We start from the raw sequence: 72,089 nt of genomic DNA on the forward strand, positions 1-72,089 counted from the left end.
CTCTTCTTGTGCATGAAGTCCTTGGTTCAAATGTCGAATGAGCTCTTAGGAAATGCAGTTTGTATGTCTACAGGCGTGGCTCCTCCAATCTGCACGTGGAAGTGTTTTGGGGGCAAAATAAAGAACCAAACTGCCCCTAATGCATCCATTGTTGTGCGAGTGGGGCACGCGTGATAGATAAAGCACCGTGAAAAATTGGGAAATGTAACTGAGTGGTCAATACAACTAGAAAAGTGCTATAAAAATTCCAGCCCATTTTACCACAGTACAAGTTGCAAACCAGATATTTTCTAGTTAAGTATTTTCAAGTGTGTTGAAAATTGCAAGTAAAATTCACAGCAATTTGAGGATTTCATTACAACAAAGAGCTGCAATGGTGTGTGAATAAAATTGAAGAGGGCAGTTTAAGGAATTCACTATTTATGATGACTCCCGGGGTCATGCCAAACCGGTCTCCATAACGCACATGTATCTTTTGTTTAAAAATTCAGCCTCTTTTAAAAGTTCACATGACGCAGTATGAGTATGACACACTGGCTCAGAGAGCGGTCTGATCTGGCTGCTCCACTTTGACCTTTTTTGTGAGTGAGGGAAACACGCCACCTTTCATTCCCAGACACTTCGTTAAGTCAACTTCCTTTCCCTCCTCAGACCCGTGTTATTGTAAAGTGTCACTTGGTGCTGTCAGAGACAGGAGAGTTCAGTCCGTTACTGCGCACGAGGGTATGTGCATGCCTGCTTTGTGTGTGTGTGGGTCCCACATTGTGTCCATATATCTTTCAAACTGGTTTGTGATTAGTTGTGTGTGTCTCTATGTGCAGGAGTGCGTTTGTGTGGTCGCAGAGGGCATCTGTGTGAGAGCTAGCTATGACATACTACTGCCACTCAGTGGATTGTCACCAGAATGCAGCATGAATGGATGGAAGAGCGAGGCCTTCTTCACCGAGGCTCCGCTGCATAGTTTGGAGCAGCTGTTACCAAAAAAACACAAAATAACAAAACAAGAAGTGTATTAAGTCATTTCTGTGGATAAATCAGAAAATAAAACAGATTTAAACACAGATGAAGAGCCAAATCCACTATGGGAAAGATTCCTTTTAACATCGTTTTTTGCTCAGAAATGGATATTTAACCTTTCTGTGTTCAATTTTAAGCGGTCGATGGAGGCAGTATAAATATACAAATCACTAATCCTGTAAAGGCAAACACATTGATTCTGGATGAGAAGATGCTTTGGTTCTCTTTTACACTGGCACGGCTAATATAAAGCAAAAACCAGCACATGCAGCACAGTTTCCTAAAAGATTTCTGGAGGTCATTATTTAACCCTTCATGTCTTAGTTATTTCCTTCGTTATCCATTTGGGATTATTATTGATCTTCTCATCAAACTTTGGGCAAGGAAGAAACAAAGTGGATATAGTGAATCTATTCCTTTTCGAGCTCTAACACCTTTACACCACATTATCTGTCACTATTATACAACTTCTTGCTGCATGCATTAACAGGGCCCTTTTAACACGCTGGATATCTGGTTTCATTTCCACGGCGGAATTTTGATAACACTCCAATTATCTCAAAGAGCTTGAGCAATTATCAGAGTGTAACACCACTGAGGAAAACTTTAGATGATAATAAGTGTGCTAATTTAAACTACGACTGCTGAGGAAACTTTGCTTTGAACCTCGAACATGCTTTCCACCACAAGTCATCCGCACAGTGAGCCCGTGGGTTGCTGGTGGGGAAGGTTATGAGAGAAGAAGGATTCACGGGCACACCGAGGTGATGACAAAGGAGGACAGGCGAGAGAGAAAGAGACGGAGACATAAAGGGAACACTATAGTGAAAAGGATGACAATGTTGATAAAGTGAAATTGGAGATCAAGCCAGCAGATGGAGGCGCAAAGAATGTGACCTGCCAAGTCGCTCGTGGCACTCCAGACCCGGATCGACGGATACATACAGTCAGGAGATAAAAAGGGAGGGAGAGTGGGAATGACAGATGCATGGTGGGGGGAAAGCCAGGGAGGGGGAAGGACGAGACAGCAAGACGTGAGAGAGAGAGAAAAAGAGAGAGAGAGGAAGTCAGACTTACACAAAGGGAGAAATGAGCAGGAGATGAGCGCGCAAGCAAATGGGGGATATCTGCGAAATCGAAATAAAAGAGTACGTGGAAATAAAAAGAGGGCAGATAGTGAAAACGAGTAAGGATTTAGGAGAGGGAGCTCAGAAGTAGTGGAAGAGGGAAGCAAGGAAACAGGGGAGAGGCCACAGCTTGCCTTCCTCCGATTCAGATGTGGAACAATAGCTGCCCATCAGTCTGTCAGCACCTAGAGGCGCAGAGGGAGTGAGAAGTTAGGAGTGACACAGTGCTAGCATCAATGAGCTATTGTCTGTGCATGAGTCTCCGCTGAGCCAAATCTCACTTGGTTTCCTATTAAAAAGTTCTAACACTATGAGTAATGGCTTGAACCAAAGGGACACTGTTCTCCCGTAAAGCCTGTAAACAGAGTGAACGTGAAGATGCGAGTAAACTGCGGACACGTGTGAACGTCTCTCAACGTGACCGGGGCTCAAACATGCATTTACCACCATCTGACAGTTACACACACACACTGACGCGCTCATACGCACATACAGAGAAACAATATTTATGTGTGTGTGTATTAAGTGCATACACACACACACACACATAAATATTGAACAATGATGTCCTCTAATGATTTCCATTACCTCCCTCCAAGCGCAGGCTGTTTCGATTTAAACTTTTACTGTTTCTTGACAACACGCATTAAACAACAGAGTGGAAAAGCACCGAAATAAACATCCAGGCATTCAAAGTAATTGTCATGTGCGTGTTTATGCATGTGTCTGTGCTTTCCCCTGGGCTACCAATGTACTGCTAACATACACACTGGACTTTACACACAAAAAAATCGTCTCGTTAGTAGCCAAGTGTCAAGTGCAGACGCAGCTCCAGCATTCGAGCACTGACATCTGCCTAAATACTGATGTATGGGAAACATCTAACCTTCTTATCCACATAGAAATATTACACAAAACTATTAAAGCATCACGTTGATTGTTTTCAATCCTCTTTCTGACCTCCACGGAAAAGGAAGCGGCGCTTTACTTAGCTACACAATAAAATCAAAATCCCATAAGGATAACGTTTTGCACAAGTGCAACCTCTTTGTTAAAAGAGGTCACAAGTCTGACCTGCTAATCTAGCCATGGGCATCACTGGCAAGAGTCTTTTCATTTCTTGTAATTTGGCAACAATAGGAAAGAGAGTCAAATGCTCTGGCTTTAAATCTGCTGTAATTCAGCACAACACTACCACAAATGCAAATATCAACATATCTTCACAAAGACCCAAGTCAAGTTTATTTCTATAGCAGTCAACCAAAGTACTGAACATCTAAAATAATCAAGTAACATTAAAAAACATAAACAACCTCAGTAAAAGCAGCACAAACAAAAGTACTCTGAACTCATTTTGAAGAGACAGTTTGTTCCACAGTTTCAGAGCAGCGACTGCAAAGGTGCGGTCTCCTCTGTACTTTAATCTGGAGCTCAGGACAGCCAGGAGCGTTTACTCAGGAGACCTCTGTGATCTAATGGGAGAAAGATCCGAGAGGTGAAAAGGTGCCAACCCCTCCACCCATGCTTTAAAAACCAATAATCACATCTTAAATACTGTACCCAAAACTCTCTCCTTTAGGTTTGCCACATTCTTTTAAAGGACCTTTGCCGTCACGCTGGGTAAGCACCACTTTCAGCACACAGGTTTAATCTTGTAGTACAAAAGCAAAGTAAAAAGCGAATAAAAGGAGGGCATGAAAAAAACGTGAAGTCAAGCAAAACGTAAAATTTGCAAAAGGGGACACAAGCTGAAGTTGTGGCTTACCCACCACACACCAACTTCCTCCCAGCGTCCTGATACAGACTCTCTTTAAAACAGGATCATCATCTATGGGCATCCAATATTGTCACAGCCAGAGCATCAGTGTGCAAATGCCTTGTAAATATTATTGTCCCACAAAGGGCACCCTGACCAAATATGTTGTTCTAGCTTATGTTACTTTTACCTTAAGATCAATAAAGGTCAGTAAAAATCACCATTTTAGTCCTTATACTTGTATTACAAAGGTTACAAACAGTTAAAGAGGACAAGCTCAATTTCAAAGGTTTTGTTCTTTTTCATAAAGAGAACATAAAAGATTTAAAATAGGTTTTGACAGCTGTAAAGTCTCATCCTTTAGGGAGTTAATGGTTAAATCAGTGTTACAGTCAAACCCTCAGAAATCTTCTCGTTATTGGATCCTTGGGAGGAACGATAAATCTTTTTTATTAGTCCTTTAAGCTATATTTGTTGCACAATCCTAAATCAAACATCTCACTTTTGTTTCACCACTTTGTTCATTTATTTGCACAAAAAGCAGGTGAGCGGTTGGTGTGGGAAATGTTGTGATTATTTACTTCCATTAGAATTAAGCTGTTTTTTAGACACGCTGATATTTGTGTAATTAAAGTAAACTTATAATATGTAAAGTATACGAGCACAGAATTCGATTTACCCTCTAACAGCTCCATCAGCAGACTAATAAGTACAAAATCTCAGAGAATTTGACAAGGTAATCATAGAGAACACCAGGCAAACCCATGCAAGCCAGCAGTTTATTTGACTTCAGCCCACTACATGTAAAAACATGGCTTTCCTGTGACCTACTGCTAATATGGTGCAGTTATTAGTTTGGCTTCAGCCCAGCTTTGCACGAACCCACTCACCTCATTTCTACATGCTGATCTGCTTTCAGTGGGTTGTATTCAAAGGCAGGGTCAATGTGTTTCTGGTTAGGAAGGGAAACACGGAGAAAAGGAAGCGAGAGGACGGAGCGCCCGGTCGATGTAAATGTTCCTCTAAATCAACATGGCCGAGCACACTTTCCTCAATGATTTTGACATTCAGTACTTTAAACAGTGTAAAACAAATATCTGCAAACAATAAAGGAGCACTTTGGGGTTCATCAGTCCTGTAAGTGAGTATGATAAGCTGAGTGAAGAGAGTAGCCACTGACTGTTCATGTGATTTGTGTGTGGTTATGCTGTAAAACTGTGGAGCATAGGGTATACTACTATGTTTGTGTGGTATTCAGCCGTGCATCTAAGGAGAGGTGTGGTACTGGGAGCGAGGAGGAACGTGAAGCAACAGCAGTTCCTTACATGTCCTTTTTAGCATAAATGCATGTTAAAAGGCTGGTGTAAGCAGCCAATCAGTTCACCAGGCATCCAACCAGAAGCATGCAGTAACAAACAGCCACAAACCTCATCCCCCCCCATATTTCCGCCTTACAACTAACAGCAGCTCTCTTTGATTCCATATCAGCTTGTTATCTGCCCACTTTTACAAGCAAATGGGAAATATTACAAGCACTCTTTCCTGGCTCGACATTACTTATGCTCTTTGAAGTGCATGTTTTCTCCCCAAAAAATATCCTTCTCCTTAAAGCGTTTAAGAGTCAAAAAATCAGCTGTTTATTCAAAGCAAGATAGAAAAAAATGTAACCAGTTCCTTTCATTGCAGATATATGCATCTCAGAAACATTGATGACAAATCTATGAAACATTATGTGGCATTTTTGCCATCAATCCAGCAATAGACAAATGATAAATAAATCAAAATCTTTCAAATAACTGGTACATGGTAATACTTAGAAGAGAAAAATATCACCTAGACAATTTGTTTTACCTTTATGACACTAAAACATTGCATATTTCAGTGTTGGGAGAACTACTTTTAAACTCGAGTTGAAGCTAGAAGCTATTCATCCATTCATAAGCTCAGTTTAATATCTTAGCACAAACTATAGACGGCTATACCCCTTTTAACAGGAAGATGTCATGTGCTGTGTGAGGCACACAGAAATGCGCCTAAATATGCAGGACTCACACAAAATTAAACTTAAATGCTGCTTTATTGCTGAATTAACAAATACATTAACCAAGGAAATTACAACAAACCTAAACTGAGATATACTAAACGGACAGAACACATAGCCAGAGGATGAGGACAATCACACAAGGAAACAGAGAGAAATGCAGACAATTTATACACCCAGGGAATCAGGGCAGAGAGGTAACACCAGGGGTACCAGGCTGGATAATCTAACTGACAGGACGCACACAGGAAAAATGACTATCAGAATAAAACAGGAAACAGACAAAGACCAGCCACAGGAAAACATGGGAAACACACAGACTCAGACTGACTAAATACAGGGAACAGAGAGAAGAGACAGACACAAGACTTGGAGGACACAGAGCAAAGGGGAAAATAATACATAATAACTGGCACAGGAAACACTAACTTAACCACATAATTAGGGCTGCCACGATTAGTCGACTAGTCACGATTACGTCGACTATCAAAATCGTCGACGACTAATTTAATAGTCAAAGCTGAAGCTTTGTAAGATCCCAAAAGACGCAGGAATAAGTAGTAGGATTTAAGAATGTAATAACGGGCTGAAACAGAAGATGGCAGCACTGCATGTACAAGGATGCCAGCTGCCGTTAAACCCCGAAGAAGAAGAAGCTGTGTCCGGTATCGTAGCTGTGTCTAAATTCAGGAACCACATCCTCCTGTGCCCATATTTGTAGGCCGATTACGTTACAGCGACATGATGAAGACTGTCCAAATTCAAAGACTCCAACAAATGCGGCCATCGTTTCCCCATATTTGAAGGATGGGTCGGGTGTATACTTCGTGGCCCAACCTATCCCAGAATTCATAGCGCGGCCCAGCTCAGTTTCCAACAATGGCGGCAGCTAGTTAGTTTTAATATTACTCGTATTATTCTTTCTGGGTCACAAAATAAACGTTTAACAGATTTTCAGGCAAGAATGTAGCTGTGTAAACTTCAAACATCTGTTCAGTTTACCAAGACACCGCATATTTTCAAAAGCGCTCCGACGTTTTCGGAGACGTCTGTTACCCACCAGCTCCATAGCGAGCCGGGGGCAAGGCTCACTAGAGCCGTGAGAACACAGGACTCCCTGCAAATCGTTTTCAAACCCACCGCCGTGTTTCGCTACTCAGGTTAAACATGATATATAAGTCACTTAGATAACTTATAAGAGCAGATGGATGCTGGTGCAATAAGCTGGACGTTTTACCTCCAATGGATGCATGATCTGATTATCTCAAAAAATGCAAAACACGTAATTAAAATATAAAGATTACAAACAAGAAAAACTCAAAACTCTGGGTCACAGACCCAGGTACCATGACAGAAGAAATCTCCAGCAGAACCAGGCTCAGAGAGGGGCAGCCAGTGTGGGGGTGAGAACTATAAACTGTAAAATTATAACGTTTTCAAGTTCATGCATTTTTAAAAGAAGAAAACAAAAATCACACCATTGCTTAGAAAAACACCATTCTAACTGAAAAATGTTCATATATGTTTCCTTAGGTCATTGGTGTGAAATCACCTTGCAGCTGATTTCCATATTTTCAGTTAGAGCAGAGACCATACACACAAGTCAGTCAACCATTCTGCCCCTGCAGACTTTCCATCCCTACATTCTTAGCTGTCTGACAGACCTGCAGTGTAGCAGGAATGGTGGGATGAGCGTTCAAGAGCAACAATGGTTTTCATGGTCACAGACCACTGCATGGGACCCTATAAATGTCATTCCGCCTGGTGGGAGGAGGGGACGAGCATAGGGAGGCAAAAGTAGAATCACCCTGGCGATAACATTTTCCACAGGCAGTGCACTGTAACCACCTGCAGGTTCAAATCAAATCCCACCATCTCTCATTCCAACTGTCTAAAGCAGTGTTTGAACTGTGAAAGACTGGTTCAAACCCAACGTGCCTTCTGTCTGCAGAATTACAGGAGCATTCATAGAATTTGGGAATATATGAAAGTGGAAGGTAGGAGTGGATGGGTTGCTTCACAGGCAGGGCTTCTCAGTGGGAGTACGGTTCCAAACCACGCTGGTGTTGCACAGCCTGCATTGTGGACAGCCTGATCCTGGTTAGTGTTGTTCATAATTACAGCTAGCATGAATCAAACTGAGCAGGAGAGTTCAGTAAGATAACCTGGCATCTGGCATAATTCTGGCTTTGGAAAAATGGGAAATTTCATTTTGGAAACTTTGAGGGTAGCTCATGTTTCTGTTTGTGGAGATGTCTCGACGTTGAGTGACGCTGTGGGTAAGGGGAAATCGAAACCAATCTTTTTATTTGATATATGGCCACCTTAAGATTTTCTGGCATGATGAAAGGAGTTAGCAAAGATGCATGTGTCCAAACTGTGAACACACTGGAAAATATGGAGAGAATTTAGGATGCCTTATCAACAGAAGTGCTTTTTGAGATCAAAAGTGTTACTTTGGCAGGCTTTTTCCAAGTCTACAGTATGCTGCGTGACACTGCACAGCGAGTGTTTGAAATCGGCTGGTAGTGCAATGAAAAAAAAAGTCAGCCTGGCGAGATGCCAGGTTTAGGAAGAGGGCTTCATTTCTGCGTGTGCATAAATGCATCTGCTGCCAGCGTTCAGTGTGTTTTTATGTTTATTTATCTACCACTCAGCCTGCCGCTGAGCGTTGATCCACAGCAATCATTATCAGAGGTGTTAATGGTTACTGATAATACCCAGTTATAAACAGTACACGGTTAGCTGCACTGCCCCTACACAAAAACAAACACAAAGAGAGGCTTGAGCATGCCAAGGGAACACATACACACACAGGGACTGGCAGAGCTAATCTAAGCAGCAGGGCTTCTGACTAGGCTTCCACAGGCGATGTTGGTGTCTGTGGCCCAGTGCCCCGAGGGCATCAGCCTATCACTCTGCCTGCAGGGCCTGGCTGGACCTCCGCGCGTCAAGGGCACATGCTCCTCTCCACTATACCCAGCCATCACCTACTCTCTGCTGAATTATTGATGAGCTCCCTTGCCCCGCAGAGCTCTTTGACATCTTCTGCAGTACAGAGTGATTCTACTGTAACAGTGTGCAGCTAGACTGAATTAGAGTTTGGAGATTATAGCATTGGGCGCATGTATGTGCAGACTGAAGGAATGTATACTGTAGATGCATGGGCAGATAGAAATATATGTCTGAATGAATGCATGAATGGCTTTTGGCTTCTGCACTCTGCTCAGTGAGCCTGTTTAGTAAAACAGTGTGTGGTGTGAAATCACACTGTGGGTCAGGGATGTAAAATGTTGCACCCTGCTCCTGTTTCTGAAGCCACTCTTTTGAGGACCTGGAGAAAATCCCAGTTCCATATCAGCACAGAGGGAAGGTGGAAGGCTTCCTGCGGGATTTGCAAAGGAAACCGGACTTTGTACTTGGGACTGAATCCTGCGATGAATAAAAACAAAGAAAACCTGAATTTTGCTATGTAACGGTATTGTACATTTGTCTGAGAACGCAAACTTGTGAATGCATTGTACTGTGTGGAAAGATGACACGTAATGTTCTTGTCTGAGAATAAGTTAGCTTCCAGCCAAAAACACTGCAACCTTAGGAGCCTTTAACTGGCAGGAATACCATAAACCCTCCTTTTAAAAAGCTATAAATCAATTTGAGTAGACTGTACTTTTCAAATAAACACCGGACTCAGGAGAAGAGGGTGGGGGGAGTGCGGTGGTGGGGGGGTGGGGTGCAGGAGGGGTCAGATTTTGGGCAGTCAAGTCCTGGCAATGGATTATTGCTGTGACGTCATGAGTTTGAAAATCATCTGCATAGCTGTATATTTGGGGGGTGAGGTGCACAGTTCTGCAGCACTATATACATATGAACAGTATTCAGATGTACAAACATAAAAATATCAGGAAAAAATAAATAAAATAGATAAATAAATAGTGTTATATATTTAAGGTGTGGGTTATTGCACGTAAGTTAAGTATTGCACAATGGTGATGGTAGTTGTGTAGTCTGCATATAGAGGGAAGTCCTTGGATTCGGGGGTGAAACTGTGCTGTCAGTGCATGTGTGAGTTCAGGGTGGTTATGGCTTTTGGGAAGAAAAAAAGCATGAATACTCCATTACCTTTATGCTCAATTTAAACTTGTAGCCAAACTATTCAGCTGCTCTATTCCCTCCTGAGCCCACCATGCTCTCAGAATCTCTTAACAAGCCATATTACATAGAGATTTTCCTCTTCAAATGAGAGATAGCTTATCAGCAGGGGATCGGTTTAAGATTAGAAGTAAATGGGGAACAAGGAGTGGCTATAACTCCAGATAAGTAGAAAACATATTTAAAAAACAGCTGAAATCACTAGGATTACAGAATGACAAGGAATACAAGAGTTTACTCTCAGAGCGAGTAGCTGGTGTGAGCATAAACAGGATTAAAGGAATTTAACTAAGAGGACTTGAGGCTCAGTGGCATCATTGTTTTGCTTCTGACAGTCAGTGAGGTTACGGTCATATGAAGACAGCGGCTGAGATTATGTGCTGCGGTACACAAACATCTATACCCCGATTTGTAAAGAAGGTAGGGGATTGCTTCTGGGCAACAAGGACAGGTTTGCATACTGCTGCTCCAAGCTCAGCTAATTCTGCCTGTCTCTCTGATTCCCAGTGCTGTTTGTGGGCAGGGAGCCTGGAGACTGAAGCTGTCAGGGTCTCGCATGAGACGCCAGGCTCTCTCTCCCCTGCACTCGCCCACCCGCATTTTCCCTGGCTCCCTTCCTCTGTCCTCTCCACCTCCACCACCACTACCCCTGCCGCTGCCTCAGCCTCCTTAGCCAACAGGCCAGCACGCCTCCTCCAACCGCTGTTTTGACAAGTGCTTTAGACATAATGTCACAGGGAACCCCCAGCCTGCCAAAAATGCTAACTAACCATAACACTAATTAGTCAGCAGGAGAAATGGTAGCTTGAACAGTGAGCAGTGCTGGTGGCGGCCATTGTGGGGAGACTTGGACCCTATCCTGATTGACAGAGGGAAAAACCAAGACCAAGAAGAGAGGTGGGAGTGGAGTCAGGCGGAGGGCCAGAGTGGAATTTCAAGGAGTCCATTTCCCCTGTTCACGGACGGCGAGGTTGGAGCAGGACTTTCAGGAGGTGGGTTGGGTTTCTCATGATCTGTCCCTGGTGTGTTCTCCGCCCACCTATCTCTAAAGCCATCAGTGTCAGTGGGGTTGCTTCTCCCATAGCTGTTTAATGGTTTCATCACCCATGTCCCTAAGAAACTTCATAAGACAAACAAAGTCTTTTCTCTTGTTACTCACAGGTTTCTGTGAGCGTTGATGCAGTAGGATTTGATGGCCAAATTTTTAGGCCTGCCGGAGAAGATGGATACAGTATCAAAATTATTTAATCATTAGCAAACTTTTGATGAATGACCATGTAATCGTGCCAGTTGGAAGAGTTTAAGTCTTGCAGATGGTAAAGGTATTACTGTGAAACGCAGTTTTATGGAGTGACCAGTTGCATTTAAGAAAGTTATGTAACCTAATAACAAAATAAACATAATTCTGAAGTAAAATCAGTTACAGTTGAGGGAAAATATTATTTTAAATTGTAATTACATTTACTGTTCAAAATGGTTGCGATAACAAAGGAGTTACATAAGATATCATTTTTGCACGAAACCTAAAGAAAACTTTCATAACATATTTCCAGTGAATGTGGGTCAGCAGTGTACAGGTTAGTGTACTGCGATGGCCTACACAGAGGTATTTCTATATATGCAGAGCCTTCATTCATTTGGCATCCACTTGAATCGTGTAGTAGGCAAAGCACACTGTGCTAAGTGAGTCTGCCATACCTGCAAACAGCATATTTTCACCACAGAAGTAGAGTGAGAGGCAGAGCCTTCAGCTGTCAGTCCCCTCTCAGCTCTTGGTCTGACTTTGGGAGGGAGACCCTCTCTCAAATTTACCCATTAAGCATTAAACTTTCCTTCTGGTAAATTCATAGTTGGTGACCACAGATGGGCAGTAACGCATCACTCCGATTACTTTTTTCAAGTAACGAGTAAAGTAAGGGATTACTATTGCAAAAAAGGTAATTAGAGCACGCTGCGTTACTGAGTTACTAAACCGTGATTTTGTTTGCGAGAGTGTCTCATGACAATGAAGTACGCGAGTGCGACGTTCGTGGCAACAGCTGTGTGCAGATCAACAATGGATCATATATCAAGTGCGGGAGAGAGTGTGAGCGTGCAGCGTTTACAGCTTGGAAGTACTGACCTTCGAGTTTGATTCCGTAAAAAGTGACAAAAACATTAGCGTCCGCTGTTCACTGCGTGAGAAGAAAACTTCTTTGTGAAATTCACAGAGAAACTCGCAGATCCTTCCACTGACATGACTGCTGCGGCACACCTGCACCAGGGCAAATCGGCAATTAGTAATCAGTAATTAGTTACTGATTACTTTTTTCAAGTAACTTGACCAACACTGTTGGTGACAATGAACTATCAATTTTGCTGCTAGTTCAGATTGACATAAATGAGCAACTCTCCTCTCTTTTCACCCCTGATACATTTTCTAACACTACTGCATGTCAGTAACTTTCTTCAGTTTCTTCTAGTCTCTCTATTTTTTTCACCTCACCCCCAAGCTGCCACTTCCCGAGCCAGGTTCTGCAGGAGGTCTCTTCCTATTGAAAATTAGTTTTTCTTTCCTGTGGTCACCAAATACTTTCTTGTAGGAGATCATCAGATTGTTGGGTTTTCTCTTTAATACTATAGGGTCTTTACCTTACAGTATAAAGTGCCTGGAGACCACTGTTGTTGTGAGTTGGCACTACACAAATGAAACAAATATCGCATACCGTTCGATCTTGTAAACTTAACTATATTTTCCTTCTAATGTTTGCAAAAGGCTTTAACATGGCCCCGTTTACTAGTGTGAGCAGTAAAATGCCCGGTGTCAAACCAGCATTAAAAGATAAACGGTTATGGATTTTTCAGCTTTATTTTCCAGTTACCATTAAGTAAAAAAACAGTCACAATCATCCATCACACTTTGACTGGGTATCTAGTCATTTGTAACAAATAGCATTTCCAGCAAAATTTTGTACTTTTTTTATTGCTCTGAAGAAGATACCAGCGTGCTACAATCAATAAATCCACCCAATAATCTCTTAAATAATCTAAAGAAAGAGAGCATTGTATTTTACTTGTTTATCTAAAACACATGAAGAGTTGAGGATTCGGGGAGAATCCCCTGCAGCTGCTTTCAGAACAATAAACACATGTTGTCAGCAGAGTAATGATAGTCTGATTGGCCCCTGACGCCCACAAGAGGAGGACAGCAGAGGACGACACTGTCTCTTAATAATGTCTCCAAGCTTTAAAAAAAAAACCATGTGGTTTACCAACAGAATTTTCTCCCTCGGAGTCATCTTCATGGGCACACTAACTTATGTGCTTAGATTGGCTTAGTGCACTCTGTGAGGGAATGGAGACAAGAGTCAAAGCAGTCAATGAACTCTGTAACATGTGACTCATAATGTGCCAAAAAGTAAATCAGAATGCATTTGCTTTAAAAAACAAAATCTTGTTAAAATATACACAGGACAGTGAGTTCCACCAGTATAAAATACATTACATTCAACAAGCCACAAACTTTTGAAACAGTCATGCAAGCGAGAACAAGCAGGGATGGTGTGTGGTTTCTTGTAACACTCTATCCATCAGACTCTGACTAAGAGAATACGTGATGAAGCAGGGAACATGATGTTTAATGTTTAAAGCTATGGGAGGTTTGTGTTCGTGGTCTGGTTAAATATCATGCAACCACTACCGGACTTTATTGTTGATGGCACCAGATCGGTTGTCAGAATGAGCCACAGAGCCTTTCTGTTCCTCATCCGACTGTCTCATCAGTGTCTCTTCCCGACTCTGATTTTGAACATCAGAAGCTTAACATAAACCTCCCCAATCACAAATGGGAACAAGGCGCCGGACTCAATTATGAATGAAGGAGGAAAAGCTATGTAGTGTTAATTTTGCTTACAGTGAACAATGTGAGCAAAGTTACATTGTTCACTGTAAGGTAAAACTGGGTCATTAATACGATATGATTGCCCTTACAGGCACGTATTAGACTGCATCACAGCTTCTTGAAGCTTCTTTCACTTTACATGTTTGCAGACACACACCATATTCATTCGTTCTATCTCTATAGAGTTATGAATAGTAGGAACTGAAAACCCCTGGCACTGTCCCTACAAAGTTAGTGAATTGTATGGCTGTTGTGGTTATCGCTCATAGGCCAAAGTTTTGGAAAACTGGAATTGTATTACTTGCTATTATTCTTTGCACTATAGCTCCTAAACATACCTGACTTTATTGTTGGCATTTTTTTACAGGGACAGGGAAAGCACATCCTCCGCCAAGGCCAGTGCACTACAGCTGAGATTGTGCTATTGGGTAAAAGTGTTGTGCATTATATGATGTAACAATTCCTGCAGTATTGGCTCTTCTTGTTCTCATTTCAATTCAAGTTAAAGAGTGTAATGTTGAATTCAAACATTTTGTTACCCAATAGTTCTCAGAGCATCTTTCCAGCAACTCTTTTTCTAGATATCACCACTAAGTGCAAATGTTCAGTACAGATTGATCAGGTGTCAGGCAGTCTTTCAACCAATTATGTAGATCAGATGTTCTTACTGGATTGCTGTTGCTTTGAAACTTCTGAAAAAGTAAAACTTCAGCTTTGAATGACCTTTGACACACTTGGACATCCTCCATGTCTTGTTGCCCTTTGTTGCTGTTACTGTGAATCAGTCCCAGGTGAACACAGTTCACCAACCCTTTGGGCCACTGAAAGCTGATGTAGTCCCATCCTAGCTGCAGTCTAAATCCATGTTAGCATAACTGTTATTCAGGGATGCTACAACAAGCTAAGAGGACGTTAGCTAGTGCAGTTAGTAGTTGCAGTTTTATGCATTTTTATCATGAAAAAAGGAACCATATTATATTGATGTAAGTGCCCCACACTAAACAGGCCACTTCACACAGATTGCCCTTTCTTTTTTCACTTGCCCTGTATGTGCCCCTATTAAAGCATGTAGAGAATGAAAATAAAAACGCTGATCTTTGATATATAATATATTTTTACTGTTTTCATATTTTGTCCTCCCTCTTTTAAAAGCTCTGTTAATTATCCTTCACTTGATTAAAGTCAGATTACAGTAGCAGCAGGCTAAGGAGACTATTCCAGCTATCCAGCTCTCCAGCCGCACTTTCTGGTTCTTCTTAGGGAATCCTGAGGCATCCTCAGGCCAGATGACATGCAATCTCTCCAGTCGGTTGTGTGTCTGTCTCAGGGTCTCTTTCCAGTTGGGTATGCCTGGAAAACCTCCAAAGGGAGGTACCCAGGAAGCATCATAACCACATGCTCAAACCTTCCCATCACTCGTGAATAACATCCCAAGATACTTTAACTCCTTCGCTTGAGGCAGTCTCTCTGGCCAAGCCAAGAGGGAACTTCTTTGACACCTGCCAAAAGCTGTTTTCCATGGCTTCTCCAAACTCCTCCAACACTCAACTGTAGGAGAAATTTGAAAACACCATGAAGGCAGTAGCGGAAGCATACCACTGTGGAAGTATAACCCTGTGCTTCCACAACTGCTGAAGCCACAGCCCTATTGGTACTCTAATATCCATCTGGTGCTTCAGAAGACCCCTGGGCCCACCAAGCCCAGAAAGTCCTCAAGTTGCTATCTATGTTCGCAATCCCTGACATGTATCTTTTGCATGCTGGACATGGAAGTTAAAGATTCTGTGGATAGGTTCCTCCACCAAGTGTTCCCAGTTCATCCTCACTACTTATTTGATTTCTCCAGATCTGTCCACACAGCTCCCAGCATCACAGGGACACACAAACCCCTCCAACACAATAAGAGAGGGTTTGATCCATATAAATGGATTTTGACTGTGACTTTTTTTTTTCTGGAGATACCATTATGAATCCTTTTAATCAACCGGGCAGTCATAAGATTCATCCTGGTACTTCACCTTGGAATATCCAAGCATGTCCTGGAAAGTGATTCAGGCTTGTCAAATACTACAGTAGCTTGGAGTGACTGAGTCTTTAGATGTAGCAAGAAATGGGTCAATGCTCGCCTAGGAGCCAACTGGTCCACAGGTTCAGTCCTAGGATTGCAGATTAAAACCCTACATAGTATTTTTGTGCATTTCTACTCAGGTTATATGGAAAATGTAAAACAATCACTTAGCTTCAGTACCAATTCGCTAGTCTATGACTTGAAGTGAAACGATAACCAAGTTTCATTATACTGGTGCTCAACTCCTCGTGCTTCTAATGTCTTATCCTTGGGAGCTTTTCTGATAATGTTTACAGCAGATAGTTCTATTGTTTTCTCAGAATGATTGGCATTGGTAAGAGTAGCATTATCCTTTTGTATAAGTGGGATGCAAGCACTGTTTTCAAAGACTTTCAAACACTTCCTGTTACTGACAGAAGATGAAGAGATGGATAAAAGCAGCCTGGGCCAAAAATAATAAACATTGTTATGGAAGTAATCCACTATCAGCTATAAAGCAGGTGAAATGTTACTTTACTGATTCTGCCACTAATGATTTATTTAGTATTAGACTAAATAAGTTTGTTTATAACTTAAGTTCCTTGTGGCCACACACAAATTCAAATGCACTTTTCTATAGAAAATCTGCATGCTGAAATTACATACATGCTGGTAATGCAATAACCTACTGTGCTCCCAAAAAAGTGGTAGTGCTTCTTGCAAATTAATTAAAGGTTATGGCCATCAAATTTTATAATGGCGCACTGAAAAAGACTGCTTGGACTGGTCATACTGCTCATGCATGTAGTCTGCACAGTGTAGTCTTCCTTCTGCCTTTGTCAAAGTCTTATGTCTTTGTTGTTCACTATGTTCTTATTTTGCATATTGAAAGGAATAAGAAATGATCAAATGATACATCAGGTTGCCAGGGACAGGTTTCAGATGCTGCGTGTCAAGATTAAGTCAGTCTCCTGTCTCCTCCTAGGCTTTTGTCATAAATAAAAAAAACTGAGCTCTATCTCTCTTGTGGTGAGCTGCTCTGTAGCAGTCACTGGAGTCGTGCAAGCTGTCAGTTTGCATGACTACTGCAAAGGCTCTGATGTACCACTATTGCTAATTTAAAGCTCCCATAGGATAGAAGAGCACTTGTTGTGTGGTCACATCTTCAGCTATGCTCTTCCAGGACATGACAAAAAAACACACTGGCATCGTTGCTGCCTGAGACACTACTTAAAATGCTGCTTTGTCAGTAATTCATACAGCGTTAGGGTAGCATATTACAAAGAACTCCATTACTATAATCATGAGCTTGTCTTGAATCTATTAAACATGTAACTGAGCATTTTCACCACTTTATTTTCTCTGAAGTGGTCTTTGGGATGATTTTCACTAAATCCTGCTTTGTGGTTATGGGCTATTAAATAGTATAAAGGAAAGATCGTTTATATTGTCCTTATTAGTGTTAATGTGAAACATGTTAGGTTTCACATTACCCTGTTAATTGGCAATTATGTAACAGTGTGTCTCAGGTGATGTTGCTGGTGAAAAACTAAAGCATTAAACCAACAAAGCAACAAAGCTTGTCAGTAGGAAGGGTTGTCAACACAGCAAAGAACAACATTACTGTCAGCAAAGAAACAAAGAACCACTGAAAACTATGCTGAAGGCAGCTCACTGGACAAGAAACAAGCTTTATCTCTTTTTTTTGTTGTTGCAACGATTAAAAAAACATGTCTCACAATAGAACTCCAAAGCATCAGATCATTCACATGTACACAAAGAAATCGATTTCCTGTCACCTGCACCCTGATTGGACTCCAGCAGATGTGTTCCATATGGAGATGTTAGGCAACCTTTTTACAACGTAAACAACTGTAGGCAAGGGGTACAATGGTGCAGTGGTTACCACTATCACCTCGCAGCAAGAAGGACCCAGGCCAGCAGTTTGTGCGTTCTCCATGTGCCTGTGTGGGTTCTCTCCAGGTACTCCAGCTACCTCCCACAGTGCAAAATACATGCCTGTTATGTAATGCTACAGTCACACTAGGGAAAACAGTGGTTAGAGACCGTGCTCTGACCATGTGCAATAAACTTGTGATCTCATTGCCTTTGAAATGGTTGCTCTGAAGATGAGGACCAGGTCTGAGACCACTTACAGTCAGCTGCCATCTTCAAAGCAACTTTGGTATGTCAAGATGGTGATAAAACATCAGTCTGCTTTCAGTTTGAATTGGGTCAAGTTGGTAATTACACACAATCTGCTTTTGATAATTGGCAAAACATTGCAAATTCTTTCTGTCTACATATAGAGAAATTCACATTAACTATTTACAGTCAAGTCACAGCCAGAACATCATAGATCTAGAAAGAAATCCAAACATTCCTCCACAAATGATGATGTAGTTTCCGCAGGATGGCCATTTAAGTGACAAGGGTGCTCACTAATACAATATAATCAAAATACAAAAAAGTATAGGCAACTTAAGTCGAGTCCTCTACTGCAAAAAGAAGCATCACAGACGAGTTGTGCTCATCAGAACAAATAGATTCAACTCTAACAGGGATTAAAGTTATTCCAATTTGAACTCCACTTTGTTTGAAGACATGTTGCCTGCAACCACGCTTTCTGTGCAGTCGCTCACCACAGGTACTCACAATCAATTGCTGAATGCCAAAAAGTTCAAGGCAGTCTGTAGGCAGTCAGAGATTGAGCTCCTATTTTTGCTCCAGTGTGTCTGAGCCATTAATTGATGATTCTAAATGGGCTGTGCGTTTGTGAGCGTGAATATTTGTTTGCCTCTCTGGCGAGGTTGACTGGCAAAGTGCCTCTCACTGGGATTGACTTAAGCAGAAAGAAAACGGCCTGATGGATGGACAATTGTAAGTCAAAACGTCAACTTTTCGTTGTGACTAACTGAATTGCAAATTTTAATCTTGTTTATAAAACCACATGATTATGGTAAATACAGCTCTAACAACTTTCAAATTTCTTAAATCAAAGGAAGACAGTTAAAAGTAATGAGAATGACAAAATCCATGAATATTAGCTGTTTTCATGCTGCATTATCACACTTATGCACACAGGATAAGACATGCTGAGATTTAATGATCCCTTTGGGGAAATTAACCATACAAGTATGTTTAAACTTAAAAGCAAATACATAAACACCCACACACACACACACACACACACACACGCATAAACATAGTTCTTATTTCTGTTTGCCTGCTTCTGATCCAGCAGGCCAAGAGACGCCTCTGTGTCCTCTCTAAAAAGTCAGTTTATACAGCTTCTGATTTATGGCGCTGCTGCATGCAGCCAAAACAACGTCTCTGACCTCTTTTCCCACAGTTCTCTCCTCTGTCTGTCAACAGACGTTGAATAGCGATCTCTTTTTTTTTTTTTCTTTTTTTTTTACAGTTGGTGCAATAGCAACAGACCTACGTGTGTCACACTGTGTTTAAAAAACACATTTTGGAGGATATTTTGGCATGTTTTGGTGCTAGAGTGACAGGATTTTATACATACCACCACACAAACACAGCCTGAAAGCTTTGATGACTTTAACACCATTTATTATGTATACTGGTGAGTTACCAGAGCTGATCTAAATTGCACTGATGCAGTAATATCTGGGCAGCAGTTTCCTTGAAGCTAACTATGAGGCAAACTGAAGATGATTTTGTTTTAAGGAAAAGCTCACAAATGATCATAAAATCGGCTCAATTTTTGGACCCGAGTATGAATCAGGAAAAGTAAATGAGTATGGGAACAGAAAGAATATCCGCAGAAGGGAGCCTCACAAACAGTAATAGGCAATGATGAAAAAACAGAAACAGGTTTTGAATGAGAAGCAAACACAAGCTCCCGCAGGAATAGAGAAGCATTACTACTGTGAAAAGAATGCACGTAATTGGGAACAGGCATATCAGATCTAACAGGTTAAATGCTCCAAGACCCAACCGGCCTTGTAAAAGGATGTCAGATGTGTTCAGTAAGCCATATAAAAAGGGTTACAGTGGGCAAAAACACAGGTCAAGCAAACCCTAAAATGAGCAATCAGTCAAAAATATCAGCAAAAGAGAATTTTCATGCTTAAACAAGAAAGCACAATGGGAGAGGTCTGAAGCAGTAAAGCTAAAAAGCAACATGGACCAATTGGCAAGACAGAAAAAACACCCATACATACTGGGATTACATGCATTTGACCATTTATACAGGGGATGCATCATAAAATTTCTAATCTTCAAAGCTTGATTTATAGAAATTATATCTTATGGAAAAATCATCTGGTGATTACATGAGTAAATGAGCATTTGGCTGTGATTTGAGAGTGGAGAAAGAAGATTTCCCACCAGCAAACACTCGCTTACTTATGCTCAACACCCCTCCTGAGTCCTCCAAAGTGCTCACTCTTAAGCATTGTCTTAATCTGATGCCAATTGTTTCCCAACTTCTCAGGATCCTATTGGAGTTCTCTGCCATGTATTCTTTGGCCTTGCTCTTCTTCTCCTCCCCTTCGGGTTGACGTCTGTGCTTGTCTGGTGATGTTGTTGCCTGGTTTCCTCAGTTTATATCCTGTCCATCTACAGCTTCTTGTCTGTCCCTTCTTTTACATTTGCTTGCTTCGCATTTTCGAATAAGAATGATTGATAGATCATAAAAAACTTTCACTGGGTGGCTTCTGGTGATAGTCTGTATCTTATTGATGGTAGCCACTGTTGTCCTCCAAGACTGACAGTAAGGCCAAATCAGTGAAATTCAGGTTTATCAGTTGTGTCCACTGAATTCGGTTTCTTCTTCCTTTTATGGTTTTCTTCATTACCCAGTCAAACACTAATAGGAACAGGAATGGTGAACGTGGGCACCGTTGTCTCACCTCTTGATCAGGTTAACCAGCTTCACTGGAACTCCATAGTTTCTTAGCAGTTCCCACTAGTCTGTCCAAAATTATTCTGTTTGGGATTTTCCCTGGAATTGAGGGTAATGTAATTACAGATGGCCCCGCCCCTCCCTGAGCCTGTTTCTGCTGGAGGTTTCTTCCTGTTAAAAGGGAGTTTTTCCTTCCCACTGTTGCCAAGTGCTTTATCATTGTGGTCAACTGATTGTTGGGCTTTTCATCGAATTATTGTAGGATCTTTACCTTTAATATAAAGCACCTTTGACTATTGTTCTGATTTTGGCCTATATAAAAAATTTAATTCAATTCAATTTAATTTAATTCCTTAGCAGTTCTTGGAAAAGACTGATAATAGCACTTCTTTCGAGTCTACTGGTATTTCTTCTTGTTCCCAAATCTCTGGGAAGAGTGGGTAGAGCGTTCCCAATGTGGTATTGAGACCTGCTTTTGGTACTTTGGCTCTTATGTCTTCAACCTCATTATCCATGTTGTGATGAAAAGAATAATAAACATGGTGTACTCATCAATTCAATATGTTCACCTTCAAAGTCAGCTTTCAGTATTAATTTTATCTGCACTTGTGAAGGTTGTTTTTTTCATGTATCAGATAAAAATGTCTTGTGATGAGAGCAGCTATAAAACAGTGTCATGGTCCTCCAGTCTTCACTGTGCATCCCAACCATTTCTCTCCCCTTTGTTCTCTCTCTGTGTTTGTGTGTTTGCTGCACTGAGTGTTGGTGTGTTTACCTGCCGTACAGGGGCGGGATCCTCCTGGATCCTCCTGGATGCACCTGAATCATTCAAGAACCTGTGGATCATCTTTCAATCAGCTGTTTGGTGTTTAAGCTGAGACCTGTTTCTGTTCGGGACACTGAGAGGATTGGGCACTTGGACCCTTCCTCACATTGGATTTTGTACATCTTGGACTTTTCAACTGAGCACTTCAAAAAAGACTTTATATATTGCGCTGCACCAACACTATATATAAACTCACTGAACTTTCATTCCTGAGTCCTGCATCTGAGTTCGGCCAGACAAACCGTGACAAACAGAATTTTTAAACAGAACTGTTTTCTTCTATTTCAAATTTAGTTTAAATAAAATCTTGACCAGGGACCCCATGTCCATGTGTATTCGGTTATTTTAAGTGAAAACCCTCAAAACACCAAAGCGGTATGAAATCCTTTGCAATGATCGGCATATTTTTGTAAATCAGAATGTCCTGCAGGGTCGAGGCTAATTAATTTGGGTATATTTCACAGGAGAACCACATGGGTGCTACCCAATGCTGGCCAAACAGCAGAGTGAGGGAAGCCAAGAGTGGACCTCAGAGATTCTGCATGTAGATGGGGCATGAGAGGGTCATCAGAGGTTATGCCGACCTCACAGTTTGGATGTCTACACCTCCCACTCATTCATTTCTCTTTCTCCTGATCTCTTGCCATCACTTTCCCTTTGGTGGTGAGTTCTTTCCGTCTCTGTCTCCACTGTCATTTACTCTCAGACTATCCATCTGTAAACAAATGCACGCATATGTGTCCATAATTACAAGCGCGCACAGCCAAACATCACACCATCACATCAAGGCTCTCATCAGAAACATGTGTCCTGGGTGGAGACTCCTTAGATCCCCCAAACTAATACCAAGTGCTGAAAAACTAATGAACAACAAAAATGAAAAAGTCTTAATTCTGTTTCCTCAATCTTGCCAGCAGATGTGGGGGGAAAAAACTCAACCCCGCATCACCTCAATTTCTCCCCTCAAAGAGTGAGCAGACTTTGCAGAATTACTGGAAATTACATGTTGAATTAAAAGCCCATATTATCTAAAAAACAGAGGGCCTGTGACAGAGACAGTGTATTATGGAGTGCCGGCAAACGCTCTCTGTTTGCTTAACTGCTCTTGCCACCCTGCATAATCTTGCATTACTTTATTGTTTCAGTAAAATAGCTTTTCTCCCTAAGCTTTTCTCTTAATCTCTCAACTCCTTTTTAAATGGATGGCAAAAGTGAAAGAGATAAACACGCTTTCCAGCAAGACCATTAGGCTTATTTTTCTTTTCTTTCTTTTTTTTTAGGTCCAACAACTTTTTGGACTTTTTAACTCTTTTACTTTCACACGACTTTTAGTTTAGTTTGTCTGTAGAAATTCTCCCAATTAAGGTCATGAGTGGCCATCCAGACTGCTGATCACACAGAGGCACTGACTTTAAGCCACGCAGATACATACTCACATTAACCTGAACTAGATGGTGGTGCTTGATTTGTGCAGCCCACAACTCATGTTTCAGTTAATTCAGAGTCCACTGAATCGCAAAGTGTGTTTACATTCACTCCAGTGATGCATCTAAAACTTCAAGTAAGGTGATACTGCAAATAGCGTTCAGGTAAACGCCCTCGATTGTGAGAGCAACGTGCGCTGGGTTTGTTGCCGTGATTTCAGCACACATGCAACTTAACTCATGACATAAAGCAGACGCTCGACATTGTGTTTAATAAAAAAGCGGAATGGCTGGAGGTGAAGGAAAAGGAAACCTTGCTTTCCGTGGTGACAGCAAACCAGCTGTTACAACAAAGCACACGTCTCTGTAAAACAACCCGAGCAACAAACAGCAAAACTCTTCAATTTTCCTGTGAAATGGATTGTATTATTAACAGCAGACTTGTACCTCACAGCTGTGTAAACCTGAGGTATTAGAGGAGTGCTGGTAGTAACTAAAAGCATCAAGAAAATTTTGAGTTAGTTTTACTTAACTATTAATTTCTTTTCTGTGGATACTTTACCAGATTTCCCATTGGAAATACACTAATATGCTGCATTTATCTGACAGCTGCAGTGGAAAGGTCGAGTTACTAGCCCAAAGTAAAGCTAGTAAAGCTAAGTACACAATGATAATCAGCTGCAATGTTTCTACATCAGCTGACCTTTAACCGTCAGTGTGAGATGCTTTGTGAATAGCTTTTATCATTACGAAGGTTTCCTGTGAGATATTATATATAAAAAATTATAATTCCTTTATTTTTTATTTTGCTCTTGTTTGTTTTTCAGATATGCATTTCCTGGATTGTCACAGTTTACTTTGATTTTGGACACAGTGTGTTTTGGGTCACTGCTCTTGGCACTCTCTGTTGAACATGGTCCTCAACTCGAGCTGCCTGGCACGATGTCAGTGTCAGACAGTAAAGAAGATTCAGCTGTGCTCCAAGGGAAATGTTCGCAGCCGCTTACAGGGGGGTTTCGCCCTAGTACACCTCAATTGCTCTTGTCCCTTAACACCCCGCTCTGCTGCAACCAAACAGGAGAAAGGCGAGATTAAATAGAATAGAATAGAATAGAATAGAATTCAACTTTATTGTCATTGCACATGCACAGGTACAGGGCAACGAAATGCAGTTTGCATCCATCCAGAAGTGCTTTAGTGATATAGATATATTACAATATATATTAGCAATAATATAGATATGTGAGTATATTACAGAAATGGGTCTATTATGGTATGTTATAATGTACACGGTATGAAGTATGTTGTGAATATTCTATAACTATAAGTATGTACAGGCTGTAGTGAGTACAAGCTATGTACAGGATATGAACAGGATATAAATATGAAAAACTATACAGAATATGAAATAAATAACTTTACAGAATCTGAGATATACAGCTATACAGAAATGGGAACTATGCAAGTTGTAAACAGTTGTAGGATTAAAGATTATCGAATGTACAGAATGATTATTTACACAGAGCTATACAGTAGTGCAGTTAAGATAAGTGAGGGTGTAGATAGTTTCTACAGAGGCTATATAAAGTGCTAGTGGTTGTGAGTGGTGGTTCAGTCCATGTTATTATTGTGTTTGAGGGTACAGTTGTCCATTGTGGGTGTGTGTATGTTCAGTCCATGAGTTTAACGTGGGTCAGATGTCAGGAGGCAGAGTTCAGGAGTCTGACAGCTGTGGGGAAGAAGCTGTTCCGGTACCTGGTGGTCTTAGTCCGGAGGCTCCTGTAGCGCCTCCCAGAGGGCAGGAGGGTGAAGAGTCCATGTGATGGGTGACTGGGGTCTTTGATGATTTTCCCAGCCCTTTTCAGACACCGCTTCCTGTAGATGTCTTTTATGGCAGGAAGTGGTGCTCCGGCGATGCGCTGGGCAGTTTTCACGACCCTCTGCAACGCCTTCCGGTCCGAGGCAGAGCAGTTCCCGTACCAGACTGTTATACAGTTGGTCAGGATGCTCTCGATGGTGCAGCGATAGAAGTTCACCAGGATGTCTGAGGACAGGTGGTTCTTCCTCAGAGTCCTCAAGAAGAAGAGGCGCTGGTGAGCCTTCTTGACCAGCTTGGAGCAGTTGGTCGTCCAGGTGAGATCCTCGGAGATGTGGACTCCCAGGAACTTGAAGCTGCTCACACGCTCCACAGCCGTCCCCTTAATGTGGATGGGTGGATGTGGGTCAGCATTCCTCCTGTAGTCCACGATGAGCTCCTTGGTCTTCTCGGTGTTAAGCAGCAGGTTGTTTCTGTCGCACCACTCAGCCAGACGATCCACCTCCTCCCTGTAGGCGGCCTCATCGTTGTCACTGATGAGGCCAATCACCGTGGTGTCATCTGCAAACTTAATGATGGTGTTGGAACCATCAGCAGGTCTGCAGTCGTGGGTGAAGAGGGAGTAGAGGAAAGGGCTCATCACACAGCCTTGTGGTACACCGGTGTTCATCGTGATGGTAGATGAGCAGCGGTTATCCAGCCGGACATGTTGGGGGCGGTTGGTCAGGAAGTCCAGTAACCATTTGCAGATGAGGGAACTGATGCCCAGGTCTGTCAGTTTCCTGATGAGTTGTGAGGGGTGGATTGTATTGAATGCTGAACTGAAGTCTATAAACAGCATTCTGGCGTAGGTGTTGTTGTTGTCCAGGTGTGAGAGGACAGAGTGCATTGCGATGGAGACTGCATCCTCTGTGCTCCTGTTCCGGCGGTATGCGAATTGGTGGGGGTCCAGGGTGGGGGGGAGACAGGATTTGAAGTGTGCTAGGACCAGTCGCTCTAAGCACTTAGTGATGATGGGGGTGAGTGCTACTGGGCGGTAATCATTGAGGCAAGATGGGTTGGAGTTTTTGGGTATCGGGACGATGGAGGTGGATTTGAAGCAGGCCGGTACCACAGCGTGGGCCAAGGACAGATTGAATATGTCTGTGAGCACTCCTGCAAGCTCCCCAGAACACGCTCTGAGAACACGCCCGGGGATGCCATCAGGGCCTGCAGCCTTGTGGACATTGATCCTGCTCAGCACCGCTCCTACATCGGTGGGGGAGAGAGTCATAGGTTGGTGGTCTGGCGTCATGTCTGCTTTGGTTGTGGTTGTGGGGTTCCCTCGCTCAAAACGAGCATAAAAGTTGTTGAGCTCGTTGAGGAAGGAGACATCAGAAGATGCGGGGGAGGGTTTGGTGGTCCTGTAGTCTGTGATGGTCTGGAGTCCTTGCCACATGCGTCGGGGGTTGGAGTTGGAGAAGTGTTCTTCTACCTTCTTTTTGTAATGGTGTTTGGCTTTTTTGATGCCCTTCTTTAGATTAGCCCTGGCTGTACTGTAGGCGTGTGCATCTCCTGACCTAAAGGCAGTGTTGCGGGCCTTCAGGAGGAGACGAACATCCCGGTTCATCCAAGGCTTCTGGTTGGGGTACATGGTGATCCGTTTCTGGGTGGTGACACTGTCTGTGGTTTTGGAGATGTAATCCAGTACAGATGAGGCGTACTGGTCCAGGTCTGTGTGGGTGAACATATTCCAGTCTGTGTTTTTAAATCTGTCCTGGAGCACTGCGTCTGTCCCCTCTGGCCAAATAAGGAAAGGAGTGAACCAAATTTATCCATCAGTACGAACGCACATGCTAAACGGCATTCTACCATTAAGCTACACTGTAGATCTTATTTTTTAACAATTAAACAGGCCTCTGCTCATCTAATCTAGCTCATGGCTCCTCTGACCACACCCGTTTATTTGTGCACCACAGCAACATGTTGGGAAACTGAATTACTGGAAGTCTGCTGAGAGAGACCAGCAGCAAGTAAAACATCTGAACTTTCAAATTTGGCAATTATATTTTATGTCAAACCACTACAAACATCAGAGCTGGCAGCACCCTAAGGCCTTTTCAAAGGACTTGAAAAGATAAAAATATTTTTTATCTTTTTAAGGATACTGTTAGAACACATCAGTGGAATTTAAATGGTTACTTTGTTACCTAAAAATATCTAAATATATCTTATGTTAGCTATGCTACAATAAATATTTTGAGATAGCCAAAGAAAAGAGAGCCGGGCAGTGGGCAGCTTGCTGCACCTATCACCCCTCCTAGAGGTTCTGGGATATAAACTTGACTCGATCAGCCGGGGGTGTTGCGGGACCAACTGGTCAGCTGATTCTCCATTTCAGCCTTTATACTTCTCATCATCCCCCCCCCAGTACATTTACCATAAAAGACATGAAGAACAATCCTTATACATCCTTTGCACCATCAGCAGCTAAGTACTAAGCGGTCACAAAGTTTAGACTTTAGTCCTCATGCGACACTGCAAGTACGAGAAAGTTTGAGTTTGGTCTAATCGAATGTTCTGTAGGTCAATAATGTCATCAACAGTGTCTGAATGTTTGCCGGTGTATAAGCAAAACTTGCTGTGCTGCAGGAAGAGTTGGGTTTTCATGACAAATGTAACTGACAGGAGTTGCCTTTGTCTGTGCACTACACTGCCGTGGGGCATGTGGGGGTGTTTGAAACTATGTTTAAGTGTCAGACATTGTGTACATTTTTATATCCTGAGTTCAGCTGTACATTTGCTGCGTGGGTGGATCAAGATTACAATACTGTCAAGTCAGACAGTGTCAAGAATGTGATTCACAGGACAGAAAAAGTTGCAAAAGGACAAAAAAAGATTATCTATATGACTGGAAAGTAAGCAGGATATGGATTTTGGCTTCCTGTGGCTAGAACATGAAGTTTACTACATCAGTTGAGCTGTTGCTCTTTCGTAAAATGATTTAATTGCAAATACTTTATCCATATTTGTTGTATTCTGTAATAATTTGTCCAATCATTTAAAATGGGTAATCCTGCTTTTTTTCTGTTGTTAATGTCCTGCTGCTGTCCCCACCTCCAGCTTTTCATGTGTGCATGTGGGTGATATGATCTCAGCACTTTATGCATGCACATATAACCACTAAAGGACGGCTTTCAGCACACAACTATGCTGCAAATATAAACTACTGTACAAAGAAAACAACTGTCTATCACTATAGCAGTCCTCTGTGAAAGACAATAGTATCACTGAGCCACAGGAACAAGTGAACTCGATTCATTGCAGACATAAATTACATGGACAGAGGGCAACTCATTTTTCTCTCACTGTTTTCTTAAAAGTGCATATTATTAGTGCATATACTGCTCTCTAGATCTATCTAATATAGGTAGCAAGTTTCTCGGTGGAACCACACAACTTTCTCCTCTTCCTCCTCACCCACAGAGACCCACACACACACAGATTTCCGTCTTTAATTCCACAGTCACCCTGTGACTCAGTCAGCTCAGTAAACCCTTTCTAATCGATTAGCCATCCCTTTCCACGCACCACCCATAATTTTGGATCTCAGAGAGGCCGCTGTGCCTTCAACCTGTTTGGTGCAGATAGGCCACCATGACACTTCTACAGGAAACGTCACATTTGCTGTGGAATACATCGACTAAAAGGCAACGTGATAATGTGTGAAAGTTGTAATGACTTTGTGCCTAAGGCCTTCTTTCACTGCCTCATTGGTGAGTTTTGTACGTCTGATGGAGAACAGTTCGTGACAGAAGACCAGAAGTTGATTCATGAGGCTGAAGAAGCCACCGAGCTAAAATAGTAGCTTACTAATTGAGGCCACTGTCTCCTCTTGAGCTTTATTCCCATTTGTGAGGTGCATCCCCTTTCACAGGATGAGCACCACTATAAATATGCCTCTGTTAAAAAGCTGTCCAAGTTTTTTCATGGCTATCTTTGAAGCGTTCTTTCTTTTGATTACAATTGATAATTAGCATAATTGATTTATCTGTATGTGATAGTGGCATTGAAGTAAATGGAGATCAGTCAAAAACTGTTAATCACATTAAAAAGTGATACATTAAGTAATGAATATAGATTTTGGTGCAAAATCTGCTAGTTAGGGACCTTTCCAAATTGTCCACATAACCGATAACCGAACTTCCAAGTTCCCATGGTGTAAAGAAAAAGACCCATTAGCTATTTGTCAACCCTGACGATTGTGGTCACTACGTATCATCCAGCCACAGATCTAATATACATTACACAACAGTTTGTCAGGGGTCCATGAAGTGGATTAGTGCTAACAGGTCAGCTTGGTAGCAAAGACAGTTTGGAAAGGCAGCCAAGTGCTTTGTGTCCGATTAATCTTTATTAAAGACGGAAACTAACTGTTGTTTCCAGTGAAACAAAGACATACAACCAAAGACAAAGCCAAGCGCTTTCATTTCATTCATTGCAATGAATGAAAAGGACCATGTGTGCCAACTAATGCTTTTCACTCAAACATTCTAGAGCAGGGGTGTCCAACATAAGAAGTAGGGGCAAGAACCGGTCTGGTAAAGACTCATTCGATGCTTTTGGAAAATATGAAGGATTTTATGGACTTTAAATGTATTTAAATACTGTTTTGCATATTTCCCTCCTAATAAAGACCTCCACCATGCCTTTCATACTACACCAAAGAAATGTCAGTTTTTAACAACAGGGCCACAATAATAAAAATGTATACATGCGAAGAATCGTGCTGACAGATTTCTCTGATTTACTACAACAGCATTACTTTATCATGTAGAAAGCTGTATGTGGCCCACAATGTAAAACTAGGTTAAAATTGCTGCTCTAGAGTTTCAGCCTGCCTGGTTTTATTTAAAACCTGTTATCACACATTTAATGTTGTGTGATTACAGAAACAGAAGACAGTGTAAATAATTAAAACAGTCCCATTGATCACAGCTAAAACAACTGAGGAGCAGTATTTCTATTTGGTGAAGACTATAATTGTGGATCCAGTAGTTTCTTTGGTGTCCAGTTCTATTTACATGGTCTAAAAACTCAAAAACATCTGAGCAATTCATGCTGAAGATATGAGGCTGGACGATACTGAGATTCTACTTTTTAGTTGTAAGTGATCTTCTGTTCCACCTGCTGACTTTGCTTTTCATGTTTCTGCATCTTTTCTCATCGTTTGGCCTTCGTAAAGAGAATATGTACGTAACTCGTAAAAATCATTCAAGAAACCTGACAACAGGGGTAGCATGTTTTTTGAAACGGTAAAAAAGTCACCATATTGGTGATCTTTGGAGTGTAAATTAAATTTTCTATGCTGTCTTTTATAAAGATGTTCAGCATACCCACAGTGCTCGAGTTTGAAATGCCAAGAGGATTTAATGGCGCTGATAAGTGGGGTCGGCGTATTAAGCTAAGTCCTTTGAGTGTTGCCATTTCTGTTTCAACTATAATTTGTGGGATGTGGAATTAAAGTATTACAAAGACAAAAAAAGAGGAATGGGAGATGAGAAAGCATAATAAGGGACTCTGGGTTACAGTATAAAGGATACAGCAGTATAGGGTTCAGCTAGATGTCTCTTTGGGCTCGTTGTACTCGAACAACAGTGAACTACAGCGAAACAGACGGAGTACAAACGTGAACACGGGCAGATATTCACAGACGCACACTGTGACTTTTTCTGCATGACTGGAGGTACATATCACTGCAGCGGGGGCAGAGGGCAGATGGTGCCTTTGAGGTAGGAGGTTGAAATGTAGGAAGGTAGAGGAGGTGTCTATGTGTGTGCATGCGCATGTGTGAGAGAGGGAGTGCGAAGCCAGATTCTGGCTGAGGTGTGGGCAGCACAGCAGCACATGAAGGTGAAATTCTGCACAAAAAAACACAAAATCAGCTTCACACAATTTCATATGGTTGTGCTTTTATTGTGAAATTTTTCAAAGCTGTAATCTGATTTATTAAAGATGAGGTGACTGGTAGTAAACTCACGGCCACATCTTGCTATGCAAACCATGGTTTCCTCATTGCATCTGCGTCTAATGTGCCGTAGCTCTGATTTGCATGCCGTGATTTAGATGTTTCAAGCTTTTGAAGAGATCAGCCTAAGTTCATAAGCTTTTGAATAAACACAAATTTTATACGGTTACAACACAAGACATAAACTCCCTCTGCCGCCACCGGGCTGTCAAAACAAAACTAAAGTTTTCAAGCCCACAGGTCTGAAGAACTGATTCATAAAGGACGGATTATGTAGCACGGTGGGTGAGTGGGATGATGGTTCCATCTAGTGGTAAAAAGGTTTATATTCAATTAAACTTTAAAATTTGCACCATTTCAGAACAACAGTAATCTCAAGGCACTTTATATTGTAAGGTAGAGATCCTACAATGTTAGAGAGAAAAGCCCCCAAAACACCTATGACCAGCACATAGCAACTAGGGGAAAGAAGAACTCCCTTTTAACAGGACGTGAGTTCTGACAGAACCAGGGCAGCCATGTGCTGCAACCAGTTTGGCAAATGAGGAGAAGGAGATGAGCAATAAAGGAGAGCATGGAGAGAAAACGTGAAGCGAAAAACTGTGGGAGAAAGTTCATGACATGATGCGTTAGCAGTGTATTTTAAATGGTACGATCAAAGTGCCGACTTTCAGCTTTAATTGAAGATGTACAAAAAAACCTGCATGAACCATTTAGGAGTTACAGCATTTTATACATAGTTACCAACTTTCAGAGGCTCAAAATTAATACATTGACTGATCACCAGTTTCATAACCAGATGAGGTCTGTCTCCTCGGGATATCATGACAAGCAAAACAGGTAAAATATCTGAAGTTGGGTGAAGTATTGAATTTGTCTTTTATCGCTTTTCTGTGTAATTTTAAATATAAGGTTGTCAGTGGGGTGGTTGAGTGGTTTCCTTACAGCAAAAAGGTCCTGTGTTTGAATTCACCCTCTGGCCAGGGCCTTTCTGCATGGAGTTTGCACATTCTCTACGTGCGCTCCACCTTCGTCTTACAGTCCAAAAGTCACGCACTTAGGTTAACTGGTGATTCTAAATTAGGTGTATGAATAGTTGCCTGTCTGGCAACCTGTCCAGGGAACCCCACCTCTTAAGCTATGGCATCTGGCATAGGCTCCAACTATCCTTTGTGGCCCCTTATTCAGTCTATGAAAGTCAGTCTGCGCTTTGGCAACCCCCCCCCCCCCCCACCCCACCCCAAAAAAACAAAAACAAAACAAAAACAAAAATCATTTCAATTAAAACAGAAAGTCTGCACTTCAATCGCGTATTCATAGAGTTAAAGTCCACTGTTGTGTCTTTGTCCATTAATTATGATTCTAACTGTGAAAGCCCCCTACAGTGTGAGTCTATAGCGGCAAATCTGAAGAATGAGTCAGAGTCATCGAATCCAGTTTTATCAAAAAGGAAAGTTTTAAGTCTAATCTTTGAAAATAGAAATGCGTGTCTCTAGCAATCAAACTGGGATCTGGGTCCACAGAAAAAGGGCTCTGAGAGGTGAAGGCTCTGCCTCCCATTCTTCTTTTGGATTCTAAGAACTGCGAATAAGCCTCTTAGGGTAGTGTAATACACGTTTTAACACAGCCCTTGATCATTCAAAACTTTGTGAGGGGTAAGATTTTCAAATCAGATCTGGATTTAACAGGGAAAAAGTAAAGAGAAGGTAATATCTGCGAAATATGGTGTTGCTTTCTAGTCCGTGTCAGTATTTTCACTGCAGCATTTTGGATCAACTGAAGCCCTTCTGGGGAGCTTTGAGAACAGCCTGACACTGTTTTCCAGCATCACTCTGATACAGGATGTTTTTACTTTTAGCAGTATTGCACAGATGAAATCATGCCTCAGTCTGTGCTTTGAGGGTTCTGGCAGTCAGTACAGCACATGGGTGCTGATTTATTTACATGAATATATTCTTCCATCTGCAACTAAGTTTCTGTAAGACAAAATAAACCAACATGTTGATCAGCTATTTAATCACTCATTAACTAAAGTTTTGTCATGTAGTTTAGTAAGTTAATTGTTCTGAAAAGGTGTTACAGCTTTTCTTCGTGAATTTTTTATGGTTTACTCCTTTTGTTTAGATCTTTATGTAAGGTGGCCTGGAAGCAGACACAGGTTTTATGGGGTAAAGGTTTTGGTGTGACAAGAGGAGGAGAAAACTGCAGAGAGACGTGTAAGACTGCATCTCAGCGCCAGATAGTCATGTTTATAGAGGTTTAATCAAGCCATATTTATGAAACACTGGCACAAGTTCAATAAGGAACACTCTTAAAACTGTAGAGATGACAGTGGACTTCAGGAGAAGTCCCCCCCTCACCATATCAGACAGCCCTGTGTCGACTGTGAAGATCTTCAAGTTCCTGGGTATCACCATCTCCCAGGACCTGAAGTGGGAGACCAACATCTCCTCCATCCTCAAAAAGACCCAGCAGAGGATGTGCTTCCTGAGACAACTGAGGAAGTACAGTCTTCCACAGGAGCTGCTAATCCAGTTCTACACTGCAGTCATTGAGTCTGTCCTGTGCTCCTCCATCACAGTCTGGTATGGTAGACTGCAGCGGACTGTACGGGCAGCAGAAAGGATCATCGGCGCCCCCCTGCCCTCCATCCACGATCTGTACCTCTCAAGAACCAGGAAACGGGGAGGGAAAATCATCACAGACCCCTCACACACTGGACACAGACTTTTTGATCTGCTGCCCTCTGGCAGACAGTACAGAAGCCTGCAGCCACCTTATTCATTTCTGTATTTTATGTATATAAGTTTAGATTAGTTATTTATAGTTGGTTTACACAGCTTTGTGTATGTATGTGTATGCATATATAGACACGTGTGTGTGTGTGTGTGTGTGTGTGTGTGTGTGTGTGTGTGTGTGTGTGTGTGTGTGTGTGTGTTTTTTTTACATTGCTGTGCTTGAGAGCCACCATCTACCAGAACCAAATTCCTTGTATGTGTCTGCACATATACTTGGCCAATAAACACGATTCTGATTCTGATTCTATATTCACTAATCTGTCTGCTTTCCCAGGTGTTTAGCTGCTAGTCTATTCATTACATGACTAACACATTCCCATGCTGTAAAACTCAATGGTGACATCATTGCTTCTTCCTGCCCGCAAGTCACTTCATCGAAGCCTCCAGCATCTAGACTCTGGAGAGTCCTGCCCTAATTTTTGTCACCGTTGAGATTTCATTCTGCTGTGGGCCATCAGAGTCTAATCGGCAAATAGCATCATTTAATTCTGTAGATCAATAAATCATTTTCAATTCCTTCTAATGATTTCTCTCTATTGAATTAGATTTGCTTGACCACCTAAAATTGGATGAATACCATCTCCAGAAAGACTGGAGAAGTATAAAGTTTGCACTGTTTTAAGCAGTTGAGGGATGACATGTGGCTATAAATGCAATCACTGTTCAGATCAGGGGTCAGATTGCTTGAAACGTGTAATGTATCAACACAGCTTTGTTTATGGAGGGAGTGGTGTTAAAAATATCTAAATCTAAAGTCTTTGAGTCATCTTTATCTACACAAGATGTTCTCTGTGCTCACTGCATAATCCATTTGTGCTTTAAAAAGTGCAGAGTTATGAATTACTCTCTTTAATTAATTCAACAAAAATGGGCATCCTCAATGGGATCCAAGTAAAAAATGTTCACTATGTTGCCAAAAGTATTCCCTTGTCTGTCTTTACACTTATGAACTTGAGCGATATCCTATTCGTAATCTATGGGGTGCAATAAAACATCAGCCCACCTTTTGAAGCTATAACCGCTTCAGCTCTTCTGGGAAGGCTTTCCACAAGGTTTGGGAGTGTTTATGGGAATTTCTGACCATTCTTCCAAAAGTACATTTGTGAGATCAGACATTGATGTTGGATGAAAAGGCTTGGCTTGCAGTCTCCCCTCTAATTTATCCCGAAGGTGTGCTGTCGGGATGAGGTCAGCACTGTTGTTGAAGACCGGCCCACACAAACTCCCTCATCTCTCTATGGACCTTGCTTTGTGCACTGGTGTGCAGTCATGTTGGAACAGGAAAGGGCCATACCAAAAACCGTCTCCACAAAGTTGGGAGCTGAAATTGTTCAAAATGTCTTGGTATGCTGAAGAACTAAGAGTTTCATCCACTGGAAATGAATGCCCGAGTCCAGCTCCTAAGAAACAACTCCACAACGAATTCACCCCTCTACCACACTTCAACTTGGCACAATGAAGTCAGACAAGCACTGTTCTCCTGGCAATCTCTGCAATCATCCTGCTCTGTGAGGGTCAGCAGATGGCCTACCACATCGTCGTTACAATGCTGTTGTTCCCAATCGCTTCCAGTTTGTTATAATGCCACTAACAGTTGACTGTGGAAATTTCACAACTAGGCACAGGTGGCATCCTATCACAGAGGTCCTGAGAGAGACCCGTTCTCTCACAAATGGTTGTAGAACGGAAATTGAAAAAGATGAAAAAAATGGACAGGAAGATTTCTGAACAGAAATTTCAGGTTCAATAATCAGATCGTAGAGTCACAACTGAGCATAAACAACATGAAAGCACAGATCCATCCTGCCTTGTATCAATAGTTCAGACAGGCTGTGGTGGTGTAACTATGTGGCGTATTTTCTTGCCACACTCTGAGCCCCTTAGAACTCTCTGAGCATCACTTCACATCTGATTTCTTCAACATGACAATGAGTTCATTGTACTCAAAGGGCCTCCACAGTCACCAGATCTCAGTCCAACAGAGTACCTTTGCAAGCAGGTGGAACAGGAGACTTTTATCATGGGTGTGCTGCCATCAAATCTGCAGCTAGCATGTCAATATTTACCCAACTCTTCAAGCACTTTGATGGATTGGAGTGATGAATTACAGCAGCACTGAAGGCAAAAGAAGTCCTACTTGTTACAGTGTACCTAATAAAGTGGCCGGTATGTGTATGTCAGTGTAACATTACTCTACAAAGGAAAAACATACTTTTTGAAACAAAAATTACAATAAAATAAAATAAAAAATTGATGATATGATATATTATCATATCAGACTGTCGGTGATGTCAGTGATTAACAGTCAGTGTTTTAGTATTTACCATAAAGTCCTTGCTTCACTAATGACAACCACATGGGGGCAGTATTACACTAGATTTCATCAAAAATACTGTCAGGAGAAAATCACAACACCAAAATACATGATGGACATTTTTAAAGCTACTAAAGGTATAACTTTCATAATAAAATGATACATGACGCATGATAGCATCTGTTAGATCCGATGCTATGAATTATGAGTTAAAACTGCTGCAAGAGAAATGAGTGTAACTCATGTAAAGAGCCCTAACTTGAAAAGAACACAAAGTCATCGAGTCTTTTTTTTAAAAATTATGTTCCTAATACGTGATGTTTCTGCTGCTGATCTATCTGAATTAAACTTGTGTGATGTACAGCAAATATCATCCTTTCACTTTTGCAATTTGAATGTGGTAGAAAGTCTGTGCCAAAAACCATTTTGGCTCCAAAGCCCCTTCAATAACAGAAATAAAAACACAACATGAAATTCTTTAATTTATTTTTAAATTGACATGTTTTGTCTTTTAAATGAACTGTGTAATCTGCGTGATTTCAAATCCATGTCTTCACATCCATGTGTCTGCACTTGGATCTGTGTGTCTGTGATGAGATTTGGAAATGTGTTAACAAATCTGTTAACATCAATTTCTTAAAAGTGTAGAGGAACGTGGATGTGTTTAATTCAGACGTATTTAAGCATCTCTAAACAATCTGATTAAATCACTCTGTCATTTACCGTAATCTGTAAAATAAGATGACAATTCAGTTACTTTTTCCTTTTTAAGTAGATCTGAGGCACTTAACTGTGGGAGTTAGTAATCGCTTTTTCAGTTTCTCATCCATGAATTTGCTAATAACTACCTCTTCTTTTACAGTACTTCATTAATAGTTTTTATACAGTGTCCCAATTGAGAACCAAAACAAAATAGAGGCCCAGGAGGATGCAATCAAACAGATGATTATTGAACACACGCGTGGGAAGATGAACACTGCAAAACATCAGATGTAGATCTCCGCCCAAAAATATACTTCAGATTGCTTTTATAACGTCAGGGTTGGTTAACGCCCCTTCTCGCGTTGTACAAGAACATACTTTGTATTTTAAGAACATCATTTGCATGTTTTATAGACAATGAGCAATCTTAAGAGATAAATGCAGACACTGAAGTTCCCCTCTCTAGCATCTTCTCCAAATATGGCGATGGATTCAGGCTCTGATGTTGATGTCCTCCTTTTTGGCCCATCTTTTGTCACCTGTTACTAAGCAAACTCAGATGCAACAAGAAGCCGGATACATTCAGGCCTTCACTCAAGCCTGTTTCTAGATTATATGTATTATATGTGTTTTGTGAGCGTGTACGCAGTTTTAACCTTCTGTTGCTCCAAGTCACTTTTACAATAGATTGTCTGGACATTGCACCAAACAAAGCTTGAGACCTTCGATTGACTGAGCAGAATACACTTCTTAATAAGCACAAGATGCAATGTGTATAAAATGGTCTTAGCTGTACCTGTAGTAAAAAGGTTAATGTAATGGCAACAGCTTCAATAAATGTTTTACTGAAATGATGATTGATTTGATTAATGCAATGGTAATAATGATGAGTATGAGTAGCAGTAAAATATTTCCCTTATTCCACAACAGTATCTAAATTTCTTCTCAGACACATTATATACTCCTCTAGCTTTATTGAAACACTTTGACGTTCCTTGTTGTTCTGTCTGAAATAAAACAAGTTTAAAAGATATAAACTGTTTTAACTGTGGAAACACAATCTTCGTTTTTGTGGACAAATTGTCGCTCGGTGGAGTCACTGCCTTCATGAACGAGTTTGTTCCTGTCTTTCACTTTTGTCACTGAGCTGAGCAGCAGTCTCAAACCACAGCTTCTCCACCTGCTCCTTTCCTAACTCCCAGAGCTGCTGGAGAATGTTAACACCCTTTCTGGATGAAATCATCAGATACTCTTCATTTTCTGGCTGCAAGGTCAGAGAGTAACGACCTAAAACTAAGGACTGGCAAAAGCGGGACAGCACCAGCAAATATAGACAATCTTTCTCCACCTCATTGAGAGGAAGGACGCTTTCCCAGCCAGCAAGGACGGGTCCACCCACCTCGATGGGTTTAGGGTGCTCAATCATCATGTACATGACGGTGATTGCAAGCTCATGGATGTAGTAGCCACTATTCATGTCGCCAAAGTCCAGAATACCGGTGATCCTATAGCCTTCTTTATCATTAGGCTGTACCAGGACATTGAGGTCATTGAAGTCGCCATGGTTAACACCTTTAAAAAAGACATTTGAAAAGTGTATTTGTAAAATCAAACTACTACATACAATCAGCCAATGAGAAGCCAAGACAAGGTAATCAAGAAGTACAGTGCAAACTGTATGAGCAGCTCTCTGATAAACAGTTACTGGTCTTTAACCTTCACAGCTATGCTTTTATGACAATAAATATATTTTATGTTAAGTCATAAGCATGTAACTGATACATGTAACAAGATAATATTGTATACTCACATTTGCGAAAACTAGAGCGTTTGGGATCCACAGAGCTCTTGTACCCTTGGATTACAGACTTCACAACCTCCAGCAGAGGCTCTCCGTCTAACACGTAGAGGTAATCTTCCAGGAGAGCAACATTTGACAGACTCCATTTGAACCCCTCTCTCTCCAGCACGTGAAGATGAGGGTGTTTCATCTTAAATTACACCAAAAATGCAAGACATGTGTAAATGAAAAATAGCTGATAGACACATGTATTCTGGGCAGTTTCACGAAATTCTCTCCCGAAGATTCACTGAAATTCTAACACAGAGTGGACGCCTTTAGAAGAGATTTCACAGGACTGTTACTATGATACCTTTTTAATGACTGTGTCCATTTTAGCTGCAGTTTTCCCCATTTCATACAGCAGCTGTGGAGTTAAAGGAACCTTGGAGATGGTTGTCCCAGGCAAATAGGTCAACAGTCTCACCAGGTACTTCTGACTGCCAAAACCACAATCTGCCAAAAGTAAGGATATGAATAATTATAGGCTTCAATAAACTTGAACATATATGGCAGAGCCCTGTTCAAGGGCACAGGCGTAACAATATTGCTAATTATGCAAACTTCCTTGTGTAAGATTGCCCTTTAGCCCTAAGCCAGGATGTGTTATTCTACTCCTGCAGATGCCAAGTTTGCCTGTGCCTTATCTTTACAGATTATCTGCAAAAGCAACCGTCCAAAGGTCGAGTTCAACTACGCAGCACATTTATACTATGTCACAGAAACACAGTACTTATAAGCATGTGCAGTGTGCCAACATACTTAAGTAATGATGGAAAGTCTTTGGACACTGGTTCACTCATTTTCTGTCAATTTCAGGATTTTGTTTAGGGTCTAGGACCCACAATATCTGATCAGCCGTTATTGGCTGCATTTTGTGTTTCTTTGGTTATCTTTATCCAATAAAAAATGTATTTGGTGATCTGGAACATTTAAATATAAAAAAATGATAAGAAATCTGGAAGGAGACAAAGATGTTCACAGCACTGTGACATAAAGAAGTCTCCAGTAAGCACACAAAGTCTTTTGGGGGCTTCGTAGTCCTAGGTTTAAATAACACTCTGACATGTTATCTTTAGATGTTACTGAAAAACAAACAATTTCTAATTATAATCACTTGTGATTCAACAGTGAATGTTTACAGGGAAATTGCTACGAAGCATTTTGACATCAGTCAGGATCAATTTGAGCCTGACTGACTGAACACCGAGTGCCAGGCTGCAGTGACACAAGCTTCATCGTGCATGGATGAAATTTTATGTCATGTCAGGTAACGATATTTTTTCAGATCTGAACAACGTGGCTGGTCACATACCAATTTCCTCCAGACTCATTCGCTCTCCTGAGGTGTTGGGCAGCGCGGTTTGAGCAGGAATTCCATTCTGTTGTAGGAAGGACATGGTGTATGTCTGCACCTCAATCAGCAAGGTATTCTTGCTGTCCTCTGAGTTCATTATCTTTAGGATATACTCGCCACCCTCACTGGGCGCCACATAGAAGTTCTGGTCATCATAACTGGGCAGAGACTGAATCACTGATGCAGTCAGCCGGTAGAGCCTCTTCACAATCTCAGATACCTGGGAATGGCTTAAGTTGGGCTTGGCATTTTTTGGTGGCATTATTGCTGAAGGAAAACAACAAGCCATTAGAGAAGAGTTGCACTAATTTATAAAATCAACAAATATTATAACATCTTCATAAATTACAACAAATGCAACTGCAAAAAAAGTTAGAGTGGGAGAAACATTTCCTCTACCTGACTACCTGTTTTCATCTGCCTTTTACAGTGTTACAGTATTAATCAGGCACAATTCAATCATTGCCATGCTAGAACTGGTGAATCAGATCTTTTATGTGTTTTGTAACAATGATGTGAACTTCAGTCTTCATTATTAATGTTTACAGTTGAGCCGCACACATTTCTAGTCCTCAATAATAATAAAGGTGTTAACAGCAGAAGTGAAACTTGTTTGAGCGTAGAGCTGGGCGTTATGAGATTTTTTCATATCACGATGTTTTTTTCATTTCAGGCGATAACGATATCTATCACGATATAAGCCAAATAACTATATTTGTAAGATTTAAATGTGCCGTTGCTCACAAGTAAAATGTGAAATAATCAGCAGCTTGTTTTTATTTAAATATTTATTTCCCATAATAAGTTCAACAGGGTAGATGTACTTAAGGAACATGAGACTTTTTCAGATAAATAAAGGAAAATATTACAAACTACACAAAAGGCAGCCGCTAAAGCGTTTAAGTTTCAAAATAGAACAAACGAAACAGACTAAATTGTCAGTTCCACTTAGAAACAAAATATTAATTCTAAAAATAAATCTTAGTTTGTTTTACAGAAGAACAGACAAAACTGACTAACTTTTGTCAATATCAAATAAACTGAGAACTAAAAGGAAATTCTCAATCTCTCCTTGTTGTATAGCTGAGCTTTTCAAACAGTTTTAACAGTTACTTTAGTCTGACAAAAGCCGAATGACGAATTAGCGCTTCCAGTCAGAGACTGAGGCTACGTCCACGCGTACACGGGTATTTTTGAAAACTGAGATTTTCCGTTTTCGTTTTAAAAAATAATCCCGTCCACACATAAAGGCAGAAATGAAGGAAAACGCTGCTATGAACATGCCAAAGCAGCATTTCTGGTGCAGAAATGTTGGCCAATCAGAAGTCTAGAAGCCTCGGTGGGAAAAAGTAAACAAAGCTGGGGCATAGAAGCAGAACCGAGTCGTATGTGTGGAGGGACAGTAACTGTGTGTATATGTAAGCATTTAAACACTGCAGAGAGTAGAATTAACAGTAACAGTATTGTAGAAATTCATTTCACCGAAACAATAACGTGGCGCACAGTGTGACGCATGCACCAGTTTATTGTATTTCCAGACTTGCTTTCGGCACAATTTACAGTGAACGCTACTCTGTTTTTTGTCAGACTTGAAATAGCCGAAATACCTTCACACTACGGAACTTCTATGGCTCTTCCGTTCGACAATATCTCCGGCGTTGGAACCATCATCTGTTTTCTCTTCGGTCACGCTCGGTTGATTTTTCTAGTCGGCACACTCATTTCCTCCATTACCCGCTGGCTCCATTACCCGCTGGCTGCTTCCCAAACAAACACACGTGCGGCTTGGCACTTGTGCTGTACGTAACAAGTCACGGGACGTGACGCTGCGGCTGTGATTGGTTCGGCTCTGCGCTACTTAATTTGGATTGGCTGACCTTTTTTTTTTTTTTTTTTTTTTTTTTTTTTTAATAAATAGGACAGGGGGAATGAATGAGAGAAAGAGGGGGAGAGAAAGAAAGAAAACCAAAGGGGAGAAGAGACGGTGAGAAGGAGGGGGAAGAGAGAGAAAAAAAAAAAAGAACTCCTGGGTCACCTGTATGGAGAGAAAAAAAAAAAAAAAACAGATCATTACTAGCAGATCATTACATGGAGAAACCTTTGGAATGCAAGCATGCTGATCCACACAGGTATGCACACATGGGTATTCACAGACGCGGACTAAAGCTTTCTTGGCTGCTGCCTCAAAGCACACTGTGCGCTGTCTATCTTGCGTGCTGCACAATATCGTTTATTATTTAGTAAATATTGATATCTATGACTAGCTAGTTTATTGTGATGGTGCTTTGTTTTCTCTATTATTATGTTGCTCTTTGTTGTTTGCTGTCTCCTCTGTTTGTTTGTTTGTTTTTTTTTTTTAAGAGGACAAGAGCGGCGAAGTCTATCGCGATAGTTTAATTTCTCTATCGAGTAAAAGTTATATCGCGATACATATCGTTATCGTTCTATCGCCCAGCTCTATTTGAGCGTTAAAAAAAAGAGCAGAAAATTGCAATACACAACACAGAGATCAGTCCACACAACATGAGGAAAAAGCACAAAACCCTTTACATATTTTTTAGACACATACACCAACACAGTACTGGCTTTAAGAGACAGACTTCCTGACGGACAGGAAGCAGCATGTGAGGCTGGGAAAGAATGTCTCGGACTCCCGGACCATCAGCACCGGCTCCCCTCAGGGCTGTGTTCTTTCTCCTCTGCTCTTCTCCCTGTACACCAACTGCTGCACCTCCACCCACCAGTCTGTCAAGCTAATCAAGTTTGCAGATGACACCACCGTTATTGGACTCATCTCGGACGGGGACGAGTCTGCCTATAGGAGGGAGGTTGAACGTCTGGTGTCCTGGTGCAGCCACAACAACCTGGTGCTGAATGCCCAGAAGACAGTGGAGATTATTGTGGACTTCAGGAAGCACACAGCTCCACTCCCCCCCATCATCCTGACTGACACCCCCATCACCTCTGTGGACTCATTCCGCTTCCTGGGTACCACCATCACCCAGGACCTGAAGTGGGAGCCCACCATCACCTCCGTCATTAAGAAAGCCCAGCAGAGGATGTACTTCCTGAGGCAGCTGAAGAAATTCAACCTGCCAACACGGACGATGATGCAATTCTACACTGCAATCATCGAGTCCATCCTCACCTCCTCCATCACCGTGTGGTACGCTGGAGCCACTATCAGGGACAAACAGAGACTGCAGCGTGTTGTGCGCTCTGCTGAGAAGGTGATTGGCTGCAGACTCCCATCTCTGCAGGACCTGTACACCTCCAGGACACTGCGGCGTGCAGCTCGGATCTCAGCTGACCCTTCTCACCCTGGACACAGTCTGTTTGACCTGCTCCCCTCAGGCAGGAGGCTCCGGTCCATTCGCACCAGAACCTCTCGCCATAAGAACAGTTTCTTCCCCTCTGCTGTTGAACACATGAACAATAACCGTATGACTGTTCCCACCACTAACACATGACCCTACGCTGTGGTCACTGCATCATTCCATGTTTGGCACTGATCACCACCTGCACTCATGTATATATCATGTATATATCTATCTATCTACTTAGCACTTTTAATTCTTATTCTTATTTTTATTTTCATGTCTATTTAAGCTTAATTTATAACAGTATTTATAACAGTATGTTTGCACTGAAGCACCGCAGCAATTTCCTAATGTTGTAAACCCGCTCAACATTTGGCAATAAAACCCATTCTGATTCTGATTAACAGACCTGAACCTCGCAAAGAAACAAGAAAACTAAATACAGCAATGCCTTTTCATTAATAAATAAAATCATCATTTAAGAACTGCATTTTGTATTTACTCTTTAGCTAACGTGAAATTGATATAAAGATGTAAAACATGTAAATCTAGCAAATATGCAAATAAAATGAGAAGAGTAAGACATTTTATTGCAGCAGTGCTGTAGCAGATATTTGGCCTAAAAAACTGAAAGACAGCTTAAGTTCTTCTCTGAAGATGCCTCTTTGAAAATGGCTCCACAGAAAACAGTTCAGAAAATGCTTGATCATGCCCCTGACTTGTATGAGCAAACTAATAACAGTAGAAAGCTAAAACATTTTCAATTACTATGTAGATTTCTTATTAATAAATGTGTTATTACTGGAATTGCTGGCTCATCATCACTGGGAACTCAGTAATGGTCTTAAATTTAGTCAGTTTCCATGGAATGGACCCAAATGCTTCTTTTTTCTCAGGACATATTAATGCAGCAAAGTGCAAATGCAAATAAATACTTGGAACAAATTCTTAGAAGTCTATGTAATCCTTGTTAAAAACTCTATTATTAATGTGAGTTGACTTGTTTCAGTGCTAGCAAAATCACATCTGTCATAAATATCTGTCCCAAATTAATTACTGTGAAGCTGCATTCACAGCAGTATCTAGTGGGAATGGCATTTGATTGTGATTTGAGTGTAATGGCAAAGCAGCTTGATAATTTAAAAGTATTTCAAGAGTGTGTATCTCTGGCACAAAACATTGAAACAAATGATGTGTTTTGTAATAAGCTGCTAGCAGTAAAGTATCTAAAGATACAATTTGAGATGGGTTATGTTCTGCCTGCACCATGTCAAACTTTCAGTGTGAAGAGGAGGAGACCTAAATGCATCCATGAGACCATCTATATTACCCAACAGTGTTGCAGAACCTGGGTGTGAGTCAATGGTCCTGCTCAAGCCCTACAAATATTTTATTGTAAAAACTTGTTAAATCAAGAAATATTGTATTCACACCATAAATGAAAAGAACTGCAAAGTAAAGCTAAGCTGAAGGGAGACTTCATAATGCAAACATAATGTGACAGTTTTGCTTGATCCCTGAAGGACAAACACAGCTGTGATGAATCCAGCTGTGTTTGATTTTTTTAGCTACACCTCATATCATAATATTTTACTTCCAGGTAGCCACACTCTCTTGCAATTTGGGAAAATGGCTGCTTTTCACTTGTTTTCAGAATTTAGCAAACTCACAATTTAAGATTGGTTCTTTTCTATCTTTAGATACTTTACTGCTGGCAGCCTATTACAAAACACATCATTTGTTCCAATTTCTTCCTGCCAGAGATACGTACTCTTGAAATTATCAAGCTGCTTTGCCATTACACAACTTAAGTTAGCCCAGTTTAATCAGTGCTATTACTACCTGTAGAGCAAGATTTGACTTTGCACAGTACTGCTTTTTTAATCTTCAAACATCTAAGCAAATCTGTTCTTTTAAGGTCGTGCAAATCTAGATCCCAGAGCTGCTGTCAGCACAAACTCTGCTGGACTAAAGTTCTGGTACGTGTATTTCTTTTTTTTTTTTTCAAAAGATGTAAATTGTTGTACTCTGAAACGGAATTTAAATTTTTATTTTCATTTCAATGAATGAAATGATAATGCAAAATTGCTTATGAAGTTACTGCTACTGGGTAAGGCTGTTTTTGTGGGGGGTTTTTTTACTGCAAATTAAGATACTGTGTTAAGGTTATCAGGTTCATTAATCTGGCTTCTGGTTAGATATAGTAGTAAATTAACTCTGGTCTGTCTATCTCTGGTACACCACATACTGACATACCAGAGATGGACAAACACAAGTCTAACAGACTACTTTCCAAACACATTTCCAAATCTGTCATGATAACCTACTGAAAGGTGACTTGTAACTGACGATTTGTCTGTATATTCAGTGCTTCTTGCAGAACTTTTAGCTATTGTAAATGTATTTACATGTTTACAAATGCCATTATAGGCATTCTGAATAAACATCTACAGATTCCTGTACACATGTATAAGTTTGACACAGTTTTACAGATCTGTAAATGTGTAAAAAAATAATAAAAAAATAAAAGTGCAAACACATACACACAAACATACAGATTTTGATACGCACACACAAATCTCTACGCAGACTGAATGACAGAAAAAAATCAATATAACTACAGCAGTAATGGTTAATTGAATAAAATCATTTTAGTTTAATCCACAATTCTAATATCACTATGCAAACATGAGGGTTTCTCTCACATTTGCAACTAAAAATAGTATCTATGAGCACGTGTGTGAGTAAAAAGTATTACAACATTAAGCCCATGCAGGCAGCAGGTTTTTTTAACAGAAATACTGCTAAAACAACAGCAGCTGAGAAGATCATGCAGTTCTATTTGAACATGTAGCCAGAGTCTGCCTCTACACACACAGAGTCCTTCAGTTGGTAAGTTCAGGTTAAGTGAGTTTTTTTTTCTAGCACCTATTACTATAATGTAAAGTTAACTTTATAGCAGATTGTTTTACACAGTGAAAATCTACAGTAAAGATACAGAAGTTACATTAAAATTTGCAGATGAACTGCTACCTTAGTCTGTTACAATGTTTCAACTAGACAGAGTCACCTGCAACAAGCAAAGCTGACCTATAAAAATGTACATGGCACAGTAAAACTCTGAGGCACTGGCCTGGGGCTGGTAGGTTAGATACTGAATGGTTCAAATTAATTATTAATTATTAATTAATAACACCTACACCATCCAAAAGTCTGCTCTCTGCAACAGTAAACGTCGCATTAAATCACAGGGCAAACCTCAGTTCTGAGAATGCTGATCTGCTCGCTTTTCTTCATAGCAGACATCACATGCTCCTTTTACGACTTACAGACACACACTTACTAGCACACTTACACGTAGACACACAGCACACACAAAATACACACATGCATGAACACACACCATATACAGTTAGGTCCATGTATATTTCACACTGACACAAGTTTTATTTATTTACCTGTTTACTGAAACATGTTCCAATTATAGTTACAGTGGGGCAAAAAAGTATTTAGCAGCCACCGATTGTGCAAGTTGCCCCACTTAAAAAGATGAGACAGGTCTGTAATTTTCAGGATAGGTTCACTTCAACTGTGAGAGACAGAATGTAAAAAAGCATCCATCCATCCATCCATTCATCTTCATCCGCTTTATCCGAGGCCGGGTCACGGTGGCAGCAGCCTAAGCAAAAAGGCCCAGACCTCCCTCTCCCCAGCCACCTCCTCCAACTTATCCGGGGGAACGCCAAGGCGTTCGCAGGCCAGCCGAGAGATATAATCTCTCCAGCGTGTCCTGGGTCTGCCCCGGGGCCTCCTCCCGGTGGGACATGCCTGGAACACCTCACCCAGGAGGCACCCAGGGGGCATCCTTGTCAGATGCCCGAACCACCTCAGCTGGCTCCTTTCGATGTGGAGCAGCAGCGGCTCTACTCTGAGCTCCTCCCGGATGGCCGAACTTCTCACCCTATCTCTAAGGGAGAGGCCAGCCACCCTTCGGAGGAAGCTCATTTCTGCCGCTTGTATCTGCGATCTCGTTCTTTCGGTCGCTACCCACAGCTTGTGGCCATAGGTGAGGGTAGGGACGTAGATCGACCGGTAAATTGAGAGCTTCGCTTTTACACTCAGCTCCCTCTTCACCACGACGGACCGGTGCAGCGTCCGCATTACTGCAGCTGCAGCCCCAATCCGTCTGTCGATCTCTGGCTCCCTTCTCCCATCACTCGCGAACAAGACCCCGAGATACTTGAACTCCTCCACTTGGGGCAGGAACTCATCCCCGACCCAGAGTTTCCTTACTAGAAAATGGAATAAAAACAAGACCACTGAGAATCTCAGTCGACCTGGGGCTCCATGCAAGATGTCACCTGATGGGGTCAAAATCATCTTGAGAACTAGGGCTGGGCCATATTATACCGTTCATGGTAATACCAGTATAACGGTCGGCAACGATAGGAAAATGAAATATTGCGATAGAATGTGGGCAAAATGCGCATGCGCAGTGCCTTTGTTTTCATACGCTCATACGCACATGGCAGAAAAAGTATGGCGGCAATGGAGGATGACACGGACGAAAGCGCATCTTTGAATGAAGCGGGTGAACCAGAATTGGTCAGTAAAAACAGTGCAACTTCGGTGGTGTGGAAGTGATTTGGTTTTCGTCCATTGGATACCCATCAAAGCACAATTTTTTGTAGAACGTGCAAGCGGGCCGTGGCAAAAGGAGGAAACACTACAAACCTATTTTATCATTTGAAGCAGAAGCACTTCTTGGAGTACAAAAAAGCCGTTAAAGCACGTGAAGAGTTGTCCGCTTCAACTAGGTGGTGAGACCAAAGAAGATGACTCAACAAACAATCGACGTAGCTTTAAATAGCTGCACGCCTTATGACAAAAGTAACAAATGCTGGGGGGAACTAACTAATGCAGTGACACATTGTTTAGCCAGGGATATGATGCCTATTCAGAGTGTGGAAAGAGAAGGCTTCTAAAAGATGCTTAAAACGTTCCATCCACGCTACAAGCTACCCACAAAGAAATACTTCTCTAAAGTCGCCTTGCCTGCTTTATATGAAGTAGGGCTGCCACAAACGACTATTTTGATAGTCGACTAGTCACCAATTATTTTTGCGATTAGTCGACTAATCAGATCATGCATCCATTCGACGTACAGCGTATAGCTTATTGCACCAGCATGCATCTGCTCTTATATAACTATCATTAGCTTACAGCTTTAAGTGTTTAAGGTATGTGCTAACTAAAAATAAAGACAAGATGATAGTTTATTACATTTTAATGAAATTTGCAGATCGTTTCGGTGAAGTTTAATAAACTCCTTGCTATCTAAAATATAACAGGACACCGGAGTATATTCTCGAGCATCTCACACTTCTGATAATCAGTTGTCTGCTTGACGTTTATTCAGCTGTGTAAAAACTGTAACTTTAATCTCAGCCAAACCGATTTACTCAGCCACAAATAAAATACTAAAAAAAAGCCAAACGATAACATTTTTAAGTTATCTAAGTGACTTATATATGTTTAACCTGAGTAGTGAAAGATGGTGGTGGGTTTGAAAACGATTTGCCGGGAGTCCGGTGTTCTCAGCGGCTCTAGTGAGCCTTGCCCCGGCTAGCTATCGAGCTAGTGGGTAACAGACGCCTCCGAAAACGTTGGAGAGCTTTTGAAAATATGTGGTGTCTTGATAAACTGAGCAGATATTTGAGGTTTACGCAGTTACATTCTCGCCTGAAAATATGCTAAACGTTTATTTTGTGACCCAGAAAGAATAATAAGAGTAATATTAAAACTAACTAGCTGCCGCCATTGTTGGAAACTGAGCTGGGCTGCGCTATGAATTCTGGGACACAGCTTCTTCTTCTTCGGGGTTTAACGGCAGCTGGCATCCTTGTACATGCCATCTTCTGTTTCAGTCCATTATTACACTCTTAAATCCTACTACTTATTCCTGCGTCTTTTGGGATCTTACAAAGCTTCAAACGACGTGTCAACTATTAAATCAGTCGTCGACGATTTTGATAGTCGACATAATCGTGATTAGTCGACTAATCGTGGCAGCCCTAATATGAAGAGATCCGTACTGAGGTGTCAAATGCATTATCTTCGGTGGAGTTTTTTGCGTCCACCAGGGACATGTGGTCAAGCCGAACATCAGACCCCTACATGAGCCTCACAATACATTACGTGGACAAAGACTGGAAGCTACAAAACACGTGCCTCGAAACAAGTTTTTTCCCCGAGGACCATACTGGGGAAAATATAGCCAGAGTCTTAACCCTTTAGAGCCGATCGGAGCGGACACGCTCCATTTTGCGTAACTATTTTTAAATCCCGGTAGCACTGCAACCACGTAAGCTAGCGCAAAAAATTTTTTTGTATATGAAACCGGAGGAGTTGTACTTACATCTTATGCCATCAGCTTGTCCTAGGTCACGGTTTCCTTCCACATAAAGCTTTGCAAAAACTGCATAAAAAGCGCTTGCAGGAACAAAAACATAATATTCCAGAAACACGCTTTTCCGATCCGATCAGCTGTTCATAACACTTCCTACGTTGGAATAGATGTCAGCGCGAACTTTTGCATTTCCGCCATTACCTGCCCGAAACCGGAAGTGACGTCATTTTCGCGGAAATGTAGTCTTTTTTACCATCAGGGCCTCAGGGCCTATACTGGTCTTTTTAAAAGTTATCTTTGACTTTATGACTTTCTGTGTCGTTTCTGGGATGCTTAGGACTCATATTGCACTGCTGGAAATAGTTTATTTTGATGCATATGCTGCTTTTTTGCAAATTTGCAGTATAATATTTATTTTCGTTTTTCCTGCAGAGTATAAAAATTGGTGTATTTCAAAAATAAAACTATGAAGACACTCAAAATAAATTTCCTGTGGTGGGAAACTATTTTGTGCAACTTTTTTGTATTTACAGTTTTGAGGGATAAGCCTCTTAAATTTCTCTAACTAGAAATATATGTTAAAAAGCAAAAACGATTTTCAATTTTTTTGTAGTTTATTGCACTTTTTTTGCAAATGTAATTACTATGCACTTAATGAATACATATTATTAAAATCTGGGCTATAATGGTTGTATTGATGTATAGCAACTTGAAATGCTCCCAAAAATGGCTCCACAGCATGTAAAAATATAATATAAGCTCTGGCGGACTTGGTTCTATGGTAGGTCTTAAAGGGTTAAAAGAGTTCCTCAGCTCGTGGAATCTTTAGGAGGAAAAACAAGTGTGTGTGACGACAGGCAACGGGGCCAACATTGTGAAAGCCGTCGCACTCAACAACTGGACCAGACTTTCATGCTTTGGACATCGCCTGCACATTGCAATAGGTACGTTTTTTTTTTTTTGCAATAGGTAAGTTAATTATAAAGTCAGATTAAGCATATATGTATGTATGTATATACACACATATATATATATATATATATATATATTAGGGGTGCAACGATACACAAAATTCACGGTTCGGTTCGGTTTGATACTTTGGTGTCACGGTTCGATATTTTTTCGATACAAAAAAATGTTCATGCATTTTTAATTTGTCATTTATTAAAATTATAAATATATATTTTAACTCAAAAGTACAGTTTTTAAATTTAACCCTAACCCTTGTGCGTGTTTTTTATTTTGACAGCGAATGTGCACCTGCGGACCACTTATGTGCAGCCCTGGTTATTTAGCTCGTCATATTGCAGCCACAGAAATTATTTTGTCCATGAAACCATAAAGCTGCACTTTCTTTTTGCCTTATAGTCTGATTTGTCATAACTTCTCCGTTTTGTGGTAAGCTTTTCTTTGGCTGTCACTTCTTCACCCTGACCTGTCTTATTTGGCTCAGCAGAACTGAAATGTTTTTACACACGCACTCACATAAGCTCAGCGATTCTCTGCGCGATCAACTTCTCACATGTTTAAGCTTGCTGCGGGAGATTTCACTTGTCATGTTTGCATAGTAAGCTAACGATTAATAAGACGATGTCAGAGGAATTGGTGCACAAATTATCATCACTCACAGATCAGTGCTGTCGCTCTCTATACACAGTTCGCACGATTGCAAAGTGAAAGCAAAAAACACAAGCGCAAATTCAAACGCGACTTCAATATGTCACATATTGACAGTGGCTCACCGATGCCAATGACATAATTACCCAGCTACATTTCCGAAAGAATGCAAAAGCATTGACATATATTTTTCCTACAATAGCCCGACGGGCAGGGAAGAGATAGATTTTGGTAGCCCGACTGAAAAAATCGCTAGCTCCGGGACGTCGGGCTAGCGATATTGCAAGCCCTGTATCTGATTGAGGAATCACTCATCTTTGGAAAAGAGAGTTTATTACAGAGAAATGTCTCTTTCCAAAATAAAAGCTATACTATCCGCTTCTTCTGGGCTATATTCTCAGCAGCATAAGGAGAATCATGTGCTAACAGCTGTCTAAATGACTCGGCTAAAGTTAGTAGCATGCTTGCTTTTTTTTGTCTGCTTCCACTTGTCTTTGCACTAGGATGATGTCGGCGTAAATGTGCAGTCATATTCGTCGTGTTCCCACTAGTGCTTTCAGGTTAATCTCGTTGAAATGACCTTAACGCCACAACACGGCAAATCTCCGTTAACGAGCTACCGCCGATCGCTCCGTGCATGGGGCTAGACGGCCAACACGTTAACGAGCTAACTGCGCTAACACACTAGTTCACACCAATGTAATTGAGCATTGCATGGCACATCCAACATACTGTTTTACTTTAGTCCATGACTCGCTTACCTTCAGGGTCATACGTCACATGAAAACCAAAATAATTCCAAACGCCAGATCTGAATGAGGTTCAATTTGCCTGTTGCAAGGAGAGCTTAACTTCTGTCTCGCTAGCTTGCCCTGCGCTCTTCCTCCTGACTATGCTGTCTGTGTTGAGCGCTCAGTGGATCTGCGCTCGACAGTGCAGCCTAGGCGGAGTAGTCGAACACAGATTCACTGAGCGCTCAACACAGACAGCATCGTCAGAAGGAAAATTGATAAAATAAATTACAAATGTTGTATTGTTCGATACATATGCGTACCGAACCGAAAGCACTGTATCGAACGGTTCAATATCGATACGAATATCGTTGCACCCCTAATATATATATATATGTATGTATATATATATGTATGTGTATATATATATACACATAACTGGGAACAGCTAAGATACTGCGCAGGACCCTCAAGCTCCCAGGCCTCTGGTAGAGGACCCGAGCTTGAAGGATAAACCGCCCCCAGGGGCGTGCTGGGTGTTTGTTTGTTTTTTTATATATATGTATGTATGTATGTATGTATGTATGTATGTATGTATGTATAGATAGATAGATAGATAGATAGATAGATAGATAGATAGATAGATAGATAGGTGTGTGTGTGTGTGTGTGTGTGTGTGTGTGTGTGTGTGTGTGTGTGTATGTGTGTGTGTGTAAATAATTGTGTGTTATACATAAAACGTAAATGTCACACATTCCACACCGCATTAATATTGCTGTTGAGTAATGAACTGTGTTTCCTTTTAAATGTATGTCTTTTAGAAAGAAGTGTGAAGGACCCAAGGATTGAACGAGCAGTTGGAGTGGGAAAGAAGATTGTTGCTGCTTTTGGCCACAGCTGGAAGCGCCAGCGAGCTCTGCAGGCTACCCAAAAGGAACTGGGCCTACGAGAACACAAACTCATAACTGAATGTTGCACTCGTTGGGGTTCAAAGCAGAGAATGATCCAATGGCTGCTGAAACAAGAAAAAGCTATAACACAGGTTTTAGCTGCTGATAAAACCACAAGGCATCTCATGTTGACATGGCAAGACATTGAAGTGCTTGACTCGGTCAGCACTGCATTGAGTCCACTCCTAGAGTTTACAGATGCTTTCTCTGCTGAAGAGTATGTAACCATTCCATGTGTTAAGCCTGTTCTTCAGATGTTTAACAATGACATGTTAAAAGTAAAAGAAGGTGACACTGAGCTGACCAAAGACATCAAAACAGCAATACTTGACTACATGAACAAAAGCTACAAAGACAGTGTCACAGAGAGGCTGGTTGACATGGCTTCTTTCCTTGATCCACGGTTTCATACAGAATATTTCAGTGAGAGTGAAAGCGAAGCCATCAAAGTTCAAGTCATGAGTGAACTAGAGCATCTTGACCCACACCAGGGTAGCACAGCCACAGGTTTTTCAGAAACACCTCATACATCTACTGGTGACCAAACAAGTCAGCGAGCTGTTAAAAAGCTAAAGAAGAATCTCGGGAGTTTTTTGAAGGGACCAGTTAGTGGCAAGAAAGAGGTAACTGCAGAGAGGTTATCATCTGAACTGAGCAGTTATGTGAATAGTCCACCAGCAGACAGTGAGTGTGATCCTCTTTCGTGGTGGAAAGTTCACACAGTAAATTTTCCCCACATCAGCAGATTAGCTAGGAAATACCTCTGCATTCCAGCAACTAGCTCTGCATCTGAAAGGTTGTTCAGCACAGGTGGAAATGTAACTTGTCAAAGGTCCTCCCTTAAGCCCGCATCTGTGAACATGTTAGTGTTTCTGGCAAATAATCTTAAAAGTTGAAATGTAGAAAAACTTCCGGGAGCAGTAGCATAATTTATCTATGTTTTTGTTTGTTTTGTTTTTACTCAAGAGTTTGTGCAATATTATTATTTGACTTATTGATTTTGCACACTGCACTTTTGTTGCAAAGCACCTCTTAAGTTTTGTGGATATACATGATTATGGATAACCATGTATATAACAGTATTCAATTCAATTCAATTTTATTTATATAGCGCCAAATCACAACAAAAGTCGCCTCAAGGCGCTTCATACGTATCATTATGAATACGCATTCATTCATAGTATAACCACTGTTGAATTTTGTGAGGCTGTAATGCACGTTAAAATAAACAGCTGCTTGTTTAAACAAAAAGAAATTGATGGGGTTTTTTCCCCACTAATAAAGTTGTAGAGTTGTATTTTGTTTTGCGTCAATTATATCGTCAGTTATATCGTTATCGCAAATTTTCAAATCTATATCGTTGTTACGGTCGCTGACCTCTAGTGGCTCTCCCTCTGTAGAAGAGGTTTTTTTTCTCCTTTTCTTGTGTTGCAGGTCTGCCTCATGAGCCACAGCTGAGGTGTGTTCCAGCTCGTCAGCCACGGCATATAGTCTGCCATCCTAAACTGCCACACCCCTGCCACTTTCCCCATTTTTGCCAGAGCTGTGAGCTGTAGTGTTTAGGGCAGCGGGCCTTAGTGTGTATGTGTGTGAGAACTTAAACTCTGTGGAACTTTGGTTTTCTTTCTTTTATTGTAAGCAAAGGTGTGCCCTTATTGTGTTAATTAGTTCATCATTGTGGAAGCAGGTAGGGGTTCTCTGCCATTTTGGTTTCAACTGTTTTCTCCTGTTTTTGGTTAGACAGGGAGCTCAGCCATTGTATTTTGTTTTGGTTAGTGAGTACTTGGTTTGATTTTTAGCTAAAGGGGGTGTTTTGTTTGTTGTTTTGGCCTTGGAGACCCTGAAGAAAAGAGCTTCCCTGTGTTTATTTTTACTGTAGTAGTTTTGGGCAATAAATCACGTTTAAATGACATCTATTCTCCAGTAGTTCATGTGTTCTCTTTCACTTTGTGTTACCCCTCACTCCAGTCAACACTTCGTTTTCAAGGGGGGGCGTAACATAAGTTGGGGCTCGTCCGGGATTAATTTTGGATATGGCACAGTTTAGCCTGGGTGATTTTATAGCTAAGCCTGCATTAGACCAGCTTGATGCATGTAGGAAGGAAGATTTATTTGCCGTTGCCGCGCATTATGAAATCCCTGTGGCTAAGTCTATGAAGAAGAGCGAGTTAAAGTCTCTTGTTGTCAGTGGGTTGGTTGGGAAAGGTGTGTTCCCTTTAGACGTGGACTCGGGGGATGACGCGTCAGACCTCGAAACCTCTGATCAGCCTGAGGTTTGTGCTGAGGAGGGGGCGGGGACACCTACAGTGGTCAAACCAGGTGAGGGAAAGCCACCAGCCTCTCTTCCACGGTTTGAGCCCTTCTCTGTCGAATCCAGTAATCCCAGTGTTAGTGCACGCTTAAAGGTACGTTTAGCTCGTCTTGAACTTGAGGCCAAAGAAAGGGAACGTAAGGATGAGCTTGAGTTCAAGCTAAAGTGTCGGCAGCTAGAAGCTGAGACATCTATTAGGTTGCGTCAGCTGGAGTTGCAAGCTAACAAATTGTCTCCTGAGCCTTCTGCTCCATCTTCAGTGAAGGATGAAGATAACAATAGTAATCCTTCAGATAATTCTCCCCCTGCTCGTGCACCGCCGACATTCGATGTAGGCAAAAACATTGCCCTAGTTCCACCATTCAGGGAGACTGAGGTGGAGGCCTATTTTAATGCGTTTGAGCGCATTGCTATGGCTTTACATTGGCCCAAGGAGGTTTGGTCCCTTTTGCTTCAGTGCAAATTAATTGGTAAGGCACAGGAAGTATGCACAGCTCTCACTATCGAGGACAGTCTTGTGTATGACAATGTCAAAAGCGCTATACTCAGAGCCTATGAGTTGGTGCCTGAAGCCTACAGGCAGCGTTTCAGGACCCTGAGGAATGGTAAATGGTAAATGGCCTGTATTTATATAGCGCCTTACTAGTCCCTAAGGACCCCAAAGCGCTTTACATATCCAGTCATCCACCCATTCACACACACATTCACACACTGGTGATGGCAGCTACATTGTAGCCACAGCCACCCTGGGGCGCACTGACAGAGGCGAGGCTGCCGGACACTGGCGCCACCGGGCCCTCTGACCACCATCAGTAGGCAACGGGTGAAGTGTCTTGCCCAAGGACACAACGACCGAGACTATCCAAGCCGGGGCTCGAACCGGCAACCTTCCGATTACAAGGCGAACTCCCAACTCTTGAGCCACGATCGCCCCACTGCTCAAACATTCCTTGAGTTTGCAAGGGAAAAAGGGATACTATTTGATAGGTGGTGTCAAGCAAGCAAAGTTTCAGAGTTTAACGCATTGCGTGAACTGGTATTGTTGGAGGAATTCAAAAACTGTGTTCCTGACCGTACAGTGCTGTACCTGAATGAACAAAAAGTTGCCACTTTGCAGGAGGCAGCTGTCCTGGCCAAAACTACACGAGGGGAACTGGTCAATGACCTGAAGAGAGCTGGGACCACAGTAACAAAGTTCACTATTAGTAACACACTACGTCGTCATGGATTAAAATGCCATGTGGTCAAATGAGACCCAAATAGAAGTCTTTGATATAAATATCACTCGCCGTGTTTGGAGGGGGAAGAATGCTAAATTAGGGCTGCTCGATTATGGCAAAAATGATAATCACGATTATTTTCACTGAAATTGAGATTGAGATATTTGACGATATTTATTTAACCCTTTAAGACCTACCATAGAACCAAGTCCGCCAGAACTTTTTTTTTTTTTCTTTTTTTTTTTACATGCTGTAGTGCCATTTTTGGGAGCATTTCAAGTTGCTATACATCAATGCAACTGTTATAGCCCATATTTTAATAATATGTATGCATTAAGTCCATAGTAATTACATTAATTGCAAAAAAGTGCAATAAACAAAAAAATTGAAAATCGTTTTTGTTTTGTTTTTTTACATATATTTCTACTTGGGGAAATTTAAGAGGCTTATCCCTCAAAACTTTAAATACAAAAAAGTTGCAAAAAATAGTTTTCCACCACAGGAAATTTATTTTGAGTGTCTTCATAGTTTTATTTTGGAGATACAGCAATTTTTATATACTGCAGGAAAAACAAAAAACAATCCTATGATGCAAATTTGCAAAGAAAACAGCATGTGCATCAAAACAAACTGATTCCAGCAGTGCAATTCGAGTTCTAAGCATCCCAGCAACTATTCAGAAAAGTATAGAGTCAAACATGACTTATAAAAACACCAGTATAGGCTTTTAAGGCCTACAAGTAAAAAACTACATTTTCCGCCAAAATGACGTCACTTCCGGTTTCGGACAGGAAATGGCGGACATGCGATAGTTCGCGTTGACTCTTTTTCACTGTGGGAAGTGTTACGAACAGCTGATCGGATCGGCAAAGCGTGTTTCTGGAATATTATGTTTTTGTTCCTGCAAGCGCTTTTTATGCAATTTTTGCAAAGCTAAATGTGGAAGGAAACCGTGACCGAGGACAAGCTGATGGCATAAGATGTAAGTACAACTCCTCCGGTTTCATATGCAAAACAAATTATTGCGCTAGCTTACGCGGTTCCGGTTCTACGGGGATTTAAAGGGTTAACAATAACAATGTATTGAATAATGACTTTAAAAAATAATATAAAATAGCGTGCAAATACTGATAACAGTGCAAATGTTTGCAATATAAAAAATAAATGAAAAATGTAAACATCTATGTTTAGTGAACTTTGCAGTGTTGCTCTGTGGTGCAGCTATGACACCGTAGAAAAGTTTACACACTATGTCTACTTGATCCAAGTCTGACTCCGCGAACCCATAATGTTTCCACACCACTGAAGTTTTTTTTTACCTCTCTTTTCAACCAACGGCAGTCACTCTCCTCTCCAAATAACTTCTGCTTAGCTTTCCGAGCTTCCCTCGGGTCCTCTTAATTGTTGTGATGCGTGTTCGAAATGCAGAGAGGTGCGCTCGATTTGCCACACGGAGCAGCGCGAGAGTAAAGCACGAGGGAGGGGCTAATAATCGGCTCAGTCATTTTTAATGATCGTTGAAAGCCCAGATCGTAATCGTGATTAAAATTCGATTAATTGAGCAGCCCTATGCTAAATTGCATCCCATGAACACCATACCCACTGTGAAGCATGTGAGTGGAAACATTATGCTTTGGGCTGCTTTTCTACAAAGGGGAAAGGACGACTTATTCGTATTACGGAAAGGATGGATGGGGCCATTTATCGTGAGATTTTGGGCGAAAACCTCCTTCCATCAGTGAAAGCACTGAAGATGAAACGTGGCTGAATCTTCCACCATGACAATGATCCCAAACACACCACCCAGGCAACAAAGGAGCGGCTACGTAAAAAGCATTTCAAGGTTCTGGAGTGGCCTAGCCAGTCTCCAAACCTCAATCCAATAGAGAATCTGTGGAGGGAGTCGAAAGTCCAAGTTCAACGATTCAAGAACATACAGCCAAAGAAACCCAAAAATTCATTAAAAGCAAAGAAGTGGAATATTCTTGAACGGCCAAGTCAGCCACCTTAACTTAACCCAGTTGAGCAATCATTTCACTTGTTGAAGACTAAACTCTGGACAGAAAGGCCAACAAAAAACAGGAACTGAAAGCAGCTACAGTAACGGCCTGAAAGAGCATTAAAAAGGAGGAAATCCAGCATCTGGTGACGTCCATGAGTCCAAGACTTCAGAGCGTGATTGGCAGCAAAGGGTTTTCAACCAAGTATCAGAAATAAATGTTTTATGTTCAGTTATTTATTCGTCCAATTACTTTTGAGCTCCTGAAATGAATGGATTGTGCTAAAAGAAATGTGTTACTTCCAAACAATTGTATGCAATCTTTTGTTCAAAAAGTATTTTTTGTCCAATCATGCATTTAATTGTTGGAATAATTATAATAAAGAATACTTGATTACTAAAATAATCAGTAGTTAGAGTTCTTGTCATTAGTATGTACAGAAGAGAGGTATAGTAAGTTTATCGTTATTTGTAAAATGCAGTGGCGGCTTTCTCATGGTTCGTGGCTGCATTTCAGCCAGTGGTGCAAATGTAGAAAATCACAGTCAGATTTTTTTCGATACAGTCTGGAAAGCGTCTGATTGGCAATGTCTTCATTTTTGAACACGACAATGATCCCAAACATACTGCCAATACAGTAAAAGCATACCTTGATATCAAACATTATCAGTCATAGATTGACCTACATATTACTGAAGCAGCGTAGGATCGTCTTTAGAGACCACAGAACCAACAGCAGCCAAGAAGACAATAAGAACAAGCCTAGGTTTCTCTCACGACTGTAGACAGGCTGCAAGATCAGAGTTCTGCTGAGTTAAGCAAGCATTCCATTAATCCTTAACTAGTAATGACTTCACGAATTTCAACTATTAGAGAAAAAAGTACTCATAACCATCTCACAGAAATAACATTATGTACAGCTACTTTAATGCCACTCATATTTATCTAGACTCTTTATCTCCACCCTCTGTCTGTCTGTCCAGCCCGACAGACACTCTCTGTACTTTTAAGATTAGGCTCAAAACTTTCCTTTCTGATAAAGCACATAGTTAGGGATGGAGCAGGTGATCCTAAATTCTCCCTATGCAGTTACACTTCAATAGGTCTAAGCTGCTGGAGGCTACCCATCAGTGTTACTTTTTCACTCACCTTTTTTTTCCTACTTCATATGTGTTTATACACCACTCTGCATTTAATCAGTAGTTAATGTTAATTTCTGCCAACATGTCTATGTTGTGTCTTCCTCCCCTCACCCCCAAGCGGTCACAGCCCTGCCTGAGCCTGGTTCTGTTTGATGTTTCTTTCTGTTAAAAGGTTTTTTCCTTCCCACTGTCACCAAAATGCTTGCTCATAGGGAGTCATCTGATTGCTGGGGGTTTCTCTGTTTTATCTTGAAATTGCACTAACTTAAATTAGCTTAATAAAATATATTTTACTCAGGTATATTTTGTCAGTCCCCTTAAAACAACATCAGCAAAACATCTTTGACAAAAAAAAGCCATAGATGCTATATATGCTACATACAGGCTGAATACAGGCTAGTAGCTGTATTCAGACTGTGTTTAATTTTAAGCCATTAAAACACACTCAAATAGCAATTAGAATATGTTTTATATTTGCTAAATTGACTCAGTCTTTATAAAAGAAAATTCCTAAGATAAGCCTTTGAAATAGCTGAAATAAACCAATTTAGCATAAGCTAGAAACCTTAGCTAGTACTAATAAAGTCATCAGAGTCTACCAGAAATATTCAGGATTTCACTCACTGATTCCACTTCTTTGACTTCTTCTAACAGTAAAAAAAATATGTTCATGCTGCATGCTTGTTTCATGTTAGCAGTCTTTGTGTTTATGAACTCCCTACATTGTGTTTTTCATGCATTTGTTCAGGAATCTAACTTAAATAAATTTTAAGTCTTCATCATCCTCATTTCCTAATGTTTAGCTCACTCTCCGTCTGTTTTGCACACTTACACACAGCCTTGTGCACGCTTTAGGAAAAGTTCATAACTTGCTCGTGTGCCAAGTAATTAATAACAAATGCAAAACAAAAGGGAAAAATTCTGGTAGACCTACCTCTGCTTTCTGTATGCCAACTTTGTGAAATCGAGAGGGACTGTGATATTATGCCACTACGTGTAACGGAAAAGCGTCTGCTTCCTGTTCTTTCAAAGTAAAAGCTCAAAGAAAACAAGTTCCAAAGCAGCTTTATAGTGAAGCAATTTATTTCAAGTTTTGTTTTGTTTTTTATAGATATAGTATTTCCTGTTATTTTAACAGTTGTAAAATAACCGTGTTTCTGTTTTTAAATAAATAATGATTGGTTAAAGCTGTCAAAGGGATATTTAGGGCCAGCAAAACCATCCTTTGACATTAAAATTCTATTGACTTTTATAAAATTGTTAAATTTGCTAAATCTAAATAATATGCATATATGAAATACATACAGTAAGGATATAGCAGCAGACCTAGGTTTTCAATACTAAATTTGTAATATAGCTAGATAGATGTATTAAAGTAAATGTATTCATTTAGGAATTTTTATTTCACTCTTCCTTTTTATTCTTACACATTTAATTACACCTGCGTACAACTGCCTCCCCAAAAGCCAGTGGGTAGACAACAAAGGAAAAACATCAGCTGGTCGACCAGTCTTGGAGCTATTTTGTTGCTGCATGTCTGGCATCAGTCTGTCAGAGTTTGTTAGTTTACCCTGCATCCCTCATCATTACGCACCTGAGTCTTCATATTCTTTATATTTGATAGCGCTATCTTCCAGTTTTAATTCAAGAAAGGGGCTTTAAAGAGCCCAGGGAGCTTTTTTTTTTTTCTTTTTAGAAAGAGACAGCCCTGTTCGCATGTAGTAGTCTTTTATAGATATGTAACATCTGCATCCCCTTGCAATGGCTGGCATGAACGACTTGGATTCATGCTAGCCATTGCTGTTTCTCCAGAAATTTCTCTCAAGAAGGCACTGGCCACTCCACCTGCATCCTGATTTCTAAAAGAAAAACCTCCACCCATTTTGAGATCATATCAACAAACACCATGCAATATTATAAAATACAATAATATCTTATACCTTCACATTGTACAAGCTCACTGAAGCCCATTTAAAACCAGAGGTGATAGTGCCTTTGAGGGTGTGACACTCAAACTGTGAAACAGCCTTGCTCAGCCAGTCAGGTTGGCTGACTCTGTTATTTGTTTTAAGTGAATGCTGAAAACTCATTTTTATAAGTTATCATTTCCTTAATCCATCCCCCTTCATTTGCTGCCATAGTTTGAAAGCACACGTGCATGTTTGTGTGAATGTCTGTCGTTATGGCTGATTATGTGTGTTTGATTTAACATGCACTCTTATCCTCAATATGTGGTTTTTATTTGAACTGTGAAGCACTTTCTAACCCTGTTTTATTAAATAAATAGTCATTATTATTATTATTATTATTATTATTATTATTATTATTATTATTATTATTATTATTATTATTTGTAGTTGATCAAAAGGCCTATCCTGGTGTGCCTCTAGTCTGAATACCTGTCCCAGGATTGTTAGTTGCATAAAACAAGAATTGCAAAAAATTTTGAGAATAAATTTGGAAACTCTTTGTAAACTAGTGTTGCTGTTGTACCACCATGACTTTTGACACATGCAGGGATAATTAGTAAAATAATGTTTGGTTTGTCATTGGGCCAATACCAGACCTCACCTGTTATATAAGCCCGTGTGGTTTTCCACACGTTTCTGGAGTAGCTGTGATGTGGGCAGTCTGTAAATTGTGTTAGACGAGGTTCGTTTATTTGTGATGTTAATGTTGTGGTCTTCACATTCTGTTGATCGCCTCCCTCTGGCAGTAGCAAAGCATCCACTAACACACTGATCTTGGACATTTACTTCCCAATTTATGATTTGGAGCACACCTGTGCCATTTTCCTGATGATTAACAATGTATTGTCAAGCCACCTGCTATTTTTTATACTATGAGCAATACAGAGTTTCAAACATATGATGCTCAAAAAAAACGTAAAGGATCACCTTGACAACAAATCAGAACATAATCATGCATGTGTTTTCCTCCCAGATCTGATCCAGGGCGTCACTGAGCTCCTGGCTAGTGTGGGGGCCAGTCAATGGTATCACCTCCTTGATCCTCAAGTCCCTACTTCCATATTTTTACCACATGAGGCCAGGCAATGTTGTGCACCAGGAGGACCCCAGAACCCATTACACCTGCATAGGATCAGGATTTCATCCTGAGAACTAATGGCAGTCAGCATACCATTACCTTGCCTATAGAACTTAGATGGATATGCCTCTCCAGACCATCATTGATACACCACCAAAGCAGTTATGCTGAACGATGTTATAGCTTCTCCAGATCCATTCACAAATGTCACATGTGCTCAGTGTGAAGTACAGGGCAGCAGTGGTGAACCTGCTAAGCCTGATATTCTATGGGAAGTGCCAGTGAGACTCCACAGAGTCCGGCAGTTAGCACAGTGCCTACAAGAGCACGCCAGTTCTTTAGGTCACCCTCGTGAAGTCTTTTACTGATTGCTTGGTCAAAGATATTTACACCAGTGGCCTGCTGGAGGTCCTTTTGTAGAGCTCTGGCAGTGCTCATCCTGTTCCTCCTTGCACAAAAGAGCAGATGCTGCAGTCCTTCTGATTGATTAAGGACCTTCTAAGACCTTGTCCAGCTCTCCCAGAGTAACTGTCTATCTCCTGGAATCACTTCCATGATCTTGACACTGTGCTGGGAAAGACTGCAGACCTGGCAATGGCACGTATAATGTGCCATCCTGGAGGACCTGGGCTACCTGTGCAACCTATGTATGGTCCATGTATTACCTCATGCTCCCAGCAGTGACACTTAGCCTTGCCAAATCAGTCAGACTACTGTCTCACTGTTGCTTCCTCCAGTGCACCTGTTACTAATTTCATTAACACCAACCTGCTGAAACTGATTAACAACCCCCTCGGCTACTTAACTGACCAGATGAATATCCCAGAAGTTAAAATGGTTTGATGCTTTACTCTTATAAAAAAAGTGTCCTTTTGATTTTTTTGAGCCGTGCATAACAAAGCAGCTGTCTGTTCTCACATAAACTGCTTCATATTCTCTCTGTCTTTCTCACTAACAGTGAAAAAAGAAAGAAGTACAAATTAAAATACATCATGACTCCGGCTGTCATTCTGTGTATATTCATGATTTGGCCTTTGGCTTGTCCTGAATAACACATGAAATTGGCACCTTTGATACACAGCAGTGGTTACCTGCATATGAATTTAGGTTCAATTTAGTATATAGAAGGATCACTGAATACAGAGGGAAAAACACCTAAATGAACCCATTTGACTTTGTATTTAAGCAGAAAAAAAGGGAAGGAAATGTGCAAGTAAAAAAGTCCCGCTTAGATCTGCTAAATCTGTGGATGTGCATGTGCACATGATGCCTTTCTGGCTTATTTAGTGATCAATCCTGTGGCTAAATGCATTAGGCGGTAAAGACTGACTCATCGTGAATAAACTCAACCTGTGTGCCTGAAGAAAGCTGACAAGCTGATGCCTGTGGGACAAAATGTGCTGTCCTAATCCCCCAACTGTGCCATCCTTTTTGTAAAAATGTCTACTTTGTATTTTTTCAGAGTGTTCTCACTCTCACACTGATGCTAGCTCATGAACCCTTGTTATTAAAGGTTCGACTTTGCTAGGCATATTGTAACATTTCAGATTCTCGTAAGTAAGCTGCTGGTGGACAATTTTTATGGCTCTGACATTATTCCCCCTCCTTCCTCCTGACACAAATAGCCTGACAATATGTTGATCCCTTTCCAGCTCATTTCACGTAATGGCCTATAAGCTGATATCAGAGCATCAAACTTTCTTGTGACAACATCCATGGATATAACATCCTCAAGGAGCTGGTTAGTTTAAGTCCAAGATGTAAAGCTGTTCTGAATGGGAACTAAAAGGCTAAACTGAAGTCCAGTTCTTTAGATATGCCTAGCACACTGACAAAGAAGTCTGGCTCCATAAATTAGCAATAATATGCTCACACTACATCAACAACTTGCAGCATATCCTCTGACTAAAATCATGCGAAAGGCAGAATATTCTCTTTTTCTAACAACAACCAGAAGTTAAGAGAAATCAAATTTTTTCCTCAGCCTTTGTTGTTCATTTCTAAAATTGGACATCTAGATTTTCTAATAAATTTGCAGTTTGTGTTTTGTAATGAAAAGCCACTTGTCATCAGCTGTTTAGGCTGGTGTATAACCTCTAGGCATCTCAGCCAGCTACATGTCTAACAATGTCAACAACTGCTGGATTTCACTGAAAGGACAAGCTATCATACTGTCATAGCTATAACACAATCCATACTGACACCACAGTGCCTAAAACAAACTCTGACAATCCAGCTCAGCGTGTCTTTCTTTTCAGTGTCACTGGAGGGACTTGCACAGAAAGCACGCAGAATTAACAGGATAAAACATTGGCTCCAAGAGCTGAAAACAAGAACTCGTTTTTATTTAAATGTTTTTGCCCTACTGAGCACAGCTGCAGGCATACATAAAACACCCCTGATTGTAATGTTTAAGGAACATCTGTGGACATGTGTAATATCCACATCACACACTGCTATTCTTTCTATCATCTGGTAATTGTTTTTTAACCATTATCAAAAAAGACAGACAAAGATATTCTTCATCTTTCCTTCTTGTTCATCATTGTGTTTTTTGCCCCCCAGATCATAGTAAGAACAAGCAAAAGGTCAGGGTGATCATTTAATATGGATCTGTCCTGTCAGGTGCAGGCAAACAGCTGCTCAATAAGGTTTTGTCATTCATGAAAAACTAAAATGCCATGAGACGCCTGCTTGCTACTAAATCATTCAATTATTCTCCTGAAATGAGGAATATGAGTTCATTAAAATGCCGGTAATGAAATTACTTTCCAAAGTCCAAATGTTCACTGAATCAGGCTCTGTCAAGCTGTGTGATTCGCCGTGATTGCTGGAATAGATTCAAAGAGCCCTATCTGATTTATCGCTCAGTGAAATGGAATCTTTCACATGAAATTATGTTGCCTCAGCCTTGTGTTTTAATTGATCAGAGGCTGAAATGTTTCATCAGTCTAAATTAGCATATTTAATTTCCAGTGGATTGGAAATTAAATATTTTTGGTCCCAACTGTTTTTGCAAATGATTGAACAAATACTTCTAAAAAGTTCTTTAATTATATGGTCACGAGTTAAAACTGTCTTCCAGATAATCATTTCTGCATTTCTCAAATAAATACAGAGGGACTTGGAAGAGTTTGGTTCATACTGACATGATAGCATCATGCAGCTTAATGGCATGATGGTTATCCTGCTGGAAGCAGGTGTCAGAAGAAGAATACATAAAGGGGTGGAGATGGTTAACTACACTACTCAAGTAGTCTGAGGTGACTAAACAATGCTCAGCGGGGTCTTAGAGGGCCTAAAGTGTGCCTAGAAAATAGCCTTTTTGTGTCATGTTAATCATGTTTCCCTCTTCCTGTTTAAGATAGTGTCTCTTTATGTGTTGACTCAGTTGTGTCTGCAGCTGTGTTCCCCACCTGTTCACTATTACCTGTGTCTTCCCCTGTCCTTTGTTGCGTTGTCCCACTTACTGTAGCTGTGTGCTTTGTGCTTTGGTGAGCAATCTGCATTAAAACAGTTTTTTTATGCTTGCTTTCCAAGTTCTGTGTTTGGGTCTACAATGTGCCTGCCACACAGCTGTTTTTATTGGCATTAGCATCTTGAGTTGAGTGACGATATTATTGTGTCATTTTACTGATCCAGATGTTTTCATCTGCCCAGTTACTCCCCACTTTAGATTAATCTTACACTTACACTTTTCAGGAACTAACCACTTAACTCCAAAAAGTAAAGAACATACTCTTTTTCATACAGCTGGATATCATCTAAATGCAACCCCGCATACTGTGTGTTTTCCCAACTTTCCTTTACATGCCATCTCTAGAACAGTGCCTATGAGAGCTAATAATCAAATTCAAAAGAGCGTTTTCAAGCCTGTAAGTCATACAAGTTTTAGTGGTTTCAGATGCTCATGAAATAAAACTGACACGAGTAAAGTCACATGATATTATTAGAAGAGAGAAAAGCTTATTTTCCATGTTTGCTAAGTTCCTGCTATTTTACTTTTATAAAATGGAACAATTTAACAATCATGATGCAGTTACCTGCTGTTTTAAACCTGGTCATTCAGCTTTTTAGCTATTCAGTTTCATCAGTATCACCACACACAAACTGCTCTTGTAAAGATATTAAATGATATTTGCCTGAATCCAGACTCAGGCAAACTGACTACCATAGTACTGTTTGATCTTAGTGCAACATTTAACATTTCTAATTGAAAAAGTACTATTGGACAGATTAGGAAATGTGATTGGTCTCATGGGAATGTGAAATACAGATATATGGCATGTGTATATTTACAACACACATGTCATATATCTGTGTTTCACATTTCTCACACTATCTGAAGATTATATATGTGTCCTGTGTCCTTCCTCTGAGACTTGGTACACTTTATCATCATACATGGGAAATACCTTATTCATTGTCACCAATGACTCATGACTCAAATGACCGCATGCATGACTATTCAACAAAGAAAAAAAAACTCCAATCCTTCTTTCAGCTGCTCCAGCAGTGTCTACTCTTGTCTTTGACACTTATTTAGGTATCGTTTGAATCAGTGCAAAATATACAAAAAATAAAAAATAAAAACAACCCAAAACCTATTAACATGGGTAAATAATAATGAAAGTGCTATCAGTATTTCACCACCATTTACAAGAAACCACAGGTGCATCCTGGTTTAGGTCAAAACAACCTTCAAATTGGAAGAAGCAAACAGTAAGAGTAAAAATCCAAACATATCGTTAATTAGACTTGAAAGTGTCATGTCTCAGATTATTGCAATAAACAGTGAAGTGTTAGACTTTATGTCGCCACTGTAGCCAGTTCTTACTCGGATGCATCAAAAGTAAGAAAATAAACTGTAACTGCAGCATGAGTAGTTCTGGAAAAGGTCATATTTAATAATTTGGTTACATAAAAAAAAGAAGAAAACACACACACACACACAAACTTTGCTATACAACAAAATCTAAAAAGTGCTTGTTTTTTAAAATATGAAATAACAAGAATATAATGTATATAAAATATATGTAAAAATTCAAGCTGATGTAAGACAACTCCAGGAAGTTACTATGTGTAGTTAGTATGTGCATGATGTCAATTTCAGATTTAAATAAGTCAATTTTTTTTTTTTTTTTGGCCAGTGCCAGACTCAATAATCACAGGGCTGAGCAATGAACAACCATACAAAAACGTGCTGAAATGCATTTTGAAAAATATGACAGATTACGGTATGAATACACTTATGTGCCTATATGGGCCATCAGCACATTATTTGAAAGCAATATGAAAATTGCTATAAGCACATATGTATATGTGTGCGTGTGTGTGTGTGTAGAGAGAGAGAGAGAGAGAGAACACGCTCTTATTTTGAAAGTTCAGCTGGCGCTCACCAGTTAGCGCCCTCCCTTCCTGTGTCCTATTTTCCAACATACGGGACTCTTGGGACGGTCAGCTGGGGACTCTCCCACCAGCAGCGGACTGAGAGCGGCGTCATGCGTCGCTTAAATGTTGCTTTACTGAGGCTGCAGAGGAGATTTAGGGTGCTTTGTTGGAATGTTAGGTCCTGTATTTTGTAGTTTACAGAAGTTTTGGTGCAAAATCTGAAACCTTTAAATATCTTTGGACTGTTTAAAGAAACAAGCACAAACAAGCTTGAGTAAGTCCGAACATAGTGCTTATCGTACTTGGCCCAGCATTTAATTTCCAGTGAGTGTGGTCACTTTAGATAGTCACAAATAAGAGCTTTACGCAAACCTCTTCAACTTATGTTAATTCAATAAGGCATGAATGCCAAACATGAAGGACTATTGTTGGTAGGGTTGCCAACCGTCCCTTAAAAAACGGAATCGTCCCGTATTTAGAAACAAAAGTACACGTCCCGTATTGAGCTAATAAGGGACGCACTTTGTCCCGTAATACAGTGAGAATCAAAAGTAGTCTATAAATGTTAATGGAATTAACGCTTTGTTTGAAAACATAATTCCCAGCCCCTCTCCTGCTTTGTGACCAATGAGCTGACAGCACACTTATGACAATTCGAGTATGACAATTCAGATTATCTCATTGGTCGAGGAAAGGTCGCTTGCGGAGAAAATACCGGAAGACAACAGATGACCACAACAACAAGCATGGCCAACAGGGAAACAAACGCCGACACTGCGGTGCACGTCTCGGACGACAGTACACCTAAAGCTGGGCAGACACTGTGCGATTTTCAGTCACGTTATTCAGCTCCTGCTCAAACTGCACGATTGACTCGCAGGGATTAGAAGTTTGCAGGTCACGATGCAGGGTCTCACACTATACGGCCCGATGCTCTGATGCGACCTGAGTGCTCACACTGTGCCAACATAACATGAAGGTTATAACAGAAAATCTGTCGCTCGCTCTCTCTGTCTTTCACTCACACAGACACACCACCATCAACTTTGCTAAATTGCTAATGAAAAACATGATCAGGCAGCTGTGATTGAGCAGCAGTGTAGATCCAACTATTTTCACGGTTGTTGTGGTCGTGATAATTTTGTGATGCCACATCGAAAAGGCTCGGATGAGCTTTCCAAAGTTCTACAAGTTGTGCCTCCATCGCTTGTGTCCAGATCACACGCTGCACAGCCGTGCTGCGCCGTCTTTTTCACCGATGTTTACGTGTTTGCGCATGAGCAGTGTGAGCGGCTGTGGTGACACCCTCACGAGCGATTGATGATCGGGAGCTGGGCCTTGTTTCAGGAAGCCGGTTTGGAAAACTCAGAGTGAAAAACGACACTCACGGTTGAGTAACCCCGAACTGTCCAACTCGGAATATTCAGTTTCAGAAAGGCTGATAACAATTAGTTCAGTCAACGCGGAGTTGCTTTAACCCCAAGTGAAGCGCGCGGACGAGGATACATAAAGCCCTGATAAGCGGAGCACAGATTAAGCGAGTCACCATGGAGACGGAGGGAAAGAAGGCGCGGTCAATGTATTTTACAGCGCTTGAGGCCGAAATTCTGATGGCAGCATATGCCGATAACATGCAAATTCCGCGGAAAAAAGTAACACAGCCACAGCTGCAAAAGCATGCATGGCAAAACATAGCCGACAGAGTCAATGCGTGAGTGTTAATTTAAACATTGATCTAGGGATTTCCACCCATTTAACACGTTATTTTATTTGTTATTTTATACATTTTATTTTGTGATGTGATGTGAGCGCAGGTGCAACCCAACAGGCCCCAAACGTGCCTGGCAGCAAGTAAAAATGAAATATAAAAATATAGTCCAAACAGGTGAGGTGTAATTGTATTATGAGCCATAGTGCTTGGTCTGTTTGTCCCATGTAAATCAATTGCAGTTAGAGGCTACATTAATTTTCTTTCTGTAAGCACTTATTGAAATTATCTGAGCACATTACAAGTACATATTTGCTTACTCTGTATGCTCAAATGTGGCCCGTTATAGCCAACAGAAAAAAAGCGGAGGCCCGAAAAACAGGTGGGGGTCCTCCACCACCACCACCACTCACAGAGGCTGAGCAGTTGGCCCTCAGCCAAAACAGTGGGCGCCCTGTGGCCGAAGGCATCTCTGCGGGGACATCCTCTGAGGCAATAACCCCGCAAGACACAAGTGCCTACATAAGGGGTAAATTCAAAATAATACATGATGTGCATACATCCTTTCTTCACAGTCACCTTTGCAGTGCGACACATTCATTTGATAAACTCTTTACCATAATGAATTATTTTGTAGTGAAGTTATTTTCCGACTGATTTTGCCTTGCCTCAGTCTTGGTTGTCTTTGAGAGCATAATGACAATGAAGTGTAAGGTGATTGGTATGTTTGTTAATTGCCATTTGGTCCCTTGTAAGTTATAAGTGACCTGTATAAACCTCATATTCTATCAGTTGATGGTGATGGTGTACTGCATCTGGTGCAGCCTCCTGTTGAGCCAGACCAACATGCAGTTGTGAGTAATACTCCACAGATTATATGAGTTTACAGTAGAACAGCAATGTTGTTTATTTCTTTACTACAGGAAAATAATGAAGAAACATTGACAGCTGTTACAGAGGAGGAAGCAACAGAGACACTTTATGAGGTTTACATCTTTTAATACTTTGTGTACAGGAAACACAGGCGACCAATAAAGCCAGTTGAACAAAAAATCTGTTTATTCTTCTTTCAACATGTTGAGGTGATGGGTCAAAAGAAATGATTGTGACATATGGTGTCTCTGACTGCTCTTCCATCTTGTATGTCCGTGGGAGGGTCAGGATGTTCATGGTTTGGATCACTGCTGATGTCTGGTTCAGAAGGACAGTGTTCTCCTCTAATTGTGGCAATGTTGTGAAGAATCACACATGCCTGGCCACTTGGCTTCCACATTTGTGATAATGTTGGCAGCATCACATATGATCTTCACAGTGCAGAGAACACAAATTAGCATCCATTACTATAATGAAATAATTTGTTAGTTTGAAATGCTACAGGGAACTATGTACCTGTACATTAATGCTGTGGAAAGACTTCCTGTTCACATAGTCTCCTTCATTTACTGAAGGAGCAATGATTGGAATGTGAGTGCCATCTGTACAGCCAATCACGCCTGGGAACCCTGAAAATAAATGTGCAATTTAAGTAGTAGTCCAAGTATCACCACATCATACATTAAGTTTTGGTCATCCTGATACCTGCAATTTTGTGGCATCCCTCTTTGATAAATCTTGTGGGTCTATGACCGGGGAACACCACAGACGAGTACAGGAGACGTTTCAGTGCAACTGTAACATTCCTGACTGCCCGACAGACGGTAGCCTTGGAAACGTGCTCAGCGTCACCAATATTATACAGAAAGCTCCCGTTTGCAAGAAACCGAAGTGCAATACAAATAATATGCAATGAACTGAGAGCATGTCCGCGATGTGTCACATGCGTAATATATGGCCTGAGGATGTTATCCAAATAAATTATAGATTGTGCTGAGAAACGGTAACGTTCGCACAGAAAATCATCAGGAAATGATAAAATGTCCAAACGCGCTCTGATCACTCTCTCCCGGCGGAGAGCTCTGCGGAGAATTTGGGCTTCACGATCTACTGGCTCTTCAAGGAAGTGGCACGCCATGTCCGACACTTCCTACTGTCAGGTTTCCGACAAAGGGGCGGAGAAAGTCAGGGTTAGTTGTAGTAAACCTGCTAGGGGGCAGGTTAGCTTCACGGAGTGTGTCGTCATAGTGACTCACTCAGGCTGCAGCTGAACTCGCTTTGTGAAACCGAAAACCCAGAGTTTTCGTTAACTCAGGGTATAATTACTCAGTTTTTCCACTAAACCGGCTTCCTGAAACAGGGCCCTGGTCGTGAGGTGTTAATCGCTTCTCGT

General features: G+C 41.0%; 1 protein-coding gene across 1 annotated transcript; it reads right to left on the bottom strand.

Moving 5' to 3' along the window:
- Positions 1-36,547: 36,547 nt before the first annotated feature.
- On the bottom strand, positions 36,548-60,688 carry hykk.2 (hydroxylysine kinase, tandem duplicate 2). Its single transcript, XM_086263281.1, has 6 exons — positions 60,611-60,688; positions 41,585-42,012; positions 39,936-40,244; positions 38,934-39,076; positions 38,591-38,771; positions 36,548-38,352 (listed from the first exon to the last, which is right to left on the bottom strand). Exons 3-6 carry the CDS (start codon positions 40,237-40,239, stop codon positions 37,886-37,888), a joined length of 1,095 nt encoding a protein of 364 aa, XP_086119407.1. The 5' UTR covers positions 40,240-40,244; positions 41,585-42,012; positions 60,611-60,688; the 3' UTR covers positions 36,548-37,885.
- Between the last annotated feature and the right edge of the window lie 11,401 nt (positions 60,689-72,089).

Source organism: Aulonocara sp. 'chitande type north' Nkhata Bay, linkage group LG15, assembly GCF_057382095.1.
Source record: "Aulonocara sp. 'chitande type north' Nkhata Bay isolate Kocher_YH1m ecotype deep benthic linkage group LG15, A_spYH_male_GT1.1, whole genome shotgun sequence".
In the NCBI taxonomy this organism is placed as follows: Eukaryota; Metazoa; Chordata; class Actinopteri; order Cichliformes; family Cichlidae; genus Aulonocara; species Aulonocara sp. 'chitande type north' Nkhata Bay.

Bases quoted from the DNA above. Each gene is read 5' to 3' on its own strand.
- hykk.2 (XM_086263281.1), bottom strand. From the start codon at position 40,239: ATGCCACCAAAAAATGCCAAGCCCAACTTAAGCCATTCCCAGGTATCT. The intron at 39,077-39,935 runs GTATGTGACCAG...TACTTTTGGCAG, and splicing joins AATGAGTCTGGAGGAAATTG to ATTGTGGTTTTGGCAGTCAG. The intron at 38,772-38,933 runs GTATCATAGTAA...GTGTAATTTAAG, and splicing joins TGGACACAGTCATTAAAAAG to ATGAAACACCCTCATCTTCA.